Here is a 71,747-nt window from a genome sequence, read left to right as displayed (position 1 = left end):
TCCGAAATTTTACAACAGTTCCTAAGATAAACTTTAAATTTTCTCCAGTCCTCTTCCACCGTCTCTCTCCTCTGGTCACGGATTCTGCCGGTCATCTCTGCCAATCCCATAAATTCTGTCACCTTGGTCTGCCATTCTTCCAGAGTGGGTAGTTCTTGCTTCTTCCAATATTTTGCTAGTAGAATTCTTGCTGCTGTGGTTGCATACATGAAGAATGTTCTGTCTTCCTTTGGTACCATTTGGTCGACCATGCCCAAGAGAAAAGCCTCTGGTTTTTTAGCAAATGTCCGCTTAAGAATTTTCTTCATTTCATTATAGATCATTTCCCAGTAGGCCTTAATCTTTGGGCAGGTCCACCAAAGGTGATAAAAAGTTCCTTCACATTCATTACACTTCCAGCAATTATTATTGGGCAAATGATATATCTTTGCTAGCCTGGCTGGGGTCATGTACCACCTATAGATCATTTTCATTATATTCTCTTTTAAGGCAGTGCATGCCGTAAATTTAATGCCTGTGGTCCATAACCTTTCCCAGTCCGCAAACATGATGTCATGACCAATATCTTGTGCCCATTTAATCATTGCTGATTTAACTGTTTCATCTTGGGTGTTCCATTTCAGCAGCAAATTATACATTCTAGACAAATTCTTAGTATTGGGCTCCAATAGTTCCGTTTCTAACTTTGACCTCTCCTTCTGAAATCCTACTTTCCTGTCTTGCTTAAACGTTTCATTAATTTGCTGGTGATGTAACCAGTCTCTGACTTTAGGTTTTAATTTCTCCAAGCTCTGTAGTTTGAGCTTTTCACCATCATATTCCAAAATTTCACTGTATTTTGGCCAGTCTGAATCCATATTAAGTTTTTTTACCGCTTTAGCTTCCAGGGGTGACAACCACCTGGGGGTTTTATTTTCCAACAAATCTTTATAACGATTCCATACATTAAACAATGCTTTCCTGACAATATGGTTTTTAAAGCCTCTATGCACTTTTACCTTGTCATACCATAAATATGCATGCCAACCGAAGTTGTTATCATATCCTTCTAGATCTAAAATGTCTGTATTCTCAAGAAGTAGCCATTGCTTCAGCCAGCAAAAAGCTGCTGCTTCATAATAAAGTCTTAAGTCCGGCAAGGCAAAGCCCCTCTATCCTTTGCATCAGTTAGAATCTTAAATTTTATTCTGGGCTTTTTGCCCTGCCAGACAAAATTAGATATATCTTTCTGCCACTTCTTGAAACAGTCCATTTTGTCCAAAATTTGTAATGTCTGAAATAAAAACAACACTCTCGGCAATACATTCATCTTAATAACAGCAATTCGGCCTAACAAGGAGAGTCTTAACCTAGACCATATGTCGAGATCTTTCTTCACCTCCAACCAACATTTCTCATAGTTATCTTTAAATAGGTTCACATTTTTTGATGTTAAGTTCACCCCCAGGTATTTCACCTTTTTTGTTATTTCTAAACCGGTTTCTCTTTGAAAGCTATCTTTTTCCTCGATCGTTAGATTTTTCCCCAGCACCTTCGTCTTTTGTTTGTTTAATTTAAAACCTGCCACTTGACCAAATATTTCAATAAGTTCTAAAGCTCTTTTCGTACTGGCTTCTGGTTGTTGCAAAGTTAAAACTAGATCATCTGCAAAAGCTCTTAACTTATAATGTTTAGTTCCGAGTCTTATCCCTTCTACCAGCTGGTCCCTTCTGATCATGTTCAATAATACCTCCAGGACAGATATAAATAATAGAGGGGATATTGGGCATCCCTGTCGTGTCCCTTTTTCTATTGGAATCTCATCCATAACCATACCGTTCACAATTAATTTAGCCTTTTGTTCAGAGTATATTGCACTTATACCATTTTCAAAGTTATGGCCTACCCCCATCCCATGGAGATTCCTCTTTAGAAAGGTCCAACAAATATTGTCAAAGGCTTTCTCCGCATCCACAAAGATCAACACTGCTTTTCTATTTATCTCCATCTCCAGGAGTTCTAATATATCTATAATATTTCTCACATTGTCTGACATATATCTCCCTGGGAGAAAGCCTGTTTGGTCTTTATGAATCTCCTCTGATAACACTTTTTAAAATCTTTTTGCTAAAATTTCTGCAAAGATTTTATAATCCACATTTAAGAGTGATATAGGGCGGTAGTTCTTAACTTGGTGTTTCTCAGTTTCTGTCTTTGGTATAAGTGAGATGAATGCCTCTTTCCACGATTCGGGAGCCTTTTTCCCCTCTAAGATTTGGTTGCATACTTCCTTCAATGGTTGTATTAACCATTCCTTCAATGCTTTGTAGTATCTGGCCGTCAGTCCATCTGGTCCTGGTGATTTTCCCAGTTGCATTTTTTGAATGGCACCCTCTATTTCTTGAACTGTAATTTTCTCATTTAAAGTCCTCTTGCTTTTTTCAGAAATCTTTGAGAGTCCATATTTTTTAATGAATTCTTCAATCTCTTGTTCTTTCTTTGGCCCTTGAGCATATAACTTTTTGAAATAACTTTGGAAACAATTGCTAATCTCGTTTGGTTTGTTGATAAATTTACCATCCACTTCTAGGGATGTCACGGTGTTCAGCTTTTGTCTCTTTTTCAGTTGCCATGATAGCAATTTCCCACATTTATCTGCTGATTCAAATGATTTTTGCCTCATTTGTTTTATTTTCCATTCTATCTCCTCGTTCACCAGTTCCATATATTGAGTCTGATAGTACTTTATTTCTCTTAGAATCTCCTGAGATTTAGGTTTAGACCTCAATTTCTTCTCTCCTTCTTTTATTTGATTCCAGATTTTTTCCTTCTTCTCATTCTGTTGTTTCTTCTTTATGGAGTTTTGCTGAATCAGGAAGCCTCGCATCACGGCCTTGCTTGCATCCCATATTATTCTTCTTTCCACCTCTGATCTTAAATTTATCTCGAAATAGTCCTTCAATGTCTTTTGGGCCTTTTTGTAGATTGTTTCATCTTTAAACAGGGTGTCATTCATTCTCCATCTGAAGGTTCCAGTTGTTGTCAGCTTCATTTCCATCTTTACTGCATTGTGATCGGAACAAGTTTTTGGGCAGATTTCTGTCTTTTTAACCCTTGGTGCCAGATTGCTGGAAATCCATATTTGGTCAATCCTGGTCCATGTCATTTTTGCTTCAGAGAAGAAGGTCCCCTCTCTTTCTAGAGGGTTCCTTGTTCTCCAGATATCAATCAAGTCCATGGTGTCAGTCAGTTCAAAAAAGGTCTTTGGCAGTCTCCCATCCTTGGAAATCGTTTGTCTCTGCGCTTTATCCATGTTTGTGGAGACTACTCCGTTCATATCGCCCATAAATATTATTTTAAAGTCCATAAAATCCATTAACGTCTCATGCAACTTCTTGAAGAACTCGGCCTTCCCTTCATTAGGTGCATAAACTCCTACAATCAGAATTTTTTCTCCTTGAATTTGAATTTCCACTGCCAGAAATCTTCCTTGTTCATCCTTGAAAATTAATTTTGGTTCTAATTTTTCTTTCACATAAATCACAACTCCCCTTTTCTTAACTTTGTCAGAAGAAATGAATTCTTGTCCCAATCTTTTATTTATCAAAAGTTTTCTGTTTATCCTGGCAATATGGGTTTCTTGCAAACATATTATATCTAGATGTTCTTTCTTTAGTATATGAAACACCTGTCCTCTTTTTCGAGGATGGTTCAGGCCGTGACAGTTCCAACTCAAAAATTGCAGAGACATTTCTGTTATTGGGCTGCTTTTCCGCCGACTGCTCCAAGTTCTTGTTCCTCGTCAGTAGGTGCTGGGGCAAGTCCAAATGATAGATTTGCTATATCTGGTATTTCCCTCTCTTCTACAGTTCCTTTCTCAAAGTCCTCAAAGTATTTCTCCAAAAATTGGTCTTTATCTTGAGTTGTTTTGATCTTAATTTTCTTCCCTTTGAAGTTGAAGGACAATCCTTGTGGAAATTCCCACCTAAATGGGATATTGTGTTTTTTCAGCAAATCTGCTAAAGTCTTAAATTGAGACCTCACCTCTAGGAAGTGCTTAGGAATATCCTTGAAGATCTGTACTTGGGAATTCTTAACATTCAGGGCCTTCTGGAAATGTAGGTTCAGTATTTTATCCCTTTCTTCTTTGGATCTTAAGGTGATTAAACAATCCCTTGGTTTCTTGCCTTGTTTTCTGCCAATCCGGAAGGCTGAAGTGATTGCAAATTCCTGCTCCTCTTCCCCTCCTAGTTCATCAATCCAAAATTCTTGGAATTTATCTGTCAGGAAGTCTCCCAGGTTACCCTGTTCTTCCTCTGGTACTGATCTTAATTTCAAATTCTTATTTTTCCTCTCTAGTTCCAAAAAGGCCAGAGCTGAATCATGTTCGTTGACTTTCTTTGCAATGGGTACAAACTTTCCCCTGGTGTCCTCGGCTGTGCTCCTTGCGCTCTCGGCTATTTTTCTCGTTTCTGTAGATTCTTGCACAAGACGGTTTATAGAATCTGTGTTATTTGCAATTGCCGTCGTGTTCAGGTCTAGTCTTGTTGTCAGCTCTGTCAATTTCTTAGAATTATCTGTCAGTTTCCTAGAGTTCTCTGTGGACTGCTTGGTAAGTGCTTCTAAAGACTTGTTTATTCTAAGCAGTGCCTGTGTCATAGATTCCATTGATGCTGTTGTTCCTTTTTCCTGTACAGCTGTAGCTCCTGATGTGGAGCCTCTTCTTTGGGTCTGCTTTTGAGTTTGTTTTGATTTGCTTCTTGTTGTTATTTCCTCCTGTGGAGTGCTCATAACTCAAGGTCGTTCCCACAGGAAAATTGCAAGTGGAAAATCCCACTTCTCTGTCTCTATCACAGTGCGACTGTTTCTCTCTTTTAGTCCTCTAGAGGGGGAAATTGTATCCAAGTAATGGCGACAATAGCAACACAAAAGACAGGGAAACAAGTAGCCAATACAAAGTTCCACCAAGCAAAAGTCCAGCCAAAAGCCTTATTTGTTTCAAATCCAATATCTTATAAGTTCAATTACCTAAAGTCCCGTTATTTTATTTCAATTAAGTTTGGCCTCTATATCCACCAGCTTTTTGACAGCTCATTTTCTGACAGCTCACTTTCCTGGCGCTTGTTTTTTTCCCGGCAGCCTGATCAGAGGCTTCGGCAGCGGAAGACTATTTTTTCCCAACCCCCTGTCCTCTGGCAGATTAGATTTACACAGTCCTCTTCCCCCCTTCACCTGCCTGTGGGGGGGGGATTTCTTCCAATATCAAGAGTACAATAAGGTTTCTTAAATAGAAAGGTTCCCTTTAAAAATAGCTTGTTTTTCCATTGCTCAATCGGTCGTGCAGTTCCGGGAGGGCTGGCTTCCTTATTTTCTACCTCTCCCGTTTTCAGCCGAATTTTCTTAAATTGCTTTTAGAGTCCCGTTTAGTTTGCAGATCTTACTCACGGGTAATGTTGCCAATCGGTTGTTTCAGGAAGGAATCGGCGCTCTCCGTCAATGGCGACGCGGCTTCACTCCGTAAGCTGGGTTGCGATCCTCAGCACCGCGCTCACACCCGATGCCGCTCCGGAGCCTTTAAAAAGGCTCCTTCACGATACCGGGGGGCGCAAAGGTGCCCACCGAATCTCCTTGTTCACAGGCTTCAGCGCCTGTGATTTTAGGGGTCCCCCGCTCGCCGTAGCGGGTCAGACCCGAACTTACGGAGCAGTCCTGCCTCGGAGCTCGAGGCTAAGACCGCCATTAAACGCTGGCGCCGACCGGAAGCCTACTTCAAAGGTATGTTAAAGAAAGATAAGTTACAAATATTTAATGCTTTGTATTGTTCAATCTGCTAAAACTGGCAGGAATAACTTGAGGGGCTAGGAGCTGGGGGTACTGTTATACAGTGGTTCCACTCCTTTCTCCTGGGTTCTTCTGGACATGGGTCCAGAAAGTGGGGGGGGGGTGAGTGTTCAGACCCCTGGGCTCTCACTTGTGGGATGCCTCAGGGGTCCGTCCTGTCCCCCATGCTTTTTAACATCTACATGCAGCCGCTGGGAGAGAACATCAGCGGGTTTGGGTTGGGTGTTCATCAGTATGCAGATGATACCCAGCTCTACCTCTCTTGTAAATAAGAACCAGTGAAGGCAGTGCAGGTCCTGTGTGAGTATCTGCAGGGGGTGGGGGGATGGAAGGCAGCTAATGGATTGAGGTTGAATCCTGACAAGACAGAAGTACTGTTCTTGGGGTACAGGGGGCGGGCTGGTGTGGAGGACACCCTGATCCTGCTTGGGGTAACTGTGCCCCTGAAGGACCAGGTGCACAGCCTGGGGGTCATTTTGGACTCACATCTGTCCATGGAGGTGCAGGTTAATTCTGTGTCCAGGGCAGCTGTTTACCAGCTCCATCTGGTACGCAGGCTGAGAACCTACCTGCCCACAGACTGTCTTGCCAGAGTGGTGCATGCTCTAGTTATCTCCCACTTGGACTACTGCACTCTACATGTGGCTTGAAGGTGACTTGGAAACTACAACTAATCCAGAATGCAGCAGCTAGACTGGTGACTGGGAGTTGCCGCCGAGACCACATAACACCAGTCTTGAAAGACCTACATTGGCTCCCAGTACGTCTCCGAGCACAATTCAAATGTTGGTGCTGATCTTTAAAGCCCCCTAAACAGCCTCGGTCCTGTATACCTGAAAGAGCATCTCCACCCCTATCGTTCAGCCTGGACACTGGGGTCCAGTGCCGGGGGCTTCTGGTGGTTCCCTCATTGCGAGAAGTGAGGTTACAGGGAACCAGACAGAGGGCCTTCTCGGTAGTGGCACCTGCCCTGTGGAATGCCCTCCCAGCAGATGTCAGGGCAATACACAACTATTTTACTTTTAAAAGAAAACCAAATGCGGCCCTGTTTAGGGACATTTTTAATGTCTGACTCTGTATTGTTTTTAATATGCGGTTGGGAGCCACCTAGAGTGGCTGGGGAAACTCAGCCAGATGGGCGGGGTATTAATATAGTATTATTATTATTATTATTATTATTATTATTATTATTATTATTATTCTTTTTCATCTTAGATGACTGGAAATATCCCTTTAACCCTAAATTAACCCATAAACAAGATTTTTTTATTAGCGAAGGAAAAACTGTGAAAGTTGACATGATGAAAACAACGCAACATTACCGATATTTCCACGATGAAGCTCTGTCATGCTCGGTAGTTGAACTTCCTCACAAAGGCGGTGCTGCTGCCTGGTTCATTCTGCCTGATGAAGGCAAACTGAAGGAAGTGGAGGATGCTATGGGGGAGGAAACTTTGTCCAAATGGAAAACATCTTTAAAACTGAAGTAAGGCTTTTCTCTGCTGTTTCTAAATGTCTCTGTAGTAGTTAGTATGGAATGAAGGCATCTGTTTTAAAACTGTAAAATGCCTCTCTTTAAGGGTATGAAGATCTGACACTGCAAATGCAGTTTATTGCTGAGTGTTATAAAACTCTTCATCGCTGATGATTTAATGTTCTGATTCTCGTTTAGGGCAAAAATTAATCTGTCCCTTCCAAAATTTTCGATGTCTGCATCCTATGATCTCAACAATGTGCTGTCTAGGCTGGGCATTACTGATGTGTTTAGCAACAATGCTGATCTATCTGGAATTACTGGACGTAGAGACCTGAAGATTACCAAAGTACGTGTGTAAATATCATGCCTTGGGTATTTTATCGTATGAGATCAGGCTTTTAAAAGTAACTGACAAATTTACTTTGAAGCATTAAGAATCAGCCCCTGGACCTCTCCACATTCTCTGGCAATCTCTGTAGCAAGAAGACTGTGCCTGATCATTCCTTATCAGGAGACTCTTTGCCTCCTTGCCATAGTAACCAAGTACATAGGGTTGTAGGCAGTGTTAGTACCACTCAGAGATGACCCATTCAGAATAATTTTATTTAGTTAGTTAGTTAGTTCCCATTCTTCACTCTAAGGTGCCAGGGTGAGTTACAACATTGAAACACAACATTAAAAATAGTTTGAAAACTACCTGCAATCATAAAAAGAAGGAGGGTCGTAGGATTGTAGAACTGTAGAGTTGTAAGTGAGCCCCAAGGGTCATCTAGTCCAACCCCCTGCAATGCAGGAATCTCAGCCAAAGCATCCATGATTGATGGCCATCCAACCTCTGCTTAAAAGCCTCAAAGGTATGAAAGTCCAGCACCTCCCTTGATCTGGATATTATACTGGAATGGACTTCCTTGGAGCATCTTAAGCAGAGGTTGGATGGCCACCTGTCATGGATGTTTTAGTTGAGATGCCTGCATTGCAGGGGGTTGGACTAGATGCCCCTTTATGCCCCTTCTAACTCTACCATTCTATGAGTCTACAAATTATTCTGGGACCTTTACTGGTGGCAACTGCATGCACACAGACTGAACTGCACTGCATGTGAGAATTTTGCTTGGAAAACTAAGTTCCAACACATCTGAAAGACGACTCAGGACCCAGTGTTGTGGAGAAAATCAAAATAAAGCAGCCAATCAAAAGACAGTCCAGACTGGAAGTTCTTTAAGACAGGCAGAACGCAGTCACTCCATTCTTCTGTGCATATTTACAGGCAGCGCTTGTGGCCTTGGAACAAAGGTTCGGAAGGAATTCTTCCTCCTCCTTCTGAGAACCTTGGCCATGTGACTTGAGAAGCACCCAGTGGCCCAGTGGGCTTGGTGCTCACCTCACATGCACGCCAAGCCTCAAGTGCACATTCAGTGACTCAGTGAAAGACGGCATAAGGTGGACCAAGGTTTCCCTTCTTTCTTTCTTTTTTTTAAAAAATATATATTATTTTTTCTTTTTCATTCATTACATACATCTCCAATTCTTAACATTTACTATATATTCCTCCCTCCCTCCCCTCCAAGGCTTCCCCCAACTTCCGCTTCTGGTTTGTTTCTACTTTCACCCACTTCGCTATCTCTTAACAGAAAAAGTTATTAATTACGTAACTTCAAGCCTAAAGACATGAAAATAGCAGGAAATACACCATCATATTTCACTATCTTCTAAACATTTTCTAATGCTAATAATATGAATATTTATTTAAATCCTGCCATCAAGCCTACTGACTTTCTTTGTTTCTGCAAATATAATATAAATGGTTCCCAATCTTTTTCGAAGTCTCTGTTGTCTTTTTCTCTTCGTCTATCTGCCATTTTTGCCAGTTCTGCATAGTTCATCAACTTCTCTTGCCATTGTTCTTTAGTTGGTATTTCTCTAGTCCTCAAGATGGATCAAGATTTCCCTTCACCCAATACTGCCTCGGTTATCTGCCCCACTGTCTCTTGAGTTGTCTTTCCTGCCCTGACTAACAGCCAATTAATAAAATGCAACTGCAGCCTAACCAATTAGTCCCAAACATATGAAGTTCTGTAAAAAGGAGTCATGAAGCAAAATATTCCTCCTCAGCCCCCAAATAGGCAACTAACGAAACCCCATACCATGCAGGGATGAAAGGTGGGCCCTCCAATGAAAAGACTGGAGTGTTTCCACAGATCGAGGCTTCAAAGCGGCTTAGTGCTTGTGTGCATTTTTGTTTGTGGGTTTTTTTTCTTTGTGTGTGTTTGTGTGTTTATTTCCTTTTTTTAATTAAATTTTTATTGAGATTTTAAAGGTTACAAAAAAGAATAAAAAAGACAATCAAAGAAATAAAGAGTGGAAAAAAACCCCCAATGCATATAAAAAGAACATCATCAAAAAACAGAAAAATGAAAAAAGAGAAAAAAAGAGAAAGAAAAATCAAATTGTCCACAAGAAAAAGTCAGCGCTCTCCGGCAACGGCTACACGGCTTCACTCCGTAAAAATAGCGGTCGATTCAAAACACCGCGCCGCTCACCCCACGTCACTTCGGAACCCCCGAAAAGGGGTTTCCCTGTGGGTAGGGGGGGGCGCTCCTGGTGTCAGCCGAATTCCACGTTCCCAGGCTTCATCCGCCTGGGATTTCTAAAGGGTCTCCGCCTTCGCCGCCACGGCACGACCCGAATTCCATGGAGCTGGTTCCTCTCAGTCAGAGGAACGCCGCCATTGCCGATGGTGCTAACCCGGAAGTCTGTGTGTTTATTTCCTTCTTTGTGTTTTGATTGTGGGGGAAGCACTGGGAAATGATTCTTGGAATGAGGATAGGAGGATTATAAATGTGTTTCACTTTTCATCTGTGATATGTTGCAGGCTGTGATGGTTTCCAAAAATATATCTTCTTTCCTTCCTGTGCAGGCTACTCACGAGGCTGTCCTGGATATACATGAAGAAGGTAGTGAGGCAGCAGCAGTGACCACTGTACACTCTTGTTTCAAATCTGCACAACGCCCCTCCTTTCCTATTAGACTAGTATTTGACAAGCCATTCTTTCTCACCATATTGGCACCAAATGATGGACCCATGCTTTTCTTTGGGAAAGTAGTGAACCCTGCTAAAAAATGAACATTAGGTGGACCATTCAGAAGCTTCCAATTACCAGCCATCTTTATGATGAAAGAGGACTTTCCCCCTTTCTTTGACAGAAGAAAGCGTCATAACCAGTAGTTGTTTTTAAGGGCAACTATGACATCGACAGCAAACTGCGTGTACAATAAAGATAATTTTAAAACATGTCTCTATTTCATTTTTAATATATTTTTTATGAAATTTTCTTTTTTACAATTTAGAATATTCATTTAAACAACCTTAAAATATCAATGACTTCCCTTCTTCTCTTTCCATGGTTTGTTTTGCACAACATAAATCCCTGCATATTTTACATAAATTAAACCATTCAGTATTCCATTATTACATCCATCACAACTTAATTACACTGTTGAATTTATCTTAATGCCGGCAACGTTTTCAAGTGTACACAATCCCCCCCCCATATATTCAAGTGTACACAATTCCCTCCCATATATTCAATAAACATTTTCCAATCTTCTTTAAATAGCTGTCCATGGAGGCACTGGTCAATAATAATAATAATAATAATAATAATAATAATAATAATAATAATATATTATTATTATTATTATTATTATTATTATTATTATTATTATTATTATTTCTTGTGAGGGCTGATGCTGGTTACAAGAGGGCAAAAAAGGAGATTGGAACAGGCAAAGCAGAGGAAGATCTTAAACTGCTTTACTCCTGTTAAGACACATTCAAACCAGGAAAGTACTGCTCCTACTCTGCAAGGAGCATCCCTCCATCTTGAAACTGATGTAGGACAGACTCCCACAGGAACACTGTCCAGACTTAATCTATGGATATGTGCAGGAGCTGTGTCTTTCTCCCTCTCTTGTCAATATTGAACATGCGTACTTTGCTGAAGGTCCTGGGGCACCAAATGGCAGTGCAAGAAATACTAAATCATGAAAATACAAAAGTCCTTTAAAAGTTTTTTTTTAAGCCTCAAAGAATTGTAGAGTTGGAAGGGATCCTGAGCGTCATCTAGTCCAACCTCCCGAAATCTCAACTAGATGATACATGACAGGTGGTCATCCAAACTCTGCTTAAAATCCTCTGAGGAAAGAGACTCCACCAGAATGGGCTTTAATAGCGCCACAGTTCTGATATTTGAGTACTTTAGCTTACAATCACATGGGTGGGGACAGGGCAGTAGGAAGGGAGGTGGCTTGCCCCAGGTGCCATCATGGAGGGGGGGGTGACAAATTATCAAGGAACAATTACTGCCCTACTAGGGCAGTTCATAAAAAATCTTTTTTGAAAATGAAAAAAGATGTGCGCCCCCCCCCCCATTCCTCCTGGGGTTTGTGTGTTTCCGTGAGTTTGCCCATCCGCCTTTTTGTCCTAGAATCCACTGGGGACACTTACAAGGGGTAGGGTTTCCTGACCACAAAACAAACAATGCAACTCCATGCATTTATCTTGCAACAATCTGGTCACAAAAATCAAGCTCTGATTAAAGATGGAGAGAGAAATTCAAAGGACATTCACTTTCCTTACTGAGCAGCAGCATGCTGTTCCAAATCACCCTGAAAGAGTGGTGATTCAGGTCCTTGAGCTCTGAGAGACCCAGTCCTTGCTGTCAGAAAGGAAATGGCCCCCTGCAGTTCAATTACACTTAAAGGAGGCAACCCACTGATTTCTTCTAGCAGCGGAGGAAAGTGTAGCTAGCCATAAACTAGAGAAGCAGAGAGACAGAGTGAAAACGGGAGCCTTCAGAACCAATCTGCAAGGTCTCAGTTTTGAAGCTTGGTCAGAGAATAGACTCACTCACACGGCATGCCACTTACATTCCTCCCTTCCTACTCCTCCCTTCCTACTCACCCCTGGTGGATTTCTGGACATCCTGCTGGGTTCTAGCTGGGCTTGTCCTGGGAAAACCTCTTTATCACCAAGACCACTGAACCATCTGTGGATTTTCATCCACAAACACTCAATTTTGTGTTGTGCACTGATGAAATCCTTATCCAGGTACCATTCAGATGGCCTTGAGTGACCTGGGTCCCTGTACAGGCCACCAGCTGTGCTAAGAATTCACCTGTACACCACCTTGTTCATTACCCAGGTGAGGAACTTTTGAATAAACCACAGAACCAAGGAAACTGTTTTCAAGTCCAGCATCCAGATTTATGAACCCAGTGTTTCTTGTAGCTATTGTAATAGGACAGAGCTCACTCAACTCAATGTGCCAGTTGAGAAGGTCTGCCCTAAGGAACTTCAGAATAAAAGCTTATATTGCAGTTCAAGCACAACAAACAAAGTCATAAAACATCTTCACATATGCCAGGATAGGTTACATGTCATGAGAAGTAAAGCACACATGGCTCCATACTGGTAACTTCACCCCCACACCTTAAGAAGTAAATTCTTCCTAATCACAGATATTTTATCTAGCCACATCAAGTGGTAGCAATGCTCAGCTTTCTAAAGATGTTGATGTCTCATTTAATGAACTTTTATGACAACAGAAAAGACAGCAATATTTAATAACAAGCTAATCACGTCATAAGATTTATCATATATTCTTTTATTGTATCGTCTCAAGTCAACGTACATGAAATTAAATCTAATCTGGCATTATCTGGTTATATATTTATTCTGCAGCCGGGAATTAAGTGGAACAGTTGCCTAAACAGTTGAAATAGTGCTGGAATGTAATTCACAAGTTTCAACAACATGACAGCTGCATCATCAGCAGGAAGGGAGAGCATTTCTTCAGTGATCAGCCTTCTTTATGGTCCAGCTTTCACTTCCATACATCACTACTGGGAAAACCATAGCTTTTACTATACGGACCTTTGTTGGCAAGGTGATGTCTCTACTTTTTAAGATGCTGTCTAGGTTTGTCATTGCTTTTCTCCCAAGAAGCAGGCCTCTTTTAATTTTGTGGCTGCTGTCACCATCTGCAGTGATCATGGAGCCCAAGAAAGTAAAATCTCTCACTGCCTCCATTTCTTCCCCTTCTATTTGCCAGGAGGTGGTGGGACCAGTGGCCATGATCTTCGTTTTTTTGATGTTGAGTTTCAGACCATATTTTTGACATATTGACATATTACTGGAATGTAATTCACAGCGTTCGGTAAAAGGAAGTACAGATTTGAAATAGAGACATGTTTGGTAAGAGAACAAGAAGAACATAGGTTTAAAGAAGATTGGAAAATGTTTATTGAATATATGGGGGGAAATTGTGTGCACTTGAAAACGCTGCCGACATTAAGATAAATTCAACAGTGTAATTAAGTCGTGACGGATGTAATAATGGAATACTGAATGGTTTAATTTATGTAAAATATGCAGGGATTTATGTTGTGCAAAACGAACCATGGGAAGAGAAGAAGGGAAGTCATTGATATTTTAAGGTTGTTTAAATGAATATTCTAAATTGTAAAAAATAAAATTTCATAAAAATTAAATTAAAAATGAAATAGAGACACATTTTAAAATTTTCTTTATTGTACATGCAGTTTGCTGTCGGTGTCATAGTCATCCTTAAAAACAACTACTGGTTATGCTGCTTTCTTCTGTCAAAGAAAGGGGGAAAGTCCTCTTTCATCACTAAGATGGCTGGTAATTGGAAGCTTCTGAATGGTCCACCTAATGTTCATTTTTGAACAGGGTTCACTACTTTCCCCAAGAAAAGCATGGGTCCATCATTTGGTGCCAATATGGTGAGAAAGAATGGCTTGTCAAATATGAGTTCAATAGGAAAGGAGAGGCGTGCAGATTTGGGACCAATCTCTACAGCGGTCACTGCTGCTGCCTCGCTGCCTTCTTCATGTATATCCCGAACAGCCTCATGAAGGAAGGAAGATATATTCATTTTTGGAAGCCATCACAGCCTCCAACATATCACAAATGAAACGTGAAACACATTTATAATCCTCCCATCCTCATTCCAAGAATCATTTCCCAGTGCTTCCCCCACCATCAAAACACACACAAGGAAAAAGCCACAACGACACAAACACACACAAAGAAAACAACCCCACAAACAAAAATGCACACAAGCACACATCGATTGGGTCTAAGGTTTAAATGCTTCCAGTCAGCCGCCAGTGTGTCGTGTTATGTTACATATTTTGATGTTATAAGCCAACCTGTGATCCACAGGTGAAGGGCAGTATATTTATTGAATGAATGAATGAATGAATGAATGAGCCACTGTCGTGTGTGCAGTCTCTTCCCATTCCCCCTCTTTTGGCCAACTGCATGTCTCCCACTTGTTTCTTCTTCTGCTAATAGAAACAACAAACTTTGTTGTTGTTGTTTAGTCGTTTAGTCATGTCTGACTCTTCAAGACCCCATGGACCAGAGCACGCCAGACCCTCCTGTCTTCCACTGCCTCCCACAGTTTGGTCAAACTCATGCTGGTAGCTTCGAGAACACTGTCCAACCATCTCATCCTCTGTCGTCCCCTTCTCCTTGTGCCCTCCATCTTTCCCAACATCAGGGTCTTTTCCAGGGAGTCTTCTCTTCTCATGAGGTGGCCATAGTATTGGAGCCTCAGCTTCACGATCTGTCCTTCCAGTGAGCACTTAGGGCTGATTTCCTTAAGAATGGATAGGTTTGATCTTCTTGCAGTCCATGGGACTCTCAAGAGTCTCCTCCAGCACCATAGTTCAAAAGCATCAATTCTTTGGCGATTAGCCTTCTTTATGGTCCAGCTCTCACTTCCATACATCACTACTGGGAAAACCATGGCTTTAACTATACGGACCTTTGTTGGCAAGGTTTGCCAACAACAAACTTAGGTACATTAATTTCAATGGGTTTACTCAGAGTATGGGATTGATACAAACAATGACCAGGAAGTGCATGGATAGGTGCCAAGTGTGTTCAAATTTATAAACCTATTCTTTATTTCTTTCCTGTTGTTCCATATTATTCTAAAGTCGTGTTCAAGCTGCAGTGCTAAATTCAGTTTACCTTGGCATGTTATCTATGCTTTTATACATTTACAAGAAAAATTAAACAAGTAGCTTCAGTATATTTGTTGCTGATTCCTCAGAAGAGCCAAAGGAATGCTGCTCCCTCACTTGAATGGGGGTGAATTTGCCATGCTCAGAATCCACACGGGAAAGGAGACTCGAATGGTTGCCCCAGGGGAGGGGTGTTGCTGGCCCATGTGGAAACCTAGCCAAGAGGACTAAGCCGCTTTGAAGCCTCAATCTGTGGAAACACTCCAGTCTTTTCATTGGAGTGCCCACCTTCCGTCCCTGCATGGTATGGGGTTTCGTTAGTTGCCTATTTGGGGGCTGAGGAGGAATATTTGGTTTCAGGACTCCTTTTCCCCCCTCTACAGAGCTTCATATGTTTGGGACTAATTGGTTCAGCTGCAGTTGCATTTTATTAATTGGCTGTTAGTCAGGGCAGGAAAGACAACTCAAGAGATAGTGGGGCAGATAACACTGTACAGTGGTACCTCAGGTTAAGTACTTAATTTGTTCCAGAAGTCTGTTCTTAACCTGAAACTGTTCTTAACCTGAAGCACCACTTCAGCCAATGGGGCCTCCTGCTGCCGCTGCGCAGCCAATTACTGTTCTTATCCTGAAGCAAAGTTCTTAACCTGAAGCACTATTTCTGGATTAGTAGTGTCTGTAACCTGAAGCGTATGTAACTGTACTGAGTGAAGGGAAATCTTGGTCCATCATGAGGACTGGAGAAATACCAACTAAAGAACAATGGCAAGAGAAGTTGATGAACTATGCAGAACTGGCAAAAATGACAGATAGACGAAGAGAAAAAGACAACAGAGACTTCGAAAAAGATTGGGAACCTTCCATATTATATTTGCAGAAACAAAGAAAGTCAATTGACTTGATGGCAAGATTTAAATAAACATTCAAATTATTACCATTATAAAATGTTTAGAAGATAGTGAAATATGATGGTGTATTTCCTGTTATTTTTATGTCTTTAGGCTTGAAGTTACATAGTTAATTTTTTTTTCTGTTAAGAGATAGCAAAGGGGGTGAAAATAGAGACAAATCAGAAGCGGAAGTTGGGGGAAGCCTTGGAGGGGAGGGAGGGAGGAATATATAGTAAATGTTAAGAATTGGAGATGTATGTAATGAATGAAAAAGAAAAAATAATTCAATATTTATTTTTTAAGGGAAACTTTGGTCCACCTTATGCCGTCTTTCACGGAGTCACTGAATGTGCACTTGAGGCTTGGCGTGCATGTGAGGTGAGCACCAAGCCCACTGGGCCACTGGGTGCTTCTCAAGTCACATGGCCAAGGTGCTCGGAACGAGGAGGAAGAATTCCTTCCAAACCTTTGTTCCAAGGCCACAAGCGCTGCCTGTAAATATGCACAGAAGAATGGAGTGACTGCATTCTGCCTGTCTTAAAGAACTTTCAGTCTGGACTGTCTTTTGATTGGCTGCTTTATTTTGATTTTCTCCACAACACTGGGTCCTGAGTCGTCTTTCAGATGTGTTGGAACTTAGTGCTGCATTTCCCTAACCCAAGCAAAATTCTCACATGCAATGCAGTTCAGTCTGTGTGCATGCAGTTGCCACCAGTAAAGGTCCCAGAATAATTCATAGACTCATAGAGTGGTAGAGTTAGAAGGGGCATAAAGGGGCATCTAGGCCAACCCCCTGCAATGCAGGCATCTCAACTAAAACATCCATGACAGGTGGCCATCCAACCTCTGCTTAAGATGCTCCAAGGACGTCCATTCCAGTATAATATCCAGATCAAGGGAGGTGCTGGACTTTCATACCTTTGAGGCTTTTAAGCAGAGGTTGGATGGCCATCAATCATGGATGCTTTGGCTGAGATTCCTGCATTGCAGGGGGTTGGACTAGAAGTTGGACAGAAGTGCCTGGCGTGCTCTGGTTCATCGGGTCACGAAGAGTCAGACACGACTAAACGACTAAACAACAACAATATGTCAATCAGTTAGTTAACTGTCCAGCTTAATCTCTTGACTGCAAAATAAATCCAATCAGATAGCAGATTACTTTTAGTTTAACAGATGAAAGGGCACACTTCTTCAGATGAATGCACACGAAAGCTCATACCAGTAACAAACTTTGTTGGTCTTTAAGGTGCTACTGGAAGGAATTTTTTAGTTAATTCTACATTACATCTCCTCCCTCCAATTACTTGCAGGTTGTACTATATAAATTCGACAAAAGAAATAAATCATATGGCTGGTTATTGATAGACCTCAGAATGAATTAATGAGTAAAACATTTGGCTGTGGAATAGTTTATCTATCCCTCTGTGTTTCATCAGGTAGATCTCCGGATGCTGAGCCTAACACAAGGTTTCCCAAACTTGTGTCTCCAGCTGTTGTTGGACTACAATTTCCATGATCTCTGACCATTGATCCTTCTAGCTAGGAATGATGGGCGTTTTAGTCCAACAACAGCTTGAGACCCTGGTCTAAGGGTAACAGGGGATCTCTTCTTCTCTTTGTGTTGTCTTTGGCATTAACGGTAGATATCCATGATTTCTAATGAATTCTCCTCAATTAGTCTTGATGACATAGGAACTGGGTGACAAGTACTTCTTCACATTGGTTTGAGTCTTCCATCTTTTTTCATTGTCCAATTTAGCCCAAACAGGGTCTCCTGGATTGAAGTCAGATAGTGCACTAGCAGAATAGTGATTATTATAAAAGTATATGTCGGAATCTTTAGTCTTTCTGTCCCACTCTTGCAACTTTCCTTATATTAAGCCATGTCAGTGCGAATTTAATTTCAAGGCAGAAACAGTTGTCCTAAGTTGTGTGCTCATCAAGAGTTTTGCTGGGCTATAGCCTGTAGTCCCTAGTTTAGGATAGTGTGGATATTGTGGACTGGAAGTAATCTTTTCAAAGTCATACTCTGGAATTGCTCAAAATCTGCAGCTGTAAACTGAGAACCAATGTCTGTCACAAGCTGTGTAGGAATCCTAAAGCATGCATGGAATTTCCCTTTTCCACAGCAGTCACACAATAGGTAGAAATCTTGTTCTGTACTAATCTTGGATCCTAGAACAATAGGCAAGTAGGATCCCAGAATGCAACAACTGATTGGCTTGCAGGAAAAGACCAATCAGGCTCCAGGAGGGAAGCAGAATCGGCCAATCAAACGGGACTCATTGTGTAAATAATGTATATAAAAACCTGAGGTTTGGGGGGCAATTCATCACTGTTTTACAAGCTGCAATAAAGAGCATGAAATCACTACAGGACTCCGAGGATATTTTAAATTTGTATGGAACAATCCACCATGACCTCAAAGTTTTGTTCCTGGTATTTGAGCCCTCACAGTGAACCTTTTAAGACCCAGCCCAGGCCCTTGATGGATCTCACGGGATCCTTATGAAAGGTAGCACCCCACAAGACCTCCTGCGAATCTACAGGGAGGAGTTTAACTCTGCCTCCACCCCTGTTATCCAGGCTCCACATCTCCGGGGAATGATGCCCCGTGTACAGGTAATGCCAGGATTGAGGTTTGTAATATGAGCTGTACAGTATTATGGGCTCAACTGCTTCAATGCCCAATTGACAAAAGCAGACAGGTTGGTTCTAAGAAAAGATTGTGAGTGTCTCCCTTCCAGTAAGGGAGATGGTGAAGTGTTAAAACAGGCACAGTGAAGTCTCTACAGTATGTGGAAATTTCAAGAGTATAAAGGGGAACAGCTGGAATAAAGTTTTTGCTACAGTTTCCAGCTGCTGGCTAGGATGTTTTATGTCAGTACCACAGCCAGTACTTTGAATGTCATTACAGTCAAACTTTGGTTGTCAAACGTAATTTGTCCCAGAAGCCCGTTCAACTTCCATAACATTCGACAACCAAAGCATGGCTTCCGATTGATTGGTTGGTTGGTCCTTCATTCAAGCGGAAGCCACATCAGACATTCGGCTTCCGAAAAACATTCGAAAACCTGAGCATTTACTTCCAGATTTTCGGTGTTCAGGAGCCGAAACGTGCCAAAACAGAGCCATTCGGGCCATTCCCCTCTTTATCTAAAAGCCTTCATTTTTAACATGTTGACATTTGCATAGTATTTAGCACTCTGCTAAGTTCTTTTTCGGGGCAGGAAACATGTTACACATTTGAAATGAGGCACATGAATTTCACCTACTTCCAAGAACCAGTGTTTTACAATCAACATTATTTTACATTTAGTTTGTAGTCAGTGGCATAGTCATCCTAAAAATCAACTGCTGGTTTTGATATTGGGCTGATTCCACAGCGTCTGTAGAACAAAGGGGGGGGGCTCTTTTGTCACTAAGAAAGCTGGCCATTGGAAGCCTCGGAATGGTCCCCTTATGTTCATGGATGAGCTGGGTTTACTGTTTTCCCCATGAAAAGCATGGGCCCATCAACTGATGCCATTAAGAAAAAAAAGTATGGCCTGTCAAAGACCAGATGAACGGGAGGGGGCCCAGGAGCAGCTCCAACCATAGAGCTCATAAAGGTGGCGGCGGCTGCCTCGGTGCCACTTTCATTTATATCCAGAAGAGCCTTGTGAGAAGCCTGCACAGGAGGGAAAATAGGTATATTTTACTGGAAACCATCACAGCCTCCAACACATCACAGATGAAATGGAAGACACATGTATACTCCCCCTATTCTCATTCAAAGGATGGTCTCCCAGTACTTGCCCAATCACTGTTCTTCCCCATGGGTACAGGATGTATGTGTGTTGGATATAGGAATACAATGCAGAGCTAAAGCGACCTGATGTAGGTTTGTGGTGGAGAGACATGAGTGACACATTGCGCTCAATGGAATAAAGGCATGATATAACAAATTTTCCACTTTATTTGAAGTGGCCCAGATGTTCATCTCAGTGGGTAAAGGGACCCCTGACCATTAGGTCCACTCGCAGACGACTCTGGGGTTGCAGTGCTCATCTCGCTTTATTGGCCAAGGGAGCTGGCATACAGCATACATGGGGCCACATGACCAGAGCAGCGCACAGAACCGCTCGTTTACCTTCCTGCCAGAGTGGTACCTATTTATCTACTTGCACTTCATGCTTTCAAACTGCTAGGTTGGCAGGAGCTGGGACCGAGCAATGGGAGCTCACCTAGTTGCGGGGATTCGAACCGCCGACCTGATTGGCAAGCTCTAGGCTCTGTGGTTTAACCCACAGCGCCAACCGCATCCCATCTGGGTGGGTACCAGGAATGATTAATGCTTCATTGGAAGGAGAAAAGGTACCATCTGCCTTGAAGGAAGGGATAGTACACTCTTTCCTTAAGACAATCTCCCTGCACCCAGAAGTGTTAAGCCACTATTGTCCAGTGGCAAATATCTCCTTTCTACTCTATTCCGAACTTAAAAATGGAAAGCGTAAAGCTGATGGTCAACAAAATAGATTTAAAGACTCTCTCAAGGCAAATCTAAAAAAATGCAGTATAAACACCGACAATTGGGAAACACTGGCCTATGAACGCTCCAATTGGAGAACAGCCTTTACCAAAGGTGTCATGGGCTTTGAAGACACTCAAACTCAGGACGCAAGGGAGAAACATGCTAAGAGTTGATCTTGTGCTAAGTTGATCACCGTGATCAACTCCCACCCAGAAACCTATGTCCCCACCTGTATATGCGGATCCAGAACTGGCCTCCACAGTCACATATGGACTCACCGTTAATACCATGTTCTTGGGAGACAATCTTACTCGGCTACGAGTAATCACCAAAGAAGAAGAAGATCCCCTTTCTGGACAAGTACTTTAGAGATGGTGGTGGTCAAGTTTCAGGCATCCCTGGAGGAAGCTAATTACTTGGAGCAATTCCTGTCTGGCTTCAGGCCATGTCATGGCACTGAAACTGATTTGGTTGCCCTTGTTGTTGATATTTATCAAGAGAGAGATGGGATGGGGGATGTGACACTGCTCAGTATACTTGATCTCTTGGCAGCTTTTGATACTGTTGACCACAGTATCCTTCTGAGGCATTTCAAGGAGTTTGGGGTTGGGGCACTGTAGTTCCATCCTTGTCCCCAGAGCCTAGTGGGTGGTCCCCTAGATTGGATGGATGGGAGGTTGCCTGCTCTTGATGGGGTAACACCCCCTTTGAAGGAGTGGGTATGCAGTTTGGGGGCACTTCTGGATCCATTGCTGTCACATGAGGCTCAGGTGGCCTCAGTGGTATGGAGTGCCTTCCATCACCTACTTAATCTTGTAAAAAGTCCAATCACATACCATGAAATACCCAAACTGACCACATTTAAATACGTACTTTGTCAATCTTCACCTTGCCACCTCCAGTAATTCCAGTCAGGTCAGCGTTGGGAGTAAAGACTTCGGAAATGCCCAGCCCAGGCAACAAATCTTTGAGATCGTAGGATGTAGCCATTGATAATTTGGGGATGGACAAATAAAATTGCGTTCTGAACAAGAATCAAAACATTAAAAGATAGGCGATAAGAAACTTTGTTTAGAAATATGCAGCATTTATGGCTTCAGGTCTACATATACTGGTACTTAAAGGGAAGCATTTTGCAGTTTGTTTTCGGGTGTATCCAGAGGCGTCGTGTGGGGAGGGCCAGGGACTGAAGCCCCAGGCGCATGATTCGGCAGGGGCGTGAACCAGGTGTCAGCTTGCAGGCACCTCTACCCTGCCTGACACTGGGGGGTCTTGCTGCCGTGCTGCAAGTCTTCTCGCTGAATGGCAGCATTGGGGGGGGGGCCTGGCCCTGTGTGAGCGAGTGGGCAGGTGGTGCAACGTGGCCCCATGAACCCTCCACACCCCACATCCACTCAGCGGTGGCAGCAGCAAGGGTTGGGCTGGTGTGCTGGGTTTCACACCCAGCCCCTGGTCCCACAAGCATGCAAACAAAACATGCAACACCACTGAGTATATCAGTTCTGATTGTGTTCTGTGTTTCTTTGCTGCTGTCAAGAGTGGGAGGAGAATAGCTTACTAAATCCCATGGGAATACGGTGAGCACATACTGCTAACCAAATTAATCTTGTACTTGGAGAGCAGAGCACAAAGTTCTAAGCTTCATTGCAGGTAAGAGAATCTTACAAGCGTCTTTTCCTGCTGACCCAGTAAAGGAAAATAGGATGGCGATGAGTGCTCATGACTCCTACAGCATCTTGAAACATTAGGTAGGCAAATCCTAGCACTAGAGGGAGGGCCCTTATCATTCCCACAATAGCCCATAACTGGCCCCAAGAAACCTCTCTCTTTTTTTGGCCTCTTTCATACTACTGGGAGTCATTTGTTTGTAGTGGCAATGCTTGATTGCTTTAATTGGCTGTTAGTCTGGGCTGGAAAGGAAAGTGAGGAGATGGCAGGGAGTAAATAACTGAGGCAGTATTGGGTTAAGGGCAACCTTTGGTCACCTTATTCAGACTTGTACTGGGTCACTGGAAATGAACTTTAGGCTTGGCATGCACATTTGGGGGCAAGGGGGGCAGGTCCAGTAGGGCTACTCTGCACTTGTCAAGCTCACCAGGGAACTTAGAGAAAGAAGGAAGTATCCCTTCCAATTATTTTATCTGCATCACTGAGTATCACCTGTAAAGATGCCCTGCTGTCAGGAGTGACATTGTGATGGCCTGGGATTCTGATTCAGAGGATGAACCAGAGGAATCCCAGCCTGCACAGGAGTCCCCGCTTCCAGGGCCGGCTGAACTGGGGCAAGGCCTAGATGCTGAAGAGCCTGCACCTGTGGCAGAGCACCAGGAGCTGGCCCCAGGTGAAACCCTTCTGGCCCCAGAGGGGCTTGAGGACTCAGTGGCTACAGGTGAGCCTCCTCCAGGGCCCAGTAACCCTTCGGCCTCTCCTGATCTGCAGAGGCTTAGGGCAGAGAGGCGAAGGGAACTGGTTGCTCCCAGGAGGAGTGCTCGCCTTAAGGCCAGAGGAGGCGGGGCTCCTGGGGGCCGGGACCGCCCCTGGCCTTAGAAGAGGATAAAAGCCCAGTCAGCCTGGTCCCAGGTTGTGGGAGCAACGTCGTTGTTGGCTTCGGACCTTCCTGTGTTCCTGATCCCTGCTCGGCCTCCTGTTCCTGACCATCCGGTGTTCCTGTTCCCTGCTCGGCCTCCTGTTCCAGCGTTCCTGTTCCCCGCCCGGCTCTCCGCCTCGGACCTCGCCCCTCTTCGTGTGGACTCTGCTTACGCCCACGGTACCTTACCCCCGGGACCAGCACAGTCATGATTTTAGGGAACTTGTCTTCATACACCACATTTTGCTTAGGCTAAGTATAATTTGTTTTGCAGGTCCCCTAAAGGGTCATATTAAATAAACATAATTGTTTTCACCACAGTTAGTTTCTTGGCTCTTCTGTTGGTGTGTTGGCAGAGTCCTTTGCACATACAGTGGTGCCTCGCAAGACAAAATTAATCCGTTCCGTGAGGCTCTTCGTATAGCGGTTTTTTCGTCTTGCAAAGCAAGCCCACTGACAGCTTAGCGGATTAGCGCTATTAGTGGTTTAGCGGCTTTTAGCGGATCAGCTGATAAGCGGCTTAGCGGCTTAGGAAAAGGGGGGAAGGGGAAAAAACCTGCAGGAACTCGCAAGACATTTCGTCTTGCGAAGCAAGCCCATAGGGAAATTCGTTTTGCGAAGCGCCTCCAAAACGGAAAACCCTTTCGTCTAGCGGGTTTTCCGTCTTGCCAGGCGTTCGTCTTGCGGGGCACCACTGTATGTCCTCCTTGATTTAAAAACAGATGCCTTTATTCCATGCTAATTACTAATTAAAGGTAAAGGTAAAGGTACCCCTGCCCGTACGGGCCAGTCTTGACAGACTCTGGGGTTGTGCGCCCATCTCACTTAAGAGGCCAGGGGCCAGCGCTGTCCGGAGACACTTCCGGGTCACGTGGCCAGCGTGACATCGCTGCTCTGGCGAGCCAGAGCCGCACACGGAAACGCCGTTTACCTTCCCGCTGGTAAGCGGTCCCTATTTATCTACTTGCACCCGGAGGTGCTTTCGAACTGCTAGGTTGGCAGGCGCTGGGACCGAGCAACGGGAGCGCACCCCGCCGCAGGGATTCGAACCGCCGACCTTTTGATCGGCAAGTCCTAGTCGCTGAGGCTTTAACCCACAGCGCCACCTGCGTCCCTGTAATTACTAATTACCAAATACTAATTACTACAGGGACATATAGAAACAGCAGAGAAAAGGCTTACCCTGTTTCTAAAGATTTTCTCCATTTGGACAAAGTTTCCCCTTTCAAACCATCCTCAACTTCCTCCAGTTTGCCTTTGTCAGGCAGAATGAACCAGGCAACAGCACCTCCTTTGTAAGGAAGTTCAATGACCCAGCAGGAAAGACTTTCATCACGTACATGTCTAAAATAGTCAGTTTTCTTCATCATGTTGACTTTCACAGTTGTCTTGTCATCAACAAAAAAAATCTCCTTTTTCGGTATTTTCAGGAAGGAATGGATTTTCCCACTCATCTTAGAAAAAAGGAAGAGTTAGTTGCCTATTTGATAATTAACCTTCAGCCATGTGTATGAAAGCAGTGTCTTGAATCAGGAGAGTGCAGACAAAGGAGAAAGATTGCCAAGGGTAAGTCAACATGTTATTGCTGTTTCAGAACATGGCCAATCGCCTTCTAAATCCAGCCCGCAGATAGTCAGCGTAGTTTTTACATGAGTAGAATGGTTTTTTTTTTTTATTTAAAATGCATCTCTGGGTTATTTGTGGGGCCTGCCTGTTGTTTTACCCGAGTAGAATGTGTGCTTTTATTTAAAATGCATCTCTGGATTATTTGTGGGGCATAGGAATTCGTTCATTCCCCCCCCCCCTTCAAAATATAGTCCAGCCCCCCACAAGGTCTGAGGAACAGTGGACCGGCCTCCTGCTGAAAAAGTTTGCTGACCCCTGTTTCAGAAGATAGCAAGGGAGAGAAGAAATGGGAATAGTGGGGTCTCATGGGCCCAAACGTGGACTGAGTCAAGGGGAGCTGCTTCCTGTCTGGTAGATAAAAATCCAGGGGCAGGGACCTTGGTGCCCTCTGGATGTTGCTCGAGTTCACCACCATCAGTGTCAGCCAGTGTGCCCAATGGTTAGGGATGGTGGAAGATGTAGCCCAAAAACATTTGGAAGCCTGCAGGTTAGCCATCTCAGCCTCATCCCGTGTCCTTTTCTAATGCTACATTGAATGCTACATATTTTGGGACGTTCAACAGTTTTCAAGCCACCCCTTAGCAACTGGTAACTTGGCAGGCAATGATGACAAAGTTATGTCCTTTAGTTAGCAAAGCTTCCTTTGTTTTGAAGGTATACTCCTTGCAACCCAGCCAGATGGGTGGGGAATAATAATGATGATGATGATGATGATGATGATGATGATGATGATAATAACGAAACAATTCATAGCCTTAAATATTGATTACTTATCTTTCTTCAACATACCTTTGAAGTAGATATAGTTCACAAGAACCATCATGGTGTTTGGATCTATGCCTCTTACTACTTCGCGTATTTTTCCTTTAGTGTTGGCCTTCACAAAATCATTTATCTGCTTTTCAGCCACTACATTGTCTTTGAAGTTAACAGCAAAGATCTCAGATTTGTAGAAACTTTGGATATCCTTATTGTACCTAGTGGCTATTTTGATGCCCTTAGCTAGGTACAAGACGTTCCCCATGTTCACCATGCCTTGATGATTTGAACTGGTCAGCACCTTGAGGAGCTCTTGAAATCCTTTATGTATCATGCTTGTGCCAATTTTCTCCAATCCAAGTCCTTTGTAAATTTGCTTTTTGGTGTTTGATTTAGCACCCATGCCGATCATTGAAAATGCCATGGAGATACTCATAGGGGAGAAGAAGATATTTTTGCCACCCTGGAGTGAAGCTACTTGTCTGGAGACCCTTTTGGCGATTTTAAAGGCAAAGTCTTCAATGGTGGAAATAATGCTTTCTTCAACTGAAGCTTTATCTCCATAACCATTGTGGACTTGAAGGACAATCAGTAACAAGGAGAGGAGGATGGTTGGTTTCATTGCAATTTGAGAATCACTAAAAAGAAAACGCAAACACCACCAGACAGAATGTATTATCACTCTCCTATGGAAATATACTCAAATAATTCAATAGCAAAATTTACTGGGAATGAGTATTCCTCATGTGTTGCTTGTGGCATAGTTCTACAGAACTATGTAACAGAAATACATACAGGTCCCACAATGCATTCCCTCGAAATCATTTGTTAGGTGAGTGTTTGCATATAACAAGTTGACAGTTTTCATTATTTCCTTTGGGAACTTTTCTAATCAGGGAATTGTCCAATCCCTCTCTCCATTCTCCCCAAGGTTTCTTCTTGAAATGACTGCTACCAAATAGCAAAGAACAAAGAAGTAAGGAACTGGGGGAAATTTACCTGTTTAGATATCTGAATCTGCATAGTGCATAACATAATTCCTTATGTTTGGATAAGTGAATTTTCACATATGGAGCAGGCAGATAGTGGTAACCGCATGTAATTTACTTTGTATACAGAAGGATATATGAATCTCTATCATATATGCCTTTCAGAATTTATAATAATTTGGAGCCAAATTCAAATTTCTTAACTACTTCCACTAAATAATTTGGTTCTACACAATTAAGTGCTGGATGGTTACGTGGGAGCCGGTTGAAGTTAAATCCTACGAAGACAGAGGTCCTCTGGCTGGGACTGCACGACATGGGGCTGAGGGGGCAACTCCCATCTCTTGCGGGGGTGCAATTAGTGCCAGCACCGTCCGTTAAGAGTTTGGGTGTAATCTTCGATACCTCCCTCTCCATGGAGGCGCAGATTGCAGCTATAACAAAGGCGGCATTTTTTCATCTCCGCCAAGCTAAGCAGTTGGCTCCTTACCTCTCTCGCCCTGACCTAGCCACTGTGATCCACGCGACGGTCACCTCCAGACTGGATTATTGTAACTCGCTCTACGTGGGGCTGCCCTTGAGACTGACCCAGAAACTCCAGCGGGTGCAGAATGCCGCAGCGAGACTCCTTACGGGGTCTTCGCTTAGAGATCACATTCATCCGGTGCTATACCAGCTGCACTGGCTCCCGGTGGAGTACAGGATCAGGTTTAAGGTGCTGGTTTTAACCTTCAAAGCCCTATACGGCCTAGGACCCTCGTACCTACGGGACCGCCTCTCCTGGTATGCCCCACAGAGGAACTTACGGTCTTCAAATAAAAACACCTTGAAGGTCCCAGGCCACAGAGAGGTTAGGCTGGCCTCAACTAGAGCCAGGGCTTTTTCGGCTGCGGCTCCAACCTGGTGGAATGCTCTGTCACAACAGACAAGGGCCCTGCAGGACTTGACATCTTTCCGCAGGGCCTGCAAGACAGAGCTGTTCCACCTGGGCTTTGGTCAGGGCGCAGCCTGACTCCCTCCTTTGGCAATCTTTACAAAACTTTAGTTTATGGTTGCCATCAATTTTGATTTTAATTACTTTTTATAATGTTTTTATAATGTTGTACTGTTTTAGTGTTGTTAGCCGCCCTGAGCCCGGCTTCGGCTGGGGAGGGCGGGATATAAATAAAATTTATTATTATTATTATTATTATTTTAAAAATTCCAAATGAGAGACTTGCTAAAGTGTTTTTGTTATGTACTAAGCTTGGATCCTAGAAAAATAGGCAAGTAGGATCCTAGAATGCAACAACTGATTGGCCTGCAGGAAAAGATCAATCAGGCTCCAGGAGGGAAGCAGAATCAGGACTCATTGTGTAAATAATGTATAGCAAACCCTGAGATTTGGGGAGCAATTCAATCATCGTTTTATAAGCTGCAATAAAGAGCATGAAATCACTACAGGACTCCGAGTATATTTCAGTTTTGTTTTTGATTTGCTTTTGCTTTTTTACTAAAATGAAGAATGTTTGATGATTTTCTTATTGGATCAGTCATTCTTTGCCCTGGAACAAAATCAGTTTGTTCTAGGTATATATAGCCGCCAATAAACATTTTTAATCCATTGACCAGAATGGCAATAAAGATGTTATAGTTTAGATTTAATAAAGAAATCAGTTGGAATGAGTCAAAATTAGTGGGGCCCATGTGAGGTGTGGAAATAGCTACTATTCTTGAATGCTTCTAAATTGTTCATTAAAACTATGTTGAATTATCCCACTAGCTACATATGTGGTATGTGGAATTGTATATACAGTGGAGTTCGTTTTTACCTCTTTTCCAAAAATTCCAAGTTTATGGCTCCTCCAGCTACCCTGCTAGAATCACATGAAGTACTAGCTTTATTAACAACTTCCCACCCCTAGGATTTAGCTGCTGAGTTTCCAGTTCTCACAGTATTGGGATCCTAGCAGACAGCGGCCTTACTGTGCCCTGATTGGTCCATTTGCTTTGCTAAAATAAATAAATTGTGATGAATTAACACTTCATCAGCTGGGGTTCCCTCTAGTTCATCATCCTTGCTAGTGATGTAGCCCATCATCCACAACCGGCTTGCCTTATATTCTGTCTACCTCAAAACCAATGCAAGGAGTCCTAGTTTGGGGAGTGTCCTGAGCTGCTTCAGCCACTCAGGCAGCTTCACCAGGCCCTGATGTTAAATGCCACTTATTAGAGACAGCCACTTCTGCAAGGGGGCTGGTGGCCTGATGTTAACTGGTACCTCTTCCCACTCACACACATTCAGCTAGCTGTCTCTGCACCACGTACCTCCTCCTGTTTTTCCCTGCACTTTCATTGTCTAGTTCTACTTTCTTTGTCTAGTTCTACTGATGATTTGGAAAATCATCAACATTTTCACCCTGTCCTTTTTGGATGGTGTATTATGAACAATTACTTTTCAGATCCTGTTTATACATACCTAGGTTTTCCCGCCAAAAAAAACACACGTCCAGTAGTGTCGCTTATTACTTTGACACTTGCTCCTTTGGGCTGAGATGTTTGCTCTTCCCTCTTGCTTGTAGAGTAAGCTCTCTTCTCCTTAGGTTACCTTCCATTTATAACCCTAGCTTGCTTCTACCTCCTGCTGCAGCAGCCAATTAGGTAAGGACACCTAGATGCATCCTGCCCCAGCTGGCCCTGTCCCCATGGGTGGCTGCCCCTGCCCCTGGGCACAGGGTAAGCACGCTGCCCCAGGTGCCCAATCGGCTTGCTCCGCCACTGAAGCTGTGGCGGGAAGGTAAATGGCATTTACATGCGCTCTGGCACTCATCCCAGCGTTCCATTACTCCAGAAATGGTTTAGTCAGGATTGCCACATGACCTGGAAAGCTGTCTGTGGACAAGCGGCAGATCCCTCGGCCTGAAAGCGGGATAAGTGCCGCACCCCATAGTCACCTTTGACTGGACTTAATCGTGCAGGGGTCCTTTACCTTTACCTAACCTACCTACATGCATAGTTGTATTTGTATCCTTCTGTTAATGCAATGCTTTCAACTTTCAGTTCAGTATAAAACCAATTGTAAACTAGCTTGAGTTCTAAAGCTTCCATGGGAAATTCTTTAAATTGGACCTTATACGGTACTTTATGTTCAAATATCAAGGAACCTGCCAGCCTAAGATCACAACTTTCTTGAAAAGAAAAAAAACTGTTGATTTCTATGTGGCCAAAGTCATTCCTGAATATAATATGACCAATTATCAAGTGTTATATCTCAGGGGGGGAAACCAGGATCTTGTATGTTTGTCTTCCCCAATTGTAGAAGATAAGGCAAGCATTGATTTCAGGGATGTTGTTTCACAGTTGCCATCTCTCCAGTGCTGTACATGTACACCGATGAGCTTCACTGTTAAAATTACTTCTATGCTTTCCGACAAATTCCATCTTTTTCCTCTGTGTGGATATACCGTTTGTAGACATCAGATGGACACATGCTAATTTTGACTCCAACTAAAGATCATTTTGTAGGGAGCACGTCTGTGGGTGTCTGTTTCACCCAGGGCCAGCAAATACTCATGTATGTTACACCATTGTTCCATTAACGATGACCACCCTCGGGATAAAAGTGATGACAACTATCTGAAAATATCTCAAAGTAATATTGACTTGAGCAGAACATTCTCCTATCATGTTGTTTCAGCAGCTGGCAGCAATAATGTTTTATTTACCATCTTTGCTGTGCTGCTTACTGAAGGATAAGATTACCACATTGTGCCAGCTTTTGTCAAGACGTGGCTTTAACCAAAGGAAGGTCAACGGGCAGGAAACAGAGATTTCCATCATTTCCTCCTCAAGCCCAGCAGAGCATTAGTTAAAGATGAACAAGTTCTTCTAAAGATTTCTTTTTAAAATACTTCCAGGTTTGCTGCGTTCTGGAGGTGATTTGTTCTTCAACTAAGCTGTTCAGGAACCAAGGTACCACTGTATATGAAACAGATATACCATAGAGTTGATTGGAGGTTACGTACACACACACACACACACACACACACACACACACACACACACAGAGAGAGAGAGAGAGAGAGAGAGAGAGAGAGAGAGAGAGAATGCACTTAATTATAAATCTTACAGTCACATCTTAATCTTCTTTAGAAACTGTATTCATTTTTTCGAATGAGCTATGGCTGCAAAAAGAAACAACCACCTGGAGCTCAGCATTGCAAATGAAAGGCAAGAAAAAGTAAGAAGCAAGCAAAGCAAGAGGGGTTCTTCCTGAAATACCTTTGTACCCAGAAAGCAACTGAAGAATAAGAAGTTGAGTATACTCTTGTTGAAACCAGCACTGAGGAATAGGACAGGATTTGGAGATATTTCTGGAAAACATACAGAGGGAAAAGAGGATGTCAAGGAAAGTGAGATTACTGCAATTGATGATATAAACTAGCAGAAAATTAGGCAGGAAGAACAATATTGGTGATAAATCATGGAATACCTTGGTCAGAGTTCTTGCCACCAAAACTTGGCATTCCGTGATAGGGTGTGTTGAATTTTTAATTTTTAATTCCGAAAATGGGTGAGGGGTGCAAGATGATTTGGGAATTCAAAAGATTGGTTAAAGTAATATAGTTTTGCTTGGTAAAGAAGTACTTTTTAACGTTTTTGTGGAATTAAAAAAATGTCTCCTTTAATTTTTGTGGAAAAAATGTGTGTCAAATTCCATAAAAATCATGAAAAATGATTCCCAAGTACTTGCAGTTATATTATATATTAATAATTATATTATTGTTATTCTTATATATGCTACATGCTTTATATTGAATTGCATATTACAATTACACGACTACATACGCAGCTAATGTTGTGCTATATCTGCATTTGCTTCGTTTACAGGTTGAAGACTCTTCATCGGTGTGTTAAAAATTACTTGTCGGGCAATGCTACTACTACCAACATCCTAACCAGTAGGATTTACCAAGCTAAATGTTGTCCAGTCACAACAATAATAGCAGATTTGAATTCCTTATGCCCAAAACATATTTTTAACCCCTCACTGAAGAAATTTGCAAAAAATTCCACCCCCTAAAATGGCATACCCTAGTGGCGCAACTGAGAACTTGTAAAGTGCTAGCAATGGATTTATATTTTTTTTTTAAGATTATCTAGCCCTTTTCGATCCTATCATGAATGAGACCACAAGCTAAACATGAGTCAACAGTGTGAGGCAGTGGCAAAAAAAAAAAAAAAGCTATTCTAGGCTGCATCAACAGAACTATAGTGTCCAGGACAAGAGAAGTCACAGTACTGCTTTATTCTGACCACACCGGGAATACTATGGCTAGTTCTGGGCACTACAATTTAGGAAGGGTATTGATAAGCTGGAATGGGTGCAGAGGAGGCAAACCAAGCCTCATGAGGAACAATTGAAGTAACTGAGTATGTTTAGCCTGGGAAAGAGGAGATAGCATAGCCATATTCAAATCTCTAAAGCAGGGGTCAGCAAACTTTTTCAGCAGCGGGCCAGTCCACTGTCCCTCAGACCTTGTGGAGGGCTGCACTATATTTTGAGGGGGGGGGATGAACGAATTCCTATTCACCACAAATAACCCAGAGATGTATTTCCCGGGAAAATCAGAGGCTCGCTATGTCAGGTTCCTATTGGAAGACCGGACAAATGCTAGAACATTAGCAATAGCAAAGTTTTTATCGGTGGTTGCAAGAACCAATGATCCCTATCTTTAAGTCTGAACAAAATGCTTGTTTAACCTGGAGGTAATTGAATTGTGCATTGCTTTGTAACAATTTATTGGGTCTCTGGACCGTAATAAAGATTGATGATGATGATTTTAAATAAAAGAATACATTCTACTCATGTAAAAACACCAGGCAGGCCCCACAAATAACCCAGAGATGCATCTTAAATAAAAGGACACATTCTACTCATGTAAAAACATGCTGATTCCCGGACTGTCAGGGGGCCAGATTTAAAAAGGTGATTGGGCCAGATTTAGCCCCCAGGCCTTAGTTTGCCTACCCATGCTCTAAAGGGCTATTATATGGAAGATGGTGCAAATGTGGTGAATGGTTGACACTGTAGTGCATTGTAATTCACAGAGCATTAGAAGGAAGATGTGGATGGTTGCAGGCCCTCTGGGAATGCAAGAACTCTATATGGAAGCCTTAGATCTAAAGGTATATTTCTGTTGGTTGCATGGAGAAAGTCTACTAGCATTTGTTTGAACATGAGTAGAACTCTCAGGGATCCCGGTTAATCAGGGTCCCCAATCACACCCTGGAGTTTACCTGCATTCAAGTGAATGGGAGTAGAAGCCTCCCACACATCTGCATCATTTTCAAGTGACCTTTAAAAAAAGGTGTTCCTGATCTTAACACGTGTTACCAAAAGGACCCAATTGCTACGTGGTTCCTGAAGATTTTGGGAGATTAGAAGAGTTGGGAGATGCTTCTGAGAAGCTGGACCTGGTAGAGCCAACCAGTCTAATCCCAATTTTCCATCTCTCTAACTTTTATGAGGTTGCCTTAGTTCTGACAGTATTTTCTTTGCAGTAGGGCTCTAGCTCAGTGATAGAGCATCTGCTTTGCATACAAAAGGTCCCTGGAGGCTTTCTTATCTATAGGACAGATATGGCAGGTGCTTCTGAGAAGCAGGAAGTGGCATGACTAACTTGTCTAACTCCATTTCCCCATCTTTATCACCTTTAAGAGAGTGCATCAATAGTTCAGTGGGAGAGCACCATGACTGAGCACTTGCAGAAAAACAATGTGCTCATCTCTTGATGACTTTTACTGACAATTGAAGGTGGCGGCCAGAACATAAAAGGGAAACTGGTCTGTATCCCATGACATCAATGAGCTCTACAGTCTTCCCACCACAGAGCCAGAACAACATTGTAAACAGAGCTGTGGGCATTGTTTTATGTTTGGTATTGCCTGGAGAACCTTGACCAAGAAGGAGGTTATTTAGCAATTGTGGAGAAGCTTAAGGAGCAGGATGTCTGGACAGCATTGCCTCATCAAGGATTTTCTCTTAGACCTGCTTCAAATATGATGAATTTTCCATATATTGAGGTCAATTCTGGATAGAAGGAAAAGTGTTCATCCTTCCACATGTGCAAACATTGCAGAAGTGTCTGTAAAGCTGCAATTGTTTCTTTGAACCTTCAGACAGGGTTATACCTCTGGCCTGAGAAGCTCCATTAGTAACAATGCAGGGTATTTGGTTCAGTTCTTACAAGATGATTGGTTGGCCTGATAGCCTACCTGATCCTTCCCCAACTTCTCGCCAGGACAAAATCATTCTGAGTCGTCTTCTCAGAGGAGTTGGGGTGTGGCAAATTCATCCCCACTTGAGGTTGGGAACAACATTGTACTAGGAGATTTTTGCCTTCATTGTAAGTATCCCTCATGAAGAATAAATGAGAAAGCTATAATTCTTAATCAGTTATTAGGAAAGAATTCGGCCAAACCAATAACACATCCACTTGGGCCCCGCTCTAGCAACCCTAATCCATGTTTACTTTAAAGCCCCTCCTGCAAATCATTGTGACTGGAATGTACTGCTAACATAATTCACTGTGATTAAAAGCTAGACCTGTCCTGTCAAAATGAAGTGTTTCACCTGCTTCACCTGTTCCTCTCTATAGCCCTGGGCATTTCCTTAGTCAGTGGTTTCATTTCTTAGAAAAGAAAAAGGGCAGCAATGAATTGTTGGGGGGAAATAGTCAGCTCAGTAGACTGGAGACTCCCTGATCTTCCTCTACACTCCTATTAATTCTGACTCAGTAACATGAAATCACACAATTTTTCCATGCTACGCAAGGAGCCAGGGCACATTTATGTATTTGTAAGGCAGTTTATATAAATTGCTCCCAAAACAATCCTTTTTGTTTGGCTTGTTGATCAGAAAATCAAACAATAGAAGCCATTACAGTATTTAGATAATAAATAACTTGAGACAACCAGCTTCAACTTCTAAAGAACACCTCACATGTCCTTTCTCTTGATAAGGAGAGCTTCAGAAATGTTCTGTGTTCAAAACAGATATGCTACCACTGAAATGGAGCCTTTACCCAGAGGAAAAATCAACTGTGTCCAGAGCCACTGAGCGAGTCTTAGATCACCACCTGTCGAGTTGGATGGCCCAGAGAGATTCAGGGCTGCCAAGGGGTGGGTTGTCAAGCAGGAAGAAAAGCTAGTCACTTTCAGGAAAACCCAGAAAAAGGCCAAGGCATAACAAACCACTGCTTTTATCTTCTGGGAGAATGTAGGCATGGGGTGTGTGTGGCAGAATGGGGTATGGGGTTCTCCTTTTCTGCCTGACCATCCTCGTTTCCAATCCACCCACCTACAACAAACACCTATGTATTTTAATCATTCATCCTTCATTCCATTTGTTTTCTCTCATTTTATTTGTGCTAATGTCTCTTGTTCCCATTGTTCCCACTCCACCCCACTGCATGTGTGCGTTAGTTTCTTGCTTCTCTATTTTAGTTTGCATGCTCAAAGTTTCATATCAGCTGTGGCACAATATTTTATAATTTCTCTAGAGGGGAAACTAGATTGTTGGGGTCCTGTAGGGGAGCAAGGAGGGAACCAGCCAGTGGACTGATGACCTAAGCTTGGAGGGTTGTTTGTTTGCTTCTGCCCCCACCCAAATGGCTTAGCTTGAAAGAATAAGCTATAGCTCATGGTGTGTAAGTGGAGATTAAATATATTAGACCAATTACCAGATGCCATAAAATAAAGGTGGGAAAACTTTATCTCCCAAGGGTTGAATCCCCTTTGGGGCTCTCTCAGTGGTGGAGGGCACAGGGCCAGAGACGAAAGTGGGTAGAGAAATGAATGCAAGGTTTGTCTTTGTACATTAGACTAGTTTGTACCCCACTTTTAACCGTGGTGCGTCTGGGGCATGGGATCACCAGTGCTGATTGCCCAACAGGACCAGCTGGGCATGGCCCCACCCAACTCTGACAATGTGGCCAGGGATACACATGAAGTGGGTGCTGAACTCTGCCCCCGCGCTGGAGCACTATTGGGTCCTGGATGCCCAGCCGCAATGCCACCCACTGGAAAAGGTGATCGGTCCTCTCTTTATCCTCCAACAAAGGAAGAAAAAGACCCTATAAGACATATAAGGGCACATTCCAGCCAGTCCAAACCATTAAAGGAAGGTACAAAGGAGATCTGGTAGGGGATGTGGCTTCGGAGAGAGTGTGACCTTGGGAGAGTCCCAAGAACCAGATAGAAAGGATCTCAGAGGCTTACATTCAGCCCCATGGCCTAAGGTTCGTCTTCCCTGGCATAGAGGAACAGGGAATATTTGATGGCACTGCTGTCCTTCCTCTGATCTACAAATTTGTCATACAGTGACTGAGATGCTGCTGTCAAGATCATACTCCTTTCTTCCAATTAATAACATGTGTTTCAAGACTGCGATCTTAGGGATGATATGCACCGCACACTGGTTAGCATGCATCTTTTGGGTTATGCGTTTTCTGCTGCAGAAAGAAACACAAAATGCTTTAATAGATTTCCGTGTATCACATCAGCATTTGATTTGTTTTAGAAGGTGTGGTAGTGACAGCCCAAGCATAGTAAATGAAATCTAAGTATCTTTTCACGCATGCTATATATTTAAGCGGCACCCAACTGCCAGCGCTGCAGGAAGTGCACTAGGTGACTTCTTAGTTCTTTGTGGGATCTGCAACTTTCCCCAAGAATAAGATGGCACCAGTAAGCCGGTCCATAATTAACAACATGAACGGGCGATTTAGTTTAATTTCAGGTGGGAGGGACGTAGGTCCAATTTCAATAAAAGTGACAGCTGCAGCTTCAGTGCCATTCTCATGGACATTTAAATAAGTTTCGTGATTAGCCTGTAAAGAAAGCAAACAAACATTAGTACAGACAGTGACCCAGAGTTAAGTATATGAGAGACTCCTGCTCCTTCAGAGGAATCCATTGAAAGTCTTTGTCAACTTTGTCACTTCTTACTCTCATGATCTCTTGATCTCACCCTTCCAACCAATCATGTGTGTGTGTAAAGTGTCATCTTGCACCTGTTAGCCTGTAGGAAGAAACTGGGAAGGTTTCCTTATGATCTCTCCTCTCCAAAATGATCCTTAATGATGTGTGATTCCAATGGTCTGTGTCCCATGACACCAATGAGCCTTATGCTGCTCCCAACACAGAGTCAGCGCAGCATTTTAAAGAGTTGTGGGTATTGTATAGAAGCCTGAGGAGCAGGGTGCCTGGACAGCCTTGCCTTATTAGAGATCATATCTTAGACTTGCTTCACATGATTTTTTCATCTATTGAGATGAATTCTGGATGGAAGGAAATGTGAGCACTCTTCCACACGTGAAAAATTGCACAAGTGTATCCTAAGTTGTATTTGTTTTCATGTAGAAGACACTGTGCACATGAATTTTGCTTACAAGGGAACAATCTCCATGTGTGGTGCCACATTCAAGTACTCTAAACCTCAACTTTATTTCAACCCTCAAATATATATCTGACCCAGAAAACAACATATCAATGTGGAGTCTTACGTTCAATTCTTACACTATGTTGAATTTTGATAAACCTACCTTAGTAACCTTCACCTCAGGCTTCCCAGTAATTCCAGAGAGGTCTGCTTGGTCTGTGAATAATTCAGTTATACCCATTCTACTTAGTATCTCTATAAGATCATAGAGTCCACGAATCATTAACTTTGGAAGGTGAAGTACTATTCTCCTATTGAAAGTGGAATCAGAGGCTATTAAGATTTCACTCTTAGAAAATGTTTAGATGACACAATTTGTAGACACTTTACAGTTTGGCTAGATAAAAAAATGTCAAGACTAAAGTTGTAAAAATAAGCACAGTATAAAAATGCTACCTAATATTCACACAGCTTTAAATTAAAAATGTGTATTTCCTTTTGGATTAAACATTTCCCCCAACTGTTATTATGTTTCAGTCAGAGGAATGGAGTCAATATGGTGGATTTAAGCACACATAGGCCTCTGCTGAATATAACATTTTGTATGTGACTACTGTTCCTTCTCTCAGATGCTAAGTGCATCAGTGGTGGTAGTGGGAGCAATTCTCCCTATGTGGTGCCAAAGGAGACAAACAGCCCATCTACAGCCTCAATACACAGTTGCTGTTTGCTTGAACCAGCCCACCGATCCAGAATGCAGTACAGGCTTAGATTATCACAAACAGGCTGCATAGAAATGTAGACCACTCCCCTGAGTTTTATTTCAGGGCAGGTTTTCTTTTGGTTTCACTGCCAGTCCATGGGTGAATTTATTTACTTTGCAGTGTTTACTAAGGGACGAATCAGGGATAAAAATATAGGACTCTTCTTTTGATTTAGACCATTGGCCCTCCTAGCCTAGTATTGTTGACAACAGGGCCAGCCTGCCCATGCAATGGGCTGAAGCATCTGCATTGGGCAGTGGCACCCAAGAGGTGGTGCCCCTTGTGGGTGCTGTACCCACCCTGCCACCGATGGAGAAGTGATGGAAGCAGTGTCAGCAGCTTTCGCCAAGATCTTTTGAGAGCTAACTGGAACCCAGATAAGGAAGGTTTCAGAGGGGGTGGGGGTGGGCTTTGGTGTCAAGACAGCTATGGGGAAGCACCTTCCCATTTCGCCTCAGGCAATGAAACAGGACGGGCCATTCCTGGTCTACCATGACTGGTTGCTGTTCTCATGGATTTCAGGCAAAGGCCTTGAAATCTAGCCCTGCCTTGAGATGAGGCCTGAGGCTTTCTGCATGCAAGGCATGTGTTCTGTGACTCAGCTATGGTCCTTCCCATGAATAACTGATCGCAACTAACGGGGCAGTCTGGGTAATGAAGAGGTGCCAAGAAGGTGAAAAGGACTATCAAAGACAATTCAGGGGAGATGAGACTTTGGGACTAGAGAACTTTAAGCATGGTTGGGAAGATTAATAATTGGCTAAGTAGCTACTTTTCAGTCTCTGAACTGAAGCTTAAGCTGATCCACCACAAGAGGGAGGGAGGAGGTCACTAGGTGGCCTCATCCCCCCCCCCCCCACATTGTAATTCAGTGTTCATGGCAGGTCTCCTCTCTTAAATGTTGATAAAGTTGTGGTCCTAGTGTGTCTTCCTACTTATACCAGGTGTGCGCACTATTTGTGTCCGCTGTACATGACATCTTTGGGTTTGTTTTCAAGCAGTACTAGCAGATGGTAACACCTGCACTCAATGAGAACTTTGAATATTAAACTCCATTAGAACCTCATTTGTGCCTATTGAATATATATTTATATAACCAGTCTAAGGTTAGTACACACACACACACACACACACACACACACACACACACACACAAAAGTAATTTCAATGCTTGCTAAATCTAATATTTTAAATTTTAAATATATTGTAATTTGTTATGATACGCTTATTAAATACAGTGGTACCTCTGGTTACATACTTAATTCATTCTGGAGGTCCATTCTTAACCTGAAACTGTTCTTAATCTGAAGCACCACATTAGCTAATGGGGCCTCCCGCTGTTGCCGCGCCACCGGAGCACAATTTCTGTTCTCATCCTGAAGCAAAGTTCTTAACCCAAGGTACTATTTCTGGGTTAGTGGAGTCTGTAACCTGAAGTGTCTGTAACCTGAAGCGTCTGTAACCTGAGGTACCACTGTAAAAGGTTGGGTGTATTTTTTCCCCAAAAGAACAGAAAAGTGTTGTCTAGTAGCTTGCATTTTCTGTTCTCTGTGAAGAGAACAGAAAGCCCTAGATTGTATCATGTTCCATGGACACATTGAATAAGGACTTCAATCTGTATTGTATGCATTTCGCTCTAGAATCAGAAAACATCTGTGCAAGAGATGTAGGCTTATTAGCACTGATGGATTTTGCTTTTCTTCCCCAGAGATCAGGGTTGAACAAAGGGTTTTCCTCCCTGTTATTTAATCATACAAGATGATAACAGCTCTGAGGCTGAGAGATGCGGACTTGCTTCAGGTCACCCAGTGAGCAGGAATGGCTATCAAAGTCCTGCTTGTTCCAGGTGTAATGCCCCCTTTAAAGGTGTGGTGATTTGTCTGCCAGAGCGCACAGACTTACTGTTGCCTCACTGATTTCATCCATTTTAGCAAGACATCTCTGTTCAGACCATCTTCCACTTGCTTCAGTTTCCCTTGATCAGGCAGAATGAAGAATGCTTATGGCACCGCTTTTGTAAGGGAGCTGCACCACCTCACAGGGCAGACTTTCATCATAGTAAGTCTTAAAAGTGCTGTCTTTGATCATCATGGGAACTTTCACTGTTGTTTGCTCATCCACGAAGAAGTCTTCTTCTCGAGTGTTCTGACTATTAAAAGGACTTTCCCAATAATCTAATGAGGACAAAAACAAGAGGGTACAGGTCATTCCCATAAGATCTGATTTGGAGGGTGGGGTATAAGTAATAAATTATTATTATTATTATTATTATTATTATTATTATTATTATTATTATTATTATCTCGCTAGGCTTCCAGAGACAGTGAGTCTGCAGAGTTCTGCTAGGAGATCTTGCTTCCACTCCAGCTGCCCTAAAAGTCTGGGAACTGATGGTTCCTGGTTGTTTTTCCTCATTTAATTGGCTTACAGTGTGAAATATTTCTTCTTGATGCTCCATCAAGAAACATGCACTACCCTCAAGATGATATTTGGACCTCAGTTCAGTGCTTCACCTCAGACTGAGGCTCATTGTAACCTGCTTGATTCAGCTGTCAGTCTATCTGCTTAGTCCATCACCCCTTCATTATCTGAAGAGCAACAGTGATTGTAACTCCCCCCCCCCCTTTTGCTAGAACTTGATGGAATTTGTAGGGATAACAGCCTCTCTAACGTTGATAAAGTCTACAAAGTTGCAACTATTTCCCATTAACTTTCTTATGATGGTAGTGGTAGGGAATTGAAGGGAATTTGCAGGCAAGATCACATGCAAAATTTCATGCAAAATTTCAAAAGGACAGATGCTGTGTTATTTCAAATTTCAAAAGGATAGATGTGTTATTTCAAGCAAAGGCTGATGTTACAATTCTGAGGTGGGCAAAAAAAATGAGTCACTTAAATATCCCCTAGTGCTTTGTGGGTCTGACCTTTGCAAGTATGAGAGCGCTGCCATTTGATCAGAAACCTACCAAATTGTGAACAAACTGGGCCAGGGTCCTTTGTGCTGCACACTTTAAATAAGACATGGAGGGACAACTAAAAGGAATTTGCTTTCCAGTTAAAACTACCTCGGATTAAGTACTTAATTCGTTCCAGAGGTCCGTTCTTAACCTGAAACTGTTCTTAACCTGAAGCACCACTTTAGCTAATGGGGCCTCCTGCTGCCGCGCTGCTGGAGCACAATTTCTCATCCTGAAGCGAAGTTCTTAACCCGAGGTACTATTTCTGGGTTAGCGGAGTCTGTAACCTGAAGCATATGTAACCCGAGGTACCATTGTATTGCCCCAATTAAAAGTTTAACCTATCAATCACAATAGAGCTCTTTCTTCCCTCACCTTTTGCTTTCCCTTCCCCCATCATTTAACCCAGGAATAATTATGTATGCAGGAAGTTAAGAGAATACACTTTTGTTATGTACTGAGTTGAATAGGATCCAAGATGCAGCAGTCTGATTGGTCCTAGAACAATAGGATCCAAAATGCAGCAGTCTGATTGGTCCTAGAACAATAGGATTCAGAATGCAGCAGTCTGATTGGTCCTAGAACAATGCAGCAGTCTGATTGGTCCGCAGGAGCCACCCAATCCAGCACCAGGTGGAAGTGAATCTGCAACCTGATTGGCCTACAGGAGAATCCCGGAATTAGCCAATCACGTGCGGCCCATTGTTTAAATAATGTATATAAAGCAGATATTTGGGGGGAACTTTCATTCCTCACTACTATGAGCTGAATAAAGAGCATGAAATCCACACTCGACTCTGAGTATATTTCAACTTTTTAGCTGATGCTCGCAAGAAGCTTTTTTTTTCTTTTTTAAAGAGCCGAATCTGCAAAGCACTACAGAGTGCTTCAGGGGCCCTGTTTTGAATTATCCCACCTTGTATGCATCCTGCTTCTAGTCTGACAAGGCCCAAATCTGTCTGCCCTCATGGTTTGGTTCAGTATTCATCTGAATACAGAGGAAACCCATGGTATTTGCCTTATTCTGAGCCAATAGGGAAAGCTCCGGGGTGGCGGGAGACTATTTGCTATGCTGAACGCAGTTTCTGTAGCTCTTCTTCCCAAATGAACCCATCTCATTACAAGCAGAAAGAGTGATAATTTTGAAGGTTAGTTATTACCAGCAGAGCAATACCATTGGATAAGGTCATTTTTCCTCCCCCCCCCCTCAAGTTGATAGATATTGCCATTCAAATGGTGTGCATGTGCTCTGTCATGTGATCAATTTGGTGGGGCAAGACTTACCTGGGGCCCCCAGTATTTTATTCAAGTTGGCTGTCCTGCAACAGATACAACAGATTGAGCAGTATCTAGCACTAGTGCCTAAGTAGTGGACATTTTAAGTTAGTTACAACACCCTGCAATAATAATAAAGTAAACTCCATCTGACTTACCTCTCATGTAAAGAAAACTTATAATAACCAATATAGCTCTTGTATCAAGATCCTTGACAACATCAGCCTGATAAAAATATTTGGCATCATTCAAGAACTTTTTCTGCAGCTTAAATTTCTTATTTGGGAAAAGGGTATTCCCAATACTCCGTTGGATTTCGGCCTCAGTACTGTTTAGCTTCTGGATAAGATGACGGAAACCTCTATGAATTTCCTGCTCCCTGATATCTGTCTGGTTAAAGCAAAGTCCTGACAAAAGTTGACTCCGTGTGGTAGATTTGGCTGCCAGCACCTGCAAGGCAAAGGACATGGAAATGAGTGTAGGAGAAAATAAAATGTTTTTCTTATGAGCCTCTAGAGCAACCTTGCGGTAGAATTGAAAGGCAAACTTAGTCTTCATTGGGACTATCTTATCATAGGGTAAATTGCCTGGTTGACCGGTCTGACAGTTAGCAACAGCTAAGAGTCCAGCAAAAATCAAATACAGATTGAAATGAGGCATTGTGTTCCTCTGAAAGTAACCTGTAAAGAATGACATTTCCCTTACTAGATCCAGTGACAATAATATAGTCATTGCCTGGTTTGCACATAAAGCCAATCTGTGGTTTGTTGAGCCAGAATGTTGTTTGTTTGAATGTCTGAACCTAGTGCAGACTAACCATGGCTTGTTTGGGGCAGCAAACCACAGACTGCTTACCTTACAGACCAGGACTTGCTTTAACTGTTGTTTGGCATTGTGCCTGAACTCCCCAGCCATGTTTAACCATGCTTTGTTTGCCACTACCCCAAGCTCCATACAATTGCCAACCTACAGACACATGAGACAAGAAAATAGAAAAGCAAAGAAAGTTCTGAAAGTTCTGAAGAAAGAAGACATGGTGCCTGGATACATCGGTAAGAGGCGCATCAAACATAACATCCACCCAAACAAGCCATGGATTGTTATTATGTATGAACACAGCAAACTCTCTTGAGGTGTTTGCTTTCCAGATGGCATTCTTTATGATGACTGACCTATGGGAGTCCATTCAGTGGTGGATCCTATCTCATTGCCAGGACTAGCTTAGAATAGCATTTGGCTTTTTTGCTGCTGCATCACACCATTGACTCATGCTAGGCTTGTGGTTTACTAAGACCCCTAGATCTTTTTCACCTGTACTACTAGTAATCCAGGTGTCCACCATCTCATATTTGTGCAGCTGGTTCTTCCTACCTAAGGGTAGAACCTCCCTATGGTTGAGCCCAGTTCTCCAATCTGTTCATTCTGAATCCTGATTCTGTATTCTGCAGCATTAGCTCCCCCTCCCAGTTGGGTGTCATTTACAAATTTAATGAGCATCCCCTCAACAATAGGCTGGAGACAGACCCCTACAGACTCTATTTGTCCCTTTTTTTTCCTGGATGGTGAGGAGCTGTTAGTAAGCACTCTTTGAGTTTGGTCAGTCAACCAGCTACAAATCCACCTAACAGTTATCTCATGCAGCCCACAAGTTACCAGCTTCTCTGCATATATATAAATAGAATATCATGCAGAATATCATGGGGGACTTTGCCAAAAGCCTTACTGAAATCAAGATATACTACATCCACAGCATTCCCCTGATCCACCAAGCTTGTAAGTTTATATATTTTTTAAAAAATGAAATGAGATTCATCTGTCATGACTTGTTTTTGAGAAACCCATGTTGGGTTTTAGTAATCACAGCATTCTTTTCTAAGTCTGTTTCATTATCTGTTCTAGGACCTTTCCTGGTATCAATGCCAAGCTCACCAGTCAGTAGTTATTTGTTCAATTTGCATGATTCAAATCTCTGACTGGCAAGCCAGAGCCTGGAATTTCATGCTAATAATTCAAAGTTTATCTTCATTTTACCCTAAGAAAGTGATGTACTTTGCTGGCACCGCAAATAGTGCATACTTTTCCAATTTAAAATAATATTTCTGTGATAAATTGGAGTTGTGGTCTGGCCGTCTATGGAACATTGTTTTAATCAAGAGTGGATTGGTTTAAATTTGGGCAAGTTTAATCTCAAGCTGGGGTTCCATTAAAAGGCTAATTTGAAACATTGATTTGAATCACCTTGTACATATGAGAAACAGGTTAATAACTGAAAGGAATGACCTCAGTTGCAATGGGTATAATGGCACTGTGGTCTAAACCACTGAGCCTCTTGGGCTTGCCAGTCAGAAGGTCAGCGGTTTGAATCCCCAGGACAAGGTGAGCTCACGTTGCTCTGTCCCAGCTCCTGCCAACCTAGCAGTTCAAAGGCATGCAAGTGCAAGTAGATAAATAGGTACCATTGCAGTGGGAAGGTACATGGTATTTCTGTTTTTTTTAAAAAAATAATATTTATTGAAGTTTTAAGGGTTACAAAAAGCAAAAGTAAAAACACCATATTAAACAAAAGCAAGTCAACACATCACAATGAGTAAAAAAGTAAAGAAGAAGAAAAGAAGGAAAAAACAAAAACAAAAATACAAACAATTAAAAAAACACAGCAACTCTTCCCATAACTTATCTTTCATTAGCTTGTTTCCTTGACCTCCTCACACCTCCCTTTTTTGTATTCTAGTTCGGTTAGCTATTTCAGCAAATCCTTCCCATCTTTTCCAATTTTTGTCCTGTAATTTATCTTAATATTAATCCATTTTCTATCATATTGTAAATAACATATTTTTAAACCTATTTTCCATTAAAACTAAAATACTTATATATGATTAACTCCTTATAACATTTCTGCTAAGTCCATAAAATATCATTCCACCATTTTTCTATCACTCATTAGTTTTACCATATTTCTATATATAAACTTTAAATTTTCCAATCTTCTTCCACCATCTCCTCTCCCTGGTTTCGGATTCTGCCAGTCCTTTCTGTCAACTCCATATAGTCCATCAACCTGGAGATCTTATGTCTGAGGCTCTTAACTCTTTTCCAAGTCCCTTCTGCAGGTCTTCTTCATATTCTTTAATGCTGAAGATCAAATCTCGGGGAGACTCCAACCTAACAATACTTTTGTTCCTTCTGGACAGGTCAGCCAAATTTCCATGGTTGAAACTAAGATCCATAAAATGTTTCAGGACATATTTCAAGATCCCTCCAAATCCAAAGGCCCCCAAAACTTCAATCTCCTCCAGGCCCAAGTCCATGCCCCAGAAGTCAGTTAATCCTTGCATAGAGGGATCTTTACAACTTTCCTTCTTCAGTCCAAGCCGGGATCCAATTCTCAAAATTTGACTTTTTCTAGGTTCAATCATAAAAGGCCTTGACTTATAGTCCTCAATTTGCTTCTGTAAAGCTAAGGATCCCGCTTGTATTACTTTATGTTCAACAACAGCAGCTTTCTCCTTCTCCTCCACCATTTGTCCTGCCAAAGTAGATTCCTGTACCAAGTCCTGAATTATTTCTGTGTTGGTGCTCGCTTTTTGACTCAAATTAATCACTTTCTGTTCCAAATTATCAATTTTAAAAGTCATGTCATCCGTCTTTTTATGAAGCTGTTCCAGCGAACAGCTTATCTTACATAAAACAGTCACAATGGCTTCTCCTGTCAACATTTTTAAATGGTCCGAGGTCAATCTCTGGTTCTCAGAATCCTTATCTTGCAGCTGGAGATCCCTCAGTTACACTCCTGTAACAGTTTGAAAAGCTCCCTCTAGAGGGAAACAATCCCCACTTGTATCAGTTCTTTCAAGCACAACTCAAGCAGTAATGATAGTTTCAATTTTGAGTTACTTTTCCTCCTTTTTAAACGCAGAAAAGGACAATGGAAACAGTATCTTACTCTTGTTTAGCTAGCTGTCAAATCCGTTCTGTCAATGAACTCTCCCCAAACATCATCTGGCAGCCCGTTCCCGTTCAGAGCAGTGGTAATTTGATTTTTCACTCTCTCCTGCAGGCTCACTAGGTCCAAATTTCCCCCCCTCTTCTCCTGCTTCCAAGGGGGGTTTTGTATTTTAAACAGATTGAAATTTAATCCTTTGCCAAAAGCTTTCAAAGACTTTAGCTTGTAATGTCTTTGCTTCAATCTATTTACAAAAGCGGAAGGCGGACTTCCTGTTTATGACCTTCCCGCTTCAGTGCCAAATTTAGGTATTTAAAGATCCAATTTTCCGTTCTACTCACGGGTAGTTGTTTAAAATCCAATTGTCCACAGGAAAAAGTCAGCACTCTCCGGCAACAGCAATGCGGCTTCACTCCGTGAAAGAAGCAGTCAATTCAAAGCACCGCGCCACTCACCCCACGTCGCTCCGGATCCCCAAAACAGGGTTTTCCCGCTAGTAGGGGAGGCGCAAAAGGTCCCAGCCAAATCCCAGGTTCACAAGCTTCTCCCGCTTGTGATTTCAATGGGTCTCCGCCTTCGCCGTGGCAGTCAGACCCTGCTTTCCACAGAGCAAGTTCCTCCCGATCGGAGGAGCTCCGCCATTGCCAGAGGCGCCAACCTGGAAGCCGGTACATGGTATTTCTGTGCGCTCTTGCTCACACCCCACAAGTACACTCCTTAACATTCATCCTTGTAGTACTGGGCTAATGAAAGTATTGCTTTTGCATCCCCCTGGCCCAGAAGCACACATACCAAGTTAAGATTTAAGAAATTCAATAGGTGTTTGCCAGGACAGCAAGAAAACATTCTGGCAACAAGCAACTCACAGATTTAAAAAAAACCATTTTAAAACATAGTATTGTATGTTACATTCATAGATCATATGATGATCTGTTTCCCACTGTGAGAGTTCCAGCAAAGTACCCAATGTTGTACCTGAAGATTGAGAGTGCAAGGTGGCCTTTCTCACTCAGACTTCCTGCTTCTATGTGCTCTGAAGCCTGACTACTTGATACTTATATGGAAAAATCCTCAATGAAGTCCAATGCAACCTCAGTCATCAACAAGCCACTCCCTCAATTAAGTGTCCCAAATAACCAATCATATTCTGCAGCATCATGCTACAGCATCAACAGCATTGCCAGACATTCTCCAAATAGTTTCTTAAACAAAGGAAGGACGTGAGAGATGCCGATCAGAAGCTAGAGCTGGTCTAGCCCACTTGCCTAACTCAGTTTCCCGATCTCTCTGACCTTTATGAGATTGCAACAGTTTGGACAGTTTTCCTTTGAGGAAGGACTCCAGCTCATCTGCTTTGAGCACAGAAGGTTATTGAAGACCTTCTTTCTAATCAGCAGAAAAGACACGGGAGACAATCCTGAGAAGTCAGAGCCAGCAGCATGAACTTGCCTGTTTCCCCACTTCTCCAGCTTTTACCTGGTTGCCTCAAGTTATTTTTTATCTAAATAATGGCTTCTATTGTTTGATTTTCTGATTAACAAACCAAACCAAAGGGGTTGTTTTGGGAGTGTTTCACATCATCTGCCTTGCAAATATGTTAATGTACAATAGCTCCTTGGGTAACAAAGCAAATTGGGGAGGTTCAAGGTCATCATTCATGTTAATAAGTCAGCTCACATGGTATATATTGGCTCTTCAGCTACCAGCTGATCCAAATGCTCATGCTAAATTAACCTTGTGAGATAATCCAGATCGGAAGACCAGGAGACAGTCTTTTTGGAAGAAATGGGTGGAATGTGGCATATATGCATTAGATCAGTTGATAAGCTTAGATGGATTATTTTAATCACTTCCTGTTCTGCAGCTAAGGTATCAATTAACCATGAATGCAAAATATTTTCAATTACAACATTGGTCGGTGTATTTTTATGGCCTATCTGCTTTGAGTGCTTCAGCATTTCCTATACTGCTGGAGAGAATTACTGGATCCTGACAGAAAATTCAACCAATAACCACTGTTTATAAATACTGAATGCATAGTTAGAGAAATTTGGAACAGGGAATTAGAGAATAGTATACAGCATAAACAATAGAAAAGTGCTTTAGAAGCTGTACAGAATATTTCCCTGAACATGAAGTTGATTATGTGAAAATTAATATTTAGAGTATATGGGACTCCACAAACTTTATACAGGAATGCACTGTCTAATATAGATAGATATATGAGGTCTGTCAGACCGCTCTTCTTCCCAGACTGAGAGGTAAAATGGTGAAAAACAGGTTATTTATTGGGACAGAGTGACTTTTGCGGCTGTTGTTAAAGCAGCAAAACAACAAAGCTAGTATTAGGGGGGTTATTGGGTTGTTTTTGTTTTTAGTCTGAGCATGTATTTTGTTTATCATATTGTGATCTCATCTTGTTTGGAAATGTACTGGGAGCCAACGTAGCAAGGATGTTTTCTGTGGGAACTGTTCTTTGGATGTGTGCAGTGTGACAGGAAGTACTGATAACGGTTCTGTGTAACTTGTAACGTGTTGTGAGTCACTTGCTTGCACCTTGTGGTGAGAGAAGCAGAGTGGGAGTCTTGGACTTGTTGGACTCTAAGCATGCCTTGACCATGGCAGTGGTGAATGTCTGTATATATTTGCTACCAATATGCTTTTATGCCTGTCAAGTAAACCTCTACACTTCACTGAATCTTTGTGGCATCCATGAGTGTTTATTGCCTACTGGTGTACCTTCAACCCCAAAGACGCTTCCAAGGAAGGAGCTGCTTTGAGATGTAACTCTGCCAAGTATGGATACGGGCATGCACACACAGTGAAAGTTATGCTGGACCCAATTCTTCTAAATCATCCATCAGAGGCTGATGGATTGATCCAACAAACAGAAAGGTGTATGCATGTAAAAACTAGCCTGCTGTGCAAAGATAGTATTTGCATTCATTGCCGAATCTTTGCCTCTGACCCTGCCCATCACGAGCACTTGCCCTGTCCCAGGATGCCCAGAAGGGAACGCTGACCTTGGTTTGAAAAATGCTCCCCTCCCCTGCACTAGGGAGTCATCTATTTGGGCAGCTGATATATATATGAATAGGGTGATATATATATGAATAGGGTGATAGAATGGGTCTGAAGCTACCACATCACAAGGTGCTGTTCCCAAATTTGCAGGTAATGCTGATTTGATGACACCAGTTGGCCTTTTGCCCTTCCTTTCCTTCCCAAGTAACCCAGTAGTGCAGCTTAACTGGAGAAACAATAAGCAAGTCAATTCATTGCTGATCAGACCAATGAGTTTATTGAGTACATGCTGATTAACAGTCAAGGGATCTTGGTCTACAGCTACTTCTCTGTAGGATTGAAGATCTTTGCCATGAAGAGGATACTGTTAGTAGGTTCATCAACAACCATGGTTATAAAAGGCTCGTTGAACTTAACGATAGTAGGCATAGACATTGGCACCATGTCCATAGAAGAGGCTGCTGCGGCTTCTGTTCCTCTCTCATCTATCATCATCATAGCCTTATGAAGGGCCTGTGCAAAGGGGGAGGGGGGGTTGAGAGAGAGAATGTCATTTTGCCAATGGATGGATAAAATGCAAATGCGTTTTCTTTGACTAGGGGTGGCTTACAGTTTTTTGAGATTGAGGGGAGCATTCTCATATGCCCAAACTTCCAAGAGCCAGAAGCCCCACACTCTCGAACACACACCCTCATATGAGCACACACAGAACACACACACAAACACAATTTTTCCTTATGGGGTGGGAGGAGGTCATTTGCATCACCATCAGGTTGTCCACACCAGCAATGAGTCTACTTCTTTTCTTTCTTCTTCTTTGGCACTGCCTCCAAAATTGGTAGGGGTTGGGGGGGGGGAGAATCAACTTGAGTGGCACTAGGGTTGTCTTTTTTATTTATTACATTTGTTGGCTGCTTTAGACCAAAGAAAACAAATCCTCAAAGCAACTTATCAAGAAAAACCAGGTGCGCTTTGTATGCTTCCTGACACAGGGTTGGATTCTGGGTTTGCAAAAGGGTTCTGTTTGCAAAAGGGCCAGTTTTCACAAGTTTCCTTGTCCCTTCCAATTTCCTGTAAAAATTCACCAGCATTTTAGTACTTCTCCCCCGGGAAGTTACGTTATTAAATTATGACACCAGAGGGCACCCAGTAACTGCCAATAGGAAAAGTGTGTTTTGATGGACAAAACAAGGTAATGAAGATTTTTAATTTGCCAGTATGCCATGTGACATTTTAGAACAATATATCTAATATTGTACTAATAACCTTAAAAAAGTCAGTGTAGATCCAGCCGAAGACTTTGTCCCTAAACAGACTTAGCAGAGATCAAGCCCACAGTGGGCTAAGTATGTAGAAGATTGGCCTGCCAGGTACACATATAAATTCCTTGGTATCCAAGGAAATGGAATTTACTGTGCAAGGTAGCTGGACCTTTGGCCATTATCTACATCCCATAGCTGTCTTAAAGTGGTGGAACAGGTCATTCTATTTTTTTCCAGAATCTCTAGAAACTTTGAGTGCTTTGAGAGGCCCCGAGTTCTTTGGCCTGGGGCTAACTAACAGAAAATGTTTACCACCCTCACCAAATGACAACACCTGGATTTTTTTAAGGACACCATGATGCTGAAACAAGTTAGCGTGGTGATATGCAGATGCAGAAATTCAAGCCTTCACAGCTTCTACCATATTCATTCTCTTTCCTACACACACATAAATAAAAGCTCCAACTTACTCCTGAGAGCCTGTGCTGAGGCTGCCCTGTAATTCCAGACAGGTCTGCTCTGTCAGTGAATACATCAACCACACCCATGGTGTACATTATGTCTTTCAGGTTAAGCTCTCCACTTGCCAAGCATCTTGGAAGATACACATCTACAGAGCTATTCAAGAATAAAACAGGGGATAAAGACAAAGAAGAATTTATTAATCATATGAGAAAATACCATGCATATTAGGCTGTGTATATTATACAGCTTTTAAGGAAGCTGATGGCAAGGATGGAGAATTTGTGGTCCTATTCCTTGCCCTCCCCCAGCGTTGGACATAAAGCAAAACCAGACAGCCTTTGGAGCACTTCAGACTGAGGTGGCTTTTGTGACAAAGTACAGATCAGGGTCCAAGATGTACCTTTGTTGCTGGTGCACACTCTTTGTTAAGCAGCCCTTCCTTATAGTTTGTCCCTGGCATTTAGTGTTCAGGTAGCCTGCCTCTACACATTGAGATTAGGAAACTGTCTTCTGGGAATATAGCAGAATATAGTGCAGATTTAGCACTCATTTTCATGTTACATGCTTCCAGAAGATAAGCATTTCCAAATAATGCAGAATGAGCCCTAAACTTGAGCCAGATTTCTGAAAGTGTTTTTTTTTTTTTTACATTGCATGAAAGCTGAAATCAAATGCAGAAATTAAAAGGCAGGGAAATGTTGGGGAAATGGAATAACTGCCGTGTGAGTGCAGCCTGGGTTTGCACATGAGAATAAGGAGGTAACATGGATGGTTTCACTTTGGACTACAGGTGAGGGCACCACTTTGAACACTCCCCCATGCAATTGCCCCTCCTTGAAAATAGAAAGCTAGCATGGCAGGGAGAAAGTTTCTAGCTCAGTCCTTAGCCTGCTCTGCTGGATCTCTCTTTGCAAGGATTTTTACATGTAATGGTACATTATAGAGAGATAGATAGCCATCCATCTATACTCTGAAGTAGGGGAAGCCAATTTTACCACTGTTACCTCCGTGTGAGTATTCTCTTCCAAGTCCGCAAAGCTCCACACGACAAGCTGTTAGCCACCCTCTCCATCTGTCCCTTGTCAGGTAGAATAAAATAGGAGGCGGCATGTCCTTCGTAAGGCAGCTTCAGAACGGTGCACAGTCGCTCGTTGTCATAGCCGGTTTCAAACATGCCCATCTGAAACATCATTGGCACTTTCACAATCGTGTAAGGATCCACGTAGAAGTTCTGCTCCGTCGTGTACTTTGGGTCAAAGGGCTTCTTCCATTTGGCTTACGGAAAAGAAGAAAGGGATATATATATTTTTAAGTGGCATAGATACTTGTTACTCATTAGAACAATTCTATTCTTGCATAGAGCTGTTTGCATGCAAGAAGCTGCAGGTACTTTAGGACACTCAACATTTCTTGACCTTGGCTAGATCTTTAGTCCACGGGATTTTCTCTTCTTTCTCTTTACCTTTCATTTCTCCAAGTTGTATCCAATGTTAGTCCTACTCAGAGTAGAGTCCCTGAAAATAATAGACATTACTAGTTTGGTTGATTAATTTCAATGGGGCTAAGGATAATGGCGTTGGCTACAACCCTTACTCCAGAGCTGTCCTTTCGCTTTTCTTTCAGCTTTCAAAAATATTTCTGCTTTTCTCCCTCTCTCACTTTCTCTTTGACCATCTCTGAAATATAGTTATAGTACATGATGTAATTCATCACAACCTATATCATAGAATCATTGAATCACAGAATTGTACAGCTGGAAGGGACCCGAAGGGACATGTAGTCTAACCCCCTGCCATGCAGGAATCTCAGCTAAAACATCCATGACAGATGGCCATCCAGTCTCTGCTTAAAGACCTCCAAGGAAGTGAAGATCACAATCTCCCAAGGGAGCCCATTCCACTGCTCTTACTGTCAAAAAGTTCTTCCCGATGTTTAGTCAGATTCTCCTATGTTAGCTGACATAGTTAAAAGAAACGAAAAGTTTGCACATAGGCCCACATGGTTGTGAGTGGCATCTGCTAAACAATCACAGATATCATAAACTGAGGTGTGTATATTGAATTCAGTTCATAACTTCCAGGGGGCGGGAACGTAAACACCAATGTGTACTCTTTATAACACTATTTATCAAATAAATTATTATGGTGCCCAGTTATTTTTTTTATAAAAAAAACCTGAGTTGCCTGTTGAGACATCTGCTCCTTGCATTATCTTAAAATACAGTGGTACCTTGGGGTACATACGCTTCAGGTTACATACGCTTTTGGTTACAGACTCTGCTAACCCAGAAATATTACCTTGGGTTAAGAACTTTGCTTCAGGATGAGAACAGAAATTGTGCAGCAGCGGCACAGCAGCAGCAGGAGGCCCTATTAACTAAAGTGGTGCTTCAGGTTAAGAACAGTTTCAGGTTAAGAACGGACCTCCAGAATGAATTAAGTTCTTGGCCCGAGGTACCACTGTACAAAGTTAACAAGCGGCTTAAATCCAGAGACAATGAAACTGTATCATTTCAGGCTGCATTTAGGAGGGGGTTCTATGGATGAATGCTCCTCTACTCACAGAGAGACAGACACCTCTGATTTAAGCAGATGTTGGATGGCTATCTGACAGAGATACTGTAGTTGTATCCTGCACTGTAGGCTCCCAACAAAAAATAGTAAAAGCACATGTATTACTCAGTGGTTGGACTCAATGACCTTTAAATTACCTTTCAACTCATTATATCCTATGAATGTCATGGTGGTTTGAACGCCTAAGTTTTGTATTGATTAGCTTTTTGTCCAACCTAAATTTATCAGTTCTAAAACCTAACTAAGGAATAACACCCTGCTATCTTTTCATGATTGTATATGGTTGAATACAACTTCAGTATTTGGCTAATAATTCATATATGGAAATATATTTAATTATTTGTTCCACTTTTTCATCTAAATCAGAGGTTGCTGTATTTCCCCCCTTCTGTCATTGTGCCTAATTTAAATACTTTTACTAAGTGCTCTTTAAATACTTTTACTAACTTCAGTGAACACACTAAGGAATCCCAGGCATTTTACTGGCCTTGGAAGTGCAGGGCATAAGAAAGACAGAAAGACAGACAGAACGAGAAAGAAAGAGAGAGAGAGAGAGAAGTTAGAACATTGAATTAGGTTCTAAACTGAATTGAGGCTGCCTTGCACAGTCGTAATTACTGAGGTCACCTAATAACAGATCTATTGCATAGAATACTGTGAAGCAGGAATTGGTTGCCTGACCAAAATTCTCTTCCTCACAAACAAAAGCAAACACAGGATGAAGTTCTACTTTGGAACTATGTGGGAAATGGCAAGTATCTAGGATTAGCCATAAGGTGAGGAAAGGAGATCACAGTTCCGGCCCATTAGCTTGTCTTACCTTTCATGTAAATATAGCTAACCAGAAGTATTTCAGTAATTGGGTCGACTCCATCGACGAGCTTAGAAATCTTCCCATGGGTTTTCATTTTGACATATTGATTGATGTGGTCCTCAGTTACTGCTGTGTTCTTAAAATTTTCCATATAGATCTCTCCTCCATAAATGTTCCTGAGCTCCCTTAGGAACTGAGGTTGTGGGTGCAACTCGTTTTGCACAAACAGACAATTCCCCATTTCCATTTGGAGGCCTGAACCCCCATTGCTTAATGAGTAAATGAGGTTGTGGAAGCCTTCATGTATCATCCTCTCCTGAATCTCTGATGGCTTGAAGTCTAGTCCTCTAAGGATCTGGTCTAAGGTGTTGGCCCTTGCGCCCAAAGCCAGCATTGCAAAAGCTGTGGAGATACACATGGGAGAGAAGACGATGTTCTTCTTGAATGGACTGCCCCGGTAGCCTCCATTAGAAGAAACCTGCCTGAAGAACTTGAATGCAAAGTCTGAATTGCTGTTGACCAGGACCTGGTTTGGAGTCTGTGTTCTTCCTCCATTGGGTTGGTTTTGGCGGTTCATATCTTGGGGGTTGCTCTCATAGTTGTCACACCTGTTCATGTAACTGCTGGGATTCACAGAATTTGGTAGGTTAAGATTGTTAGCCAGGATCCCAGCAACTAAAAAGAAGAGGAGGGAAATCGCCATTTTCCCCCTTTTAAAAAAATGAGAGAGGGGAGGGAGAAAAAAAAATACATTAGTTCAATTAAGTCATTATTTTCATCTGCCCCCCCAAAAAAGTAGTGTGCTATTTGCACCATTGATTGTAAACCATGGTTACCCTGATTCATGCAGGGGCAGAGGTAGTAGCATCCTTTTGGTGGCACTGCCCTTGTTAGGATGGAGATGAAGGAAAGAGGTGCCAAGGTTAGGGGCACTTCCCCTGAGCTGCCCCAATTTCACCGCTGCCACCTCATCCCATCTCAATGAATGCAGCACCCCCACCTTCATTATAATTCAGCAGATGGAATATTGGGTTCCATTATAGAAGACTTGCAGGCTCTTCCCTATTGAACTTTGAAGTCCACTTACAGGAACATTAGAGCATGAGAAGAGCCTGCTGGATCAGTCCAGTGACCCATCTAGTCCAGCATCCTGTTCTCACAGTGGCCAACCAGATGCCTATGGGGAATCCTCAAGCAGGACCCAGGCACAAGAGTCTTCTCCCTGCCCCTGCAGTTTTCAGCCAACCAAATTCTACTATGGTCTATTAATTATTGCAACATTTTTTACAGAGCATTGTGCATGCATAGTTTGCCGCAGCTTCCAGTTCCTTTGCATTCCCCTTCCCCCTTACACTTAATAAAAATTACTGGAAAACATCAACCGTGATATGATTTTATGAATACCTACATCGTTAAGGAGCTCATGTATACACCAGCAAGCAATGGCATTAAGATTTATCATTTGGTTTTTTTTTTTGTTATTTTGCAGTGTATTATCAACGTTCATGTGCACAGCTATAAACGAGAGGGGCCGGGGTTGGGGAGACAGGTGTAAATTAACTGAAAGAATGAAAGCTGCAGGAAGCAGGCCTTGCTCCTGTTTTGGAATTAAGTTTAGAAAATTTTCTAGTTAAACCTGAATCCAGGACGAGTGACACTCAGGGAGAGACAACCCTGGAACAATAAAACAAAGGAATGGAATTGGAGTGGGATTGGCTATTCCCCCTGTTTCAAACATTTATTTAATACATTATTAAATAATATATTATTAAGAATCAGGCTCTTGTTCCATGTTGCAGATAAAAGTAGAAGAGCCCAGTGGTACAGCATTTGTTTGGCATGCAGAAGATTCCAGATTCCACTTCTGGTATCTCCAGGTACTGCTGGAAATATCTACAGTCTGAAGCCAATGCTTAGCTAGATAAGTAAGTCATCTGACTATGTTCACAGAAGCTTTTACAGTGGTACCTCGGATTACATGTGCTTCAGGTTACATACGCTTCAGGTTACAGACTCTGCTAACCCAGAAATAGTGCTTCAGGTTAAGAACTTTGCTTCAGGGTGAGAACAGAAATCGTGCTCCGGCGGTGCGGCAGCAGCAGGAGGCCCCATTAGCTAAAGTGGTGCTTCAGGTTAACAACAGTTTCAGGTTAAGTACGGACCTCCGGAACGAATTAAGTACTTAAGCTGAGGTACCACTGTACCTCTACTTTCCTTGCTAAGGCAAGAGTAGAATTGTTGACCATAATGCTATACCAGCTTCAACCAGTGGATGCCACTACAGTATGTCTAAGCATAAACTATCTCAATGAGTTCTTGTAAGACGCAAATGAGATAAGCTTGTATTGGCCATGCTGAGCCACTGGAAAGGGTTGTGACAGAAAACCAGTGGACCATTTATATATGGTCAATTTGGGGGAGGAGGGTGAAGATCCTAGAATCATTGAGCTAGAAGGAACCCCCCAAGATCCAACCCCTTGCAATGCAGGAATCTCAGCTAAAGCACCCATGAAGTTGTCCTGTCTGTACAAGGACTTCTGCTGAAGGGCTCTCCCTGGAAAGCGTTCCCACATGTGGAATAAAGTGTGCCTTATTCTGCAGCCTCCCCAGTACAAAGATATTTTGACAAGCTCACTAGGTGACTTGTTTTATTGCTTAATGGCTCATATAGTTAAACTCTCATTCAAACTTCAGAAGTGTTAATCGCTTCTATGCAGCCACCCAAGACAGTTTGGTGTAGTATTTAGGGTACAAGACTAGGAGTGGCGAAGCCCAAGTTTAAATCTCACTGTGTGATCTTTGAGCAGTTGCTATTTCTACCCTAGCCTACCTCATATGGTGACTGTGAAGATAAAATGAGTGCAGAGGGGGAAATCTTGAGCTCCTTGGATAAAGGGAGAATCTACAATAAATGCACATAAAAAATCCCACTAATAGTACTTTAGTTTTGCAAAGTTGTGGTTGGTTTGATCAGTGGCATAGCATGAGGGGGCCCACAGGGGCAGCTGCCCCATGTGCAAAATTGCTAGGAGGCACAAAATTTCAGTACCCAGTCCTGCATCAATACAGCTGTGCACTTCCACCGCTGAGCTTTGTTGAAAATGGCTTCTCCGTGTGAACCAGGAAGTGACCTCTCCAGACAACGGAATGACTCTTCTTTTCTTATCTCTGTGGCTACGATCTCCTGGGTTACATGGGCACTGTTAGGCAGTTGAATGCGCATGCGCACTCCATCCGTTTTCCTCCCTTCCATGGCCCTGGGAGCTGGCAACCCACGGTACACTACTGATATCACCTTCCATGTGACTCAGGTGCTGGAGATACGTAATTACTCTCCTACACTGCTTCTGGGGTTCTCATTTGTATCTGGTTGGCTATTGCAAGAAGCAGGACTTTGGACTAGAAGAAGAAGAAGAGTTTGGATTTGACCTCCCGCTTTATCACTACCCGAAGGAGTCTCAAAGCGGCTCATAATCTCCTTTCCTTTCCTCCCTCATAACAAACACTCTGTGAGGTGAGTGGGGCTGAGAGACTTCAAAGAAGTGTGACTAGCCCAAAGTCACCCAGCAGCTGCATGTGGAGGAGCAAGGATGCGAACCCAGCTCACCAGATTACAAGTCTACTGCTCTTAACCACTATACAGTGGTACCTCGGGTTATATATGCTTCAGGTTACATACGCTTCAGGTTACAGACTCTGCTAACCCAGAAATAGTACCTTAGGTTAAGAACTGTGCTTCAGGATGAGAACAGAAATTGTGCTCCGGCGGCGCGGCAACAGCAGGAGGCCCCATTAGCTAAAGTGGTGCTTCAGGTGAAGAACAGTTTCAGGTTAAGAACGGACCTCCGGAACGAATTAAGTACTTAACCCGAGGTACCACTGTACCACACTGGAACTAGACATGTTTCAGGCTGCAATCCTAACCCCATTTACTTTGGAGTAATCCCATCTAATGCAGTAGGCTTTACCTCTGAGTAAACATAGATTGGCAGCCTTTGTCTGATTCAAAGGGCTATTCTGGTGTTCTTTGTGCCTTTAATAGCACCCTCCACATGGCACCAGGAGCTGGCCACCCACGCTATGCCACTGGGTTTGATCACTCTTTTTTATTTCAACGTATCAGAAGGCCTACCAATTTCATTCTTCATCTCTCCACTTTTCTTTTTATTTTCTTATTTCTTCGTAACTTACCTTGTACAAGACTTCCAATAAAAAATTATGATAGGATCTTCCTTGCATAAGGATATTCTTCCACACTAGCTCATAAGAACTTTATGAAATTCACCAGCAAGCCCGCATTTCAATTAAGTAGGTTCATGAATTTCAGATATCCAACACCGTGGCTAATGATATATTTATCACAAATCCCAATTTACTAAGAGAATTTTACTTACAGTTCAATCAATATTGTCCTGCCACTCTCTCTGTGTCTTCACCACCACTCCTTCTTCTTTGATCCCTTTGGATGCTGGAGAAAGCAAAGCATCCTTTGACACTGGCAAACTAGTTTATCTGACTCATAGGCACAAAGGGAACTAGTTTTACTAGATGCCGAATTGACATGTGACTTTATAATGATACAGGACTGTCTGTCTCCTTGATATTTGGGAACTGGTTTTCATCAAATTGAATCCCTTTGTGAATGCATAAATAAATAATCAATCCACACCTCAATTGTCGTGATATTCCAACTCATTATAAACAAAAGGAACAATTTTGAAAATGGCAATTAAGCCCAAGCAGTGTGGATTAATTTGGCAATGGCAAGCACTATCTAGAAGGCAACAGCCCCATATATCTAATTATATCCCTGTGCACTTGATATTCTTTGAAATGGGAATCACATTCTTCAAAATTGGTGAAAAAAATATTTTGGGTATAACATTTGAGAAATGGACCATACTCCTATGCACAACACCGATTCATGTGATGAAGATTTCAAAACTATCTGTTCATGCTTGGTTGATGTAAAAGGATGAGCTTCAGTGTGTGAACAGATGAAAAGCATAGCATTGTAAACAGGACTATAAAATGTTGCATCACTTGGTGAGAGACATGTTATTGAACCAACTGGAAACTGTGACCACAGGGCTATCAAGCTCAATAAATATGTATGTCACTGGCGCCAACAAAAGTTTTCTTGTGGGTGCTCGGCACCCACACTGCAGGGCCTTTGACATGACTTCTAGGGCCTCACAAAGCACCGGAAGTCACATCGGAGGCCCCACGAGGCCTCAGACACCACTTCAGAGGTCTTGTGATGCCTTTTGATGCAACTTCCAGTGCTTTGAGAGGGCTTGAAAGTCACATCCCAAGACCTTGTGGGGCCTCCAACATGACTTCTGGGGCGCCCAGGCACTGCTATGGCGCATTGCATGTCCTGCTGGGCACCCATAATCTGATGCCCAAGTCAGGGCCCCTGATGCATGTGGACAACTACCAAGGAATTCCAACATATTTGAATTTGAAAGAGGGCACTACCACTAAAAAGGGGGTGGGAAGCAGTGTAGCATTCTGTTCCCACAGTAGCCAACCAGATCGCTTTGGAAAGCCCAGAAGCAGGACATGGTAAAGCATGAGACTCTTAATCCAAGAGTTGTGAGTTCGAGCCCCACATTGGGCAAAACATTGCTGCATTGCAGTTGGTTGGACTATATGACCCCTGTGATCCCTTGCAGCTCTACAGTTCTTTGAATCCATGAACACTAGAGCACTCTCCTGCTTGTGTTCCTTAGTAACTGGTACTCAGAGGCAAGCTGCCTCTGATACTGAAGGTCATAGAGCCATCCAGGCCATCAGTATATCGTCATAGAGAATTGCATATGTGCTGGGTTCCTGTTGTCTGTCCTGAATCTCCCAAGATGCGACTCGATTCTAGTACAGTGGTACCTCGGGTTAAGTACTTAAATCGTTCCGGAGGTCCGTTCTTAACCTGAAACTATTCTTAACCTGAAGCACCACTTTAGCTAATGGGGCCTGCTGCTGCCGCCGCACCACCGGAGAACGGTTTCTGTTCTCATCCTGAAGCAAAGTTCTTAACCCGAGGTACTATTTCTGGGTTAGTGGAGTCTGTAACCTGAAGCGTCTGTAACCTGAAGTGTATGTAACCTGAGGTACCACTGTACCACTGTACTTAGTGTAAAAAACCTTCTCTATCGACTTTCTCTGCACCGTGAACATAACTTACCATCTGCCTCTTTACTCATCCTTTCTCTAAAAATCCCAAAGGAGGGGTTCCCTATGAGGGAATGTTGTAGCATTTGGGGAGTAAGAGACAACGTGATGGAAGTGTACAAAAGATTCCTGCATTGCAGGGGGGTTGGACAAGGCAGCCCTCGTGATCTCTTCCAATTCCACAATTCTTTGATTCTATGAAAATTTCCACCTCCGACTAAGAGCAGGAGGATTAAAGCTTGTCTGGTTCTGCTTTACAAGCAACTTCCCTGCAGAGAAGGTTATTGCAAAGAAGAACCCTGCAGAGCCCACTTTTAGTCCTGTAGCTTTGATTCAATCTCGAGGGGTGCTATTTCACAAGGGTCTTCCTTGAACAAAACACCCTGGTGATACAGACCCCAGCAGCTTTCCTGCCTAATGACCTGCTCTCTGAAAATCCCAGATCACTCTGGCAACCTGACCCAGCCCAGAGTGATCCACCACAGCCCATGTCCAGATCTCTTTGAATCGGTTCAGTTGGGTTTTCTACTGATTATGGCTCACAGCCCTAATATATTACCCAGTGGTGTAGCATGGGAAGGGGCACAGGGAGGCTGCCCCAGGCACAAAATTGTTAGGGGTGTAAAATTTCAACACCCAGTGCTGCCACAACACAGCTGTGTGCTTCCGTCGCTGGGCTCCATTGATAACGGCTTCTCCATGAGAACCAGGAAGTGACCTCTCCAGACGATGAAACTGCTTCTTTCCTTATCTCTATGGCTGCAATCTCCTGGGTGACACAGATGCCACTGGGCAGTTGAATGTGCCATTTTCCAACCTCCACGTGGCCCTGGTAGTTGGCAAGCCATGCTATGCCACTGATATTACCTTTAGAATGAGTAAGGTGCTGGGGAAACACAATTGCTCTCATGGAATCATAGAACTGTAGAGTTGGAAGGGTCCACAAGGGTAATCTAGTCCAACCCCATGAAATGCAGGACACGTTTGCCCAACATGGGGCTCAAACCCACAACCTTGAGATTAAGAGTCTCATGTTCTACCAACTGAGCTATCCCAGAGCCTGCTTATGGATTTCTCATTCATATCTGGTTCGCCATTGCAGGAAACAGGACCCTGGACTAGATATATTTTAGGCTGCAATCCTAACCCCATTTACTTTGGAGTAATCCCAAAAAATTCAGTAGGCTTTACAATTCAGTAGACATAGTTAGATTGGCAGCCTTTGTCTGATTCAACAGGGCTCTTCTGGCATTCTTTGTGCCTTTAATAGCAGCTTGATCTGCTGGAACTATCAAGTGGAGCTTTCCCAAATGCTATTCCCTGATAACTGCTGCAGATCAGGCTGCTGTTCAAGAAACAGCAAAGCCCTTTGAAAAGTTGACCGTGCACCTTAGTGAGTCCCTCTACATAATATGGATGAGAAGAAGAAAATGCACTGAAGGGTTTTAATGCTTATGCTCACTGGTTAAATATAGGAACACAGGAAGCTGGATTATACCATTGGTGCATCTAGCTCAGTAATGTCCACACGGACTGGCAGCAGATCTCCAAGGTGCCTCTCCCCTCCCTACCTGGTAATGCCAGACTTTTTGCATGCAAAGCAGATGCTCTACCACTGAGCTTCCCAATATGCTTGTCAAATGGTGCTAACAACATAGTTCATATTTGTTGGTCCTTGCCAACACATTCTTTGCAATGGGAATCATTAGGGGCTTATATTCCTGCTAACTGGTGTGGATCCACAGTTTTAGAAGCCTTTGGAAAGAAGTTTTTTTTTTAATGTGGTTAGCTATGAGCTATGGGTTCTAAACAGCAGGTTTTAAACTGCCAGATGACAGAGGGCTGGAATTGAAGTTTCCAAAGGCAGAAGTCGAGATGCTATGACAGGTGGCGCTGGACCACAACGCACAACTGCAGGAACCCTGGAAAATAGGATTTTGTTTCATGAAATGCAAAGCCCTTCCTTAAAGCATGCCAAACCCAGGCATGGACCAAGTATGCACATGTTTGCAAAGGGAATCTCATCATATGCCTTCCCACTGAAACCACAACATCTCCTCAAAGCTCTAATTAAAGAAGGAGGCAACACCCTCTGGCAAGCCGACTCGCACTAAGCCGGAACTGTGTTTGCTTGATGGCCAAAAGAGATGCCAAGTCTATTGATAGCACCACAAAGTGCTTGTTGTCTGATGTAAGATGTACAGTACCCATACGGCATTCAGTGGTCTCTGTGTTATTTTCAAGATAAAATGTCTGTTCTTTTTTAGTGAAGTGAACATTTTTAGTGAAGTGAACATTTTTAGTGAACATTTGACGTTCAATACCTATGAAATTCTTTATTTATTTAGTGCATTTCCATCCCACTTTCTTATCTGAGGAGCTCAAGGTGGCATACATTGTCTTCCCCATCCTCACTTATCTCCCACAGCAACCCTGTGAGGTAGTTTAGGCTGGGAGAAGGCAATGGCTGGCCCAAGGTCACCCAGCGAGCTTTATGGCCAAGTGGGGATTTTAACCCTGGGGTTCCAGGTCCTAGGACAGTGTTTCCCAAACTTGGGTCCCCAGCTGTTTTAGAACTATTCCCATCATACCTGATCACTGGTCCTGCTAGCTAGGGATGATGGGTGTTGTCTTCCAAAACAGCTGGAGATCTAGGTTTGGCAAACACTGCCCTAGTATGACACTCTAACTACCATACCAAACTGGCTCTCTATTTTAAATAATAGTAGTTGTATCCAAAGATACACATTCTTGAGAAAGACTTTGGGAATAAACCCCAAGGGAAAATCCATACTCGCTGCCTCGCAGGATAGCTTTGGGAGAAGAAAATGCTAAGGAGGAAACCCTACGCAAATCTGGAGTGGAGTCCCTAAGACAGTTGGATAGCGCCTTGTGTGCCTCTTTCCAGCAACTCCTGCAGCCAAGCTGGTGCCAAACGGTTTTCTTTTCTTTTCTTTGGACCACATCAATGAGGCTGAGACGGAGCTTCTTGTCATCCGAGCAGCCCAGGACCCCCATACGCATTGACCTGGTTTGTGCCCCAAGAGGTTTGCTAACACAGCAAAAACAATGTGGGAGGCAGCATTTAAAAGTTACTGGTTTCTGCAGCCACAGTAGGAGCTATGATTTTCCATCAGTTTGACATCACCCCCAAATGCAGGTAAAGAAAGGTAAGGACCCCTGGATGGTTAAGTCTGGTCAAAGGCAACTATGGGGGTGAAGCGCTCATCTCGCTTCAGGCTGAGGGACCCAGTGTTTGTCCACAGACAGTTTTTCCAGTTCATGTGGCCAGCATGGCCAAACTGCTTCTGGTGCAGCAGAACACCATGATGAAAGCCAGAGCACACAGAAATGCAGCTTATTTGCCTGCTGCAGCGGTACCTATTTATCTACTTGCACTGGCGTGCTTTCGAAGTGCTGGGTTGGCAGAAGCTGGGACAGAGCAACGGGATCTCACCCCGTTGTGTGGAGTCGAACCACCGACCTTCTGATCAGCAAGACCAAGAGGCTCAGTGGTTTAGACCACAGCACCAGCCACTCCCTTGCCCCCTGGATGCACGCTCCTTTGTCTCTCGAGACAGACAGGTGCCAACAAATATCCAAAGCATCCAAAATAGTGGCATTAGAGTTCCACTGGTGCAGCAGCAATTCCATTTCCTCTCCCAATCCCCACCCTGCACCCCAAAATCTTGTCTGGAGGGTCCCCCATGACCCCAGAGCTGATTTTGAGGGGGGCTGCAGAGGAATGGAGAAGAGGGGTAAGGTATCGTATTGTTAATATGCCCTGAGCTTTCCAATGGGATCACAGTTTTTTTCAGAGTATGCATTCATTTTTCCTGTTATGCACAGAGGAAGGAAAATTTAAATGATTGTAATAAAATTAATAAAAATAGCATCTACAGAGACACGGCAAACAAAAAATTAATTACACATCTACAAATCATTAAACCAGAAGATACTTACAACTGTCAAATTATAGAGACATGATGTACACTTAAATCTATATTAGGAAATATTTGCAAAAAACTCTAATTTGAAATTTCATATTTGCACTGTAACACATCTTAATGGATCTTAAAGCATAAATTTGGACTATACATTAATAAATTGTGTCCAATTCTCCCTAAATCACTCTCCCCCCGCCTTTTTTGTTACAAATTCCCTTAGTTCTCATCAAAAAGTGGCTTACATCAGTTTCCACCAGTTTTTCATAAATGTTAATAGCATTTCTCCCTGGGGGCTCACATAAATGGCCCCAAATGAAATGAAAATGTCATTCTAAACATAAAGCCTTTTTAAAAAAGATAATATATAGCCAGTCCAAAAGTCATCCAAAGGAGAGCTGGGTTCGTTTGTTTTTAACCACCTTCCAAATATATTTTCCTTATTAAGCTGCTACAGAGTGGACTGGGTTGGGTTCAGTTCCCCGGAGTAATGGTGGTGATCTCTCTGGAGCTCTGTCCAGGAGGCAGAGGGCTCTTCACTTCTAAGTTCATGAGGGCTCTTCCTTTCCACCAGCAGCATCAATGATCAGCCAGTAGTGGCAAGTGAGAAAAGTGCTGCAGAAAGCAATGGGATGGGGAAAATAGCAGTAAAAACTGTCTGCAGAAGTGGACAAATGCCAGCTCTCTTGGCCTTTAAAGCAACCCCCGAGTCGTTCACGACTGGACTTAATTGTCAGAGGTCCCTTTACCTTTACTTTTAGTCATAGTCATTTAGTGCACGTGGCACTTTACAGAGTAAGGTAAGCAAAAAAGAAAAAAGAAAGGTCCCTGCCTCAAGGGGATTGCAATTTGTTTTTTCTGTTGGGGGGGGGGGCAATAAGGGAATGCAAGAACTGAGGATATTATTTATTTTATTACATTATATTTGCATTAAACCTGTCTTCCATGTATTTTCCAGACCTGCTTAGCTTCATCAAGATGGCGGCCTCATGCGCCTCCAGCTCATACCCTGGGTAAGAAGAGATCAATGCGAGCAATTGCATTTCCACATTAGGAAATTGTGATATTGCAAACATATTGCAATATTCACAATAGCACTTTCTGTATGGGTAGAACTAATAATAATAATTTTTTTTTTTATACCCCGCCCTCCCCAGCCAAGGCCGGGCTCAAAGCGGCTTACAAGCAATAATAAAAACAAGATGAATGATTACAACTTAAAAACAAAAATAAAATACAACATTAAAATAATGGAACATTAAAATATTAAAATGTAGCCTCATCGCAGGAGGAGAAGGAAAAGAAAGGGGAAAAAAGAGAGAGGGAGGGAATCAAATTGGCTCCAAGCCAAAGGCCAGGCGGAACAACTCTGTCTTACAGGCCCTGCGGAAAGAAATCAGATCCTGCAGGGCCCTGGTCTCATGAGGCAGAGCGTTCCACCAGGCCTTAGCCAGGGTTGAAAAGGTCCTGGCTCTGGTTGAAGCCAATCTAACCTCCTTAGGGCCTGGGACCACTAGGGTGTTGTTAACTAGAAATGGTTGCACTGAAAATTATATCTGGGCTGTGCAGATTCCTTTTAATACTGTGGAATTCTTGTGCTCTGTTTGCAGTAGGTTGAATTTCATTGTGAAACTTTGAAAATGTCTATAAAAATTTTAATTATATAAAAAAGAATGCTTAACTTGTTCATCATAGCATTACAGATATGAATTTCTGGTGTGCAATCCCGGGAATGGGGGGACCTCAACATATATGTATGTATGTATTACAGGCGACCAGGGTTCCTTGGCCTTCTTTTGGACTGGGCTGGGGCAGTAGTGTAAGAATTAAGTCCCAGGTCCAATATCTAGGATTGGTTTGGCAAGGACACTTGCCTGAAATGCTAAGTCAGTGTAGACAGTATTGAGCTAGATGGACCAATGTTGTTGTTGTTTAGTCGTTTAGTCGTGTCCGACTCTTCATGACCCCATGGACCAGAGCACGCCAGGCACTCCTGTCTTCCACTGCCTCCTGCAGTTTGGTCAAACTCATGCTGGTAGCTTCGAGAACACTGTCCAACCATCTTGTCCTCTGTCGTCCCCTTCTCCTTGTGCCCTCAATCTTTCCCAACATCAGGGTCTTTTCCAGGGAGTCTTCTCTTCTGGCCAAAGTATTGGAGCCTCAGCTTCAGGATCTGTCCTTCCAGTGAGCACTCTGGGCTGATTTCCTTCAGAATGGAGGAATAGGTTTGATCTTCTTGCAGTGCATGGGACTCTCAAGAGTCTCGTCCAGCACCATAATTCAAAAGCATCAATTATTCAGTGATCTGCCTTCTTTATGATCCAGCTCTCACTTCCATACATCACTACGGGGGAAACCATAGCTTTAACTATACGGACCTTTGTTGGCTATGTGATGTCTCTCAACATAAAGCAGCTTCCTATGTTCCTGTGCAATAAACGAAGAAGGGCAAAGATTAAGTAGATACGCAGAATGAGCAGCACTTGTCTGGATACCTTGTTTACATCCTCAAGCTGCAGAAACTGAACAAACAATATGGGACCAGATGGAGCTCTGAGCATTTCCATAGACAGGCCTGATTCGACTGCTGCATTCAAGTTACAGTGGATGCAAGGGATTTTACCCTCCATCTGCCTTCCAAACATGCCACAGCAGGCCTCTGTGGGTTTCTTAACATCACCAGATGTGCCAAATTTCAGTAGGCTGCAAATTACCCAGAAAAGCTGCCCTAGGTAGCACAGTGAAATTGCAATGGTGTCAGAAAAGAATTATTGATTTGCCAACATCACAGCCACTGAGTAGGCTTGAGAGTGAGCTCTCAGGAGTGTTGAAACTCATTCAGTGTAAATCCTGCCATTTCATTTCTAACTCTCTTCCTACTTGCTTCCTTCTCCCCAGAATACTGAAGAGCCTCTTCAGTAGAAGAGGGCACTTAGGAGAAATGATGTCAACCAGAGTGACCAAAGCTTCAACAGGAGCACCAGCCATGACAACCAGAAACTCCTGAAGGGCTTTCTGTAATCTTGTGGATTTTATAAACTCCCTGAGCCAGATTATCCTAACTGGTTCCCCCACCCCTGCAGAAGGGAATGGCTGCGGTGATCGTAATAATCCATGACCTGATCATGGATGAGATCAACAAGAAGTGATCTGACCATGACAAGAGAGTTAGAGTGGGGAAAGCCAGCCTCAGCCTCCCTGCCAAGGCATTTTCAAGCATGACCATGGAGGTCCCCCAAGACTAATAGATAATAATAATAATAATAATAATAATAATAATAATTTTTATTTATACCCCACCCCTCCTGGTTCAAAAACCGGGCTCAGGGCGGCTAACAACAAATTTTAAACACTTAATTGTAAAAGCAGCATAAAATACAGTATTAAAACATGAATAACAATAAAAATCAAAAATCAATTTAGGGGAAATAAGCATTCGATAATCCCCAGGGCTAGGTGGCTGAATTGGTCCTACTTGGGCCAGTGAGGAGGCCAGGGGAGAATTAGCTGTTGGGTCTCAGAGTGGGTGATCTTCATAAAAGGGGAGGGGGAGGGAAGAGAAGGGAAATAAAAGATCAGGCTGAATTCAAATTAAAGGCCAGGTGGAATAGCTCTGTCTTACAGGCCCACCGGAAGGTTAAATCCTGAAGAGCCCTAGTCTCATGGGACAGAGCATTCCACCAGGTCAGAGCCATCACTGACTAACAACCTGGAAGTGATCAATACCCAACCTCTGTCACACCTTGTCCAGGCTGTCTGCTGGGCAGGGCAGGGCAGTGGGAGATGTTCTAGAAGAATCCCAAAATCATCCTGAGTGCCCAACACAACATACACTCAAAACTGGGACACAACCAGACTCTGCGACAGACTCACAGAGCCACTAAGTTCACCAACGCCATAATGGGTGAAGGAGTCACCTGTATATGAGATTGCTTGAAAGGTGGAACAGCAACACCATTTGAGGCCTCAGTGGGATGGGAATGAAAGCTCTTTTCAAGCCATTAGAAAGCATGCTTTGTAAACATGCCCTGGGGTTGTAGCAGTGCAGCGCAGCCCCCAGGCTCTGCCCCACACACCTCAAACTCCACTCTTTCTGAGAAGCAAGTGAATCAAATCCAGGTTGGGATTATGACTGAGCATCTCAAAACTAGAATGCCTCCCTTGCCACCATATTGAAAAAATCGAAATCCTGCTAATCAGGAGAGGAACCTGAGATTCAGATGTCGGGCATTAGTTTAGGATGAACGCATCATCCTGTGAGCCTGAAATTAATGAAAACCAAAACCAAATCCAGCCTTAGATATTCTTCTGCTTTGTTCTCTTTCTTGTTTATCTGCTTCAACCTCACCTCATAAATGTGTGCAGTGATGAAAGACACCTTCAACATTATTCTTCTCAGTTGACTGGAGAAATGGAGATGTTTTCCGATTAGATGCGTTATTAAACGTGACGGTTGTGCACCGCAAAGGAACTTTATTACTGCTGAAGTCATTAAATTCCCCTCTAAAGTTTTGCATTTGCCTGCAGATTGCAGCAAAGGGCTCCTGCCGTGCTGCAATCTTCCCGCCTTCAGAAGCTGTCGGAGGTGTGTGAATGACATGCCGCTTATCTTAAGAGTCCCCCACCACCACCACCACCAGAGGATAAGAAGATGGTTGTGCTAATTCAAAAATTCAAATGTCAGCATGTGGGAAAATGCACTGCTATTGAAAGCCTTTGCATGATTACAATTTATGGTACACTGTAAGGAGAACGGCTGACAACTTAATAGTGTGTGAAGTATCAACACCTGACCTTGTAAGGTAACGCTTGGTGAGGAACTTTCTTTTCTAATTTTGATTTTGACTAAATTAGGATTATGTGTTAACCATATGCTGCCACACTTTAAAAAAAATATGTTTACATCCTCAGCCTTGCTATCATGAGACACAACGTAGAATGCTAATCTGCTTTTTGTCATACACTATCTTATATTTTTATTTATTTGTATTTGTATCTCAATGTGGCATACTTTGTTTTCCTCCTCGCCATTTTATCCTCACAAGAACCCAGTGAGCTTCATGCCTGAGTGGGGATTTGAACATTATTCTCCCAGAGTTGGGGACTGACTGGACGATGAGGCGTGGTGGGAGGTGCCAGCCAGGGAACCCCCAAAGGAAATCCCAAATTGATTGATTGATATTTGAAGATGGCTATCATATCCTCTCACAGTCTCTGCTTATCCAGGCTAACCATACCGAACTCCCTCAAATGTTCCTCATAAAGCTTAGTTTCCAGACCCTTGATCATCTCTGTCACCCTTGTCTGCACTTATTCCAGCTTGTCAATATCTTTCTTAAATGGTGCTGCCCAGAACTAGCCAAAACTAGCTATTACTTTCCTTGATTTGGACACTTCTGTTGATGCCACCTCAAATAGGCTTCAGATGGTTTTTATGCGTTGCAGGCCACCATGGGAAGACAGCATATTTTGAACGGCAGCATATAAACTCATGCATTAAAATAAATAAATAAAAATTAACAAGGCAGTTTCCCTACTGCAAACCAATGAGACAATCTGCAATCTTCTGGAGCTGGTTCCCTTCAGTGACACATTCTGTTCTCCTCTATGTGACTCCATTCCTCTACATTTTAAAGGAAGCAACATGATCCAGCAGCTTTGTTTCCGCAGGTCTTAATAAGACCGAAACTTCCCACTTATCCCCACACACCTGTATCTTGCATCTCCATCGCCCTGATGCATGAGCCAAACATCTAGATCCCTTTGTTTCTTAATGAAGGGCTGTGGCACAGAAGAAAATAAGAAGCTCAGTAATTAGTTTTTCACAGTCAATTTGACAGGAAGCAGCTGCACAGAAAAACTAGGAGGCCTTTTGGTTGAGGGTGTTTGGATGGGTATCAATGTCCAGTAGATAGGTAGCTGGAAATTTCTCCTTCAGTTTTTTTAGCTACCCACCATCAGTTAATGAGAACAGAAACTGCATCTTGAAATTATCAAAGGGAAGAGAAAGCTTTGGGCTAATCCTCATGGATGGACTATTGCAGGGCTTTTGTTGCACTTACTTTATTGCTGAAATGTCTGAGGGTTGTTTGTGAGATATGTATGTATGCCTGCATATATGTATATATGTATTTGATTTATATACTGCCCTTCATCCCTTTTTTAAGATGGGAGCTGCAGTCCATCCAAACAGATTATTCAATTTACCATCTTTACCAATCTGAAAAGTGATGCTGGTGTTTAGGCTTAATGGTCATAATTGTCGAACGATTGTTCATTTTACACTCTTGCATGGTTTTTGAGGTTTTCTTAGCCTTAAGGATATTTTATACTTTAGCAGAGCAGCTGGTGAGAATTTGAAGGCTGGGGAAGAATGCAGAGGGCCATAGGGATGAATTTTGAATTGGACTGGAATGGAATGAGTTCCTCTTTGAAGAGCATGAGTGGGAACTAATTCATTTTTGGAATGTGCGAACTTGAATTAATCCCTTTGAAAAAATGAACTTTCCAAGCACTGGCCATACCACAGAGAGAAATTAACCAGAGGAGCTCAGAGGACCTCTCCATCCATCCATCATTTTGGACAGCCAAATTGGCTTGAAGAATATAAATTCCAGCTTCTCATGGGAAAATATCAGGAGTACAAAAACAACCTCTTTACAACAGTAACTAACTCTCTGCAACATGTGCTAGTTTGACAGCTTGTTGTTTTCCCCACCTTATGCTCAGTTCTCCCCATTTCCAAATCAGTTTATGGTTTTTTAAAAGAAAAAAGTACTCATGAAAATTCAGCAGAGAAATTTAGTATGAATCTCTCCTAATAAGCCCATCTTTGTATGCTGTTCTAATATGCACATTTTTTTGCAAAGCATTTCCTCTTAAATAATGCCTCTTTGTACGCTATTTTTCACTAACATATACACATTTATGCCCACTTTGCCCTAGTATATGCATTTTCCCTATACTTGTATGCAATTTTGCCTAATATAGACATTTTTGGAAAGCAAGTTCCCTTAATATGGGGCATTTTGTATATTATTTTCACTAACATGTGCATTTCTGTGCACATATTTTTGTAGGAATTACTTGGTGCACATATTACTTGGTGCACATATTTTTGTAGGAATGCACACCTGCATTGCTAATTTCAGAGCAGTGCGAATTTCAAAGGAAGTCTATGATTGGGAAAGTGAATTAGGTGAGTATAAATGTGAAATGAATCAAATTTTTGATATACTCTCTTTCTACATTTTTAGGCTGAGCCCAGAGAGGCAACAATTCCATTCATAACTTCAATCAATATAAAACAGAGCCTCAAACTAAAACTATGGGGAAATGTCTGTAACGAAAATGTGAGGTTGACCACCTTAGTTTGTATTGCTGCACCTGAAAGAAACCTGGCGTTGCTTT

The 71,747-nt window shown here is 42.7% G+C and overlaps 4 protein-coding genes across 4 annotated transcripts in view; 1 reads left to right on the top strand and 3 right to left on the bottom strand.

The window, feature by feature from the left end:
• Positions 1–10,421, top strand: part of LOC310851946 (serine protease inhibitor A3M-like) — a gene marked incomplete at both ends in the record, with an annotated part of 11,287 nt that extends 866 nt beyond the window's left edge. The window contains 3 exons of the mRNA XM_083754616.1: positions 7,081–7,306; positions 7,493–7,643; positions 10,170–10,421. Of these exons, the coding sequence (XP_083610742.1) occupies positions 7,081–7,306; positions 7,493–7,643; positions 10,170–10,421 (629 nt within the window). The remainder of the gene's footprint in view (positions 1–7,080; positions 7,307–7,492; positions 7,644–10,169) is intronic.
• A 9,290-nt stretch (positions 10,422–19,711) lies between these two features.
• LOC310851933 (serine protease inhibitor A3M-like) lies at positions 19,712–24,799 on the bottom strand (the record flags this gene model as incomplete). The annotated part of the gene is made up of 3 exons (XM_083754612.1): positions 19,712–19,915; positions 21,632–21,782; positions 24,528–24,799. 3 exons carry the CDS (start codon positions 24,797–24,799, stop codon positions 19,712–19,714), a joined length of 627 nt encoding a protein of 208 aa, XP_083610738.1.
• An 11,600-nt stretch (positions 24,800–36,399) lies between these two features.
• LOC310851925 (alpha-1-antiproteinase 2-like) lies at positions 36,400–43,053 on the bottom strand (the record flags this gene model as incomplete). Its single annotated transcript, XM_083754599.1, is given in 6 exon segments — positions 36,400–36,591; positions 37,306–37,453; positions 39,809–39,906; positions 39,908–40,080; positions 42,297–42,588; positions 42,994–43,053. Coding segments are annotated over 6 exon segments (963 nt in total).
• Positions 43,054–49,359: 6,306 nt separating this feature from the next.
• LOC310843357 (alpha-1-antitrypsin-like) lies at positions 49,360–58,770 on the bottom strand. The gene is made up of 5 exons (XM_083736622.1): positions 58,614–58,770; positions 54,226–54,929; positions 51,837–52,107; positions 50,838–50,985; positions 49,360–49,618 (listed from the first exon to the last, which is right to left on the bottom strand). Exons 2-5 carry the CDS (start codon positions 54,920–54,922, stop codon positions 49,427–49,429), a joined length of 1,308 nt encoding a protein of 435 aa, XP_083592748.1. The 5' UTR covers positions 54,923–54,929; positions 58,614–58,770; the 3' UTR covers positions 49,360–49,426.
• Positions 58,771–71,747: the final 12,977 nt, after the last annotated feature.

Source organism: Podarcis gaigeae, assembly GCF_964106915.1.
Source record: "Podarcis gaigeae genome assembly, chromosome: 1".
In the NCBI taxonomy this organism is placed as follows: Eukaryota; Metazoa; Chordata; class Lepidosauria; order Squamata; family Lacertidae; genus Podarcis; species Podarcis gaigeae.
This window is presented reverse-complemented; position numbering and strand designations above follow the sequence as displayed.

Excerpts from the sequence above, each read along its gene's own strand:
- LOC310843357 (XM_083736622.1), bottom strand. The coding sequence starts at position 54,922 with ATGGCGATTTCCCTCCTCTTCTTTTTAGTTGCTGGGATCCTGGCTAAC. Across the intron at positions 50,986-51,836 it reads AAGAGAATACTCACACGGAG|CTCTGTAGATGTGTATCTTC; the intron begins GTAACAGTGGTA and ends ATTCTTGAATAG. Across the intron at positions 49,619-50,837 it reads CTCAGCACAGGCTCTCAGGA|GCCCTTCATAAGGCTATGAT; the intron begins GTAAGTTGGAGC and ends CCCTTTGCACAG.